At 39.7% G+C, this 72,089-nt stretch overlaps 1 protein-coding gene and 1 long non-coding RNA gene across 4 annotated transcripts; one reads left to right on the forward strand and one right to left on the reverse strand.

The window, feature by feature from the left end:
- Nucleotides 1-15,587: 15,587 nt before the first annotated feature.
- Nucleotides 15,588-32,565, reverse strand: UBE2I (ubiquitin conjugating enzyme E2 I). Of its 3 annotated transcripts, XM_072600463.1 has the most exons (8): nt 31,865-32,027; nt 28,751-28,805; nt 25,123-25,201; nt 24,850-24,933; nt 22,176-22,248; nt 20,768-20,877; nt 20,528-20,607; nt 15,588-16,244 (listed from the first exon to the last, which is right to left on the reverse strand). In XM_072600463.1, the coding sequence occupies exons 3-8, from the start codon at nt 25,186-25,188 to the stop codon at nt 16,181-16,183; spliced, it is 477 nt and encodes a 158-aa protein (XP_072456564.1). In that variant the 5' UTR covers nt 25,189-25,201; nt 28,751-28,805; nt 31,865-32,027; the 3' UTR covers nt 15,588-16,180. The 3 variants fall into 3 exon arrangements, with proteins under 3 accessions (XP_072456564.1, XP_072456571.1, XP_072456555.1); XM_072600470.1 differs by lacking the exons at nt 28,751-28,805; nt 31,865-32,027 and adding an exon at nt 32,336-32,565; XM_072600454.1 differs by lacking the exon at nt 28,751-28,805 and having other exon boundaries at nt 31,865-32,072.
- Nucleotides 32,566-32,859: 294 nt separating this feature from the next.
- LOC140499284 (uncharacterized) lies at nt 32,860-51,288 on the forward strand. The gene is made up of 3 exons (XR_011965341.1): nt 32,860-33,414; nt 49,296-49,372; nt 50,634-51,288. It is a non-coding gene; the product is annotated as an uncharacterized lncRNA (long non-coding RNA).
- Nucleotides 51,289-72,089: the final 20,801 nt, after the last annotated feature.

Raw genomic sequence — 72,089 nt, forward strand, 5'->3', positions numbered from 1 at the left:
CATGAGTCTTTTGGAATTGTTTTAGGTCCTTGCATTGCTGAGAAGGGCTAAGTCTATCAAAGTCAGTCATCATACGCTGTGGCTGTAACTGTGTACAATGTTCTCCTGGTTCTGCTCCCCTCACTCAGCATCAACTCATATTAAGTCTTTCCAGGTTTTTCTAAAGTCTGCCTGTTCATCGTTTCTTGTAACACAATAGCATTCCATTACATTCATATACCACAACTTGTTCAGTCATTCCCCAATTGATGGATATCCCCTCAATTTCCAGTTCTTGGCCACCACAAAACGAGCTGCTATGAATATCTTTGTAAATGTGGGTCCTTTCCCCATTTTTACCATCTCTTTGGGATACAGCCCTAGAAGTGATATTGCTGGGTCAAGGGTATGCATATTTTTATAGCCCTTTGGGCATATTTTCAAATTGCTCTCCAGAATGGCTGGATCAGTTCGCAACTCCAACAGTGAATGTGTTCCAACTTTCCCACATCTTCTCCAACATTTATCATTTTTCCTGTTTTGTCATGTTAGCCAATCTGACAGGTATGATGTGGTACCTCAGAGTTTTGACTTACATCTGTCTAATCAATAGTGATTCAGCTGCTCATTATTTCTTATAGCTCAACAGTACTCCATCATAATCATATACCATAACTCGTTCAGCCATTTCCCCAATTGATGGGCATCCGATTCTCTGCCATCACAATAGGAACTACTATGTTTTTTTTGTACAAAAAGTCTTTTTCCCTTTTCTTTGATCCCTTTGAGATACAGACTTAGTAGTGGTATTGCTGGGTTGAAGGGTTATATGAGTTTAATCAGCTTTAGGGCATAGTTGCAAATTGTTCTCCAGAACAGTTTGACTGGTTCACAATTCTACCAACAATGCATTAGTGTTCCAATTTTCCCATATCCCTGAAGAGAATTTTTAACTAGCTTCGAAAATGGAGTCCTGAAAATCTGGAGTTATGGAGACATGAGAGTTTAAACTGCTCTTTTTAAAAATAGCTATGTAGTCTTGAGTAAGTTACCTTTCTGGGTCTGCTTCCTCACATATAAATGAGGTAGTTAGTCTCAAAGGTCTTTACGATCCTTTCAAGCCCTAAATCTGAGCCTATAAACTATGATTTTAGCTGATAAATCTGATGTTCACCAGTGTAATGTCAAACTCAAAATAGAAAGAGAAAAACACAAATTAACTATCTATGTTGTATTGTATTTTTATTTTGTTAAACATTTCCTAATTACATTTTAATCTGCTTCAGGCTGCACTGGGGTGAGTTTTGCTGGTGCATTTTGGGCCAAGAGTTTGATACCTGAAGATCCCGGTTTGAATCCTACCTGGAGACTCTTAACAGCTGAGACCCCAAGCAAATATCTCAGTGTGTTTCCTCCTCTGTCGAACTGGACAATTACTGCAACACTTACCTCAAAGAGCTGCTGTGATGACTAAATAAGATAATGTACTTAAAAGAATTTTGCAAACCTTAAGACTATAGTTAGTGATTACTAGTGTTATTATTCCACATCAGCAATTTAATAATGCCCCTGAACTCTTTTACCAGCTGATACTGGACTTCTCTCTGCTCTCTCTAGAGTCTTCTCTGTAAGCTCTAGTATTATCTTCCTTTACTAATAAGATTCTACCTCCCTATCCCCACCCCTAAGATCCCTTGATCCTGGCAAGTTATTGCTTTTGCAAAAACATTACCAAATAGTTCCCTATCTTTTCTTTAAAATCAAAACTGTCCTAGATGGTTCCTAAATTCATAACAATGACCAGCTACAGCTGGCCACTTCTCTCACATACTGAGGACCATCATTTCTCATTCTCCTACTGACCTAGCTGGGGGAACAAATACTAAATCTGTTGTCTTCATAATTGCTAAGGATGTGGCCCGGTTTCTTCCCCAACTCTGGATCTTTTGGAGACTTCTCAAATAGCAGCAAGAATATCTTCTGTTCCTGAGATGGACGAACGTGCCTGCATATAGGGAAAGGCTGAGATTTGGAAGCTGCGACTCTAGATTTTCAGGGAGTTCATGAGCTGGGATCTTCTTGGAGTCTGAGTGGCCTATGTATCTAGGAAAGGACAGAAAGGTGCCAAAAGGACAGGGGACAGAAATGCTGGAAGCACCAGGAACAACAGTTTGCATAGGGTCTTGGATTCTGAGGGCATGAGAAGCAACCAAAGCCAGGAAGAACAGTATGTGTCCAGAGAAGAATTCAGGCAATGGCTTGACAGAAAAATCAGGCAGCAGCCCAAAGGCTGACTCAGCTTTTACTCTGATGGTGGTAGCAGGAGTAGGGAAAGCAGAGGTTAAAATGGGAAAGGTTGTGGAATTTCTAGTATAAGACAGCTGGTCAAGGCAAGAGTTATGTCCATTATGCAGATAAGAGGCAATGTGTCATACTGGATCAAAAGCATCAGATTCAAGTCCTAGCTCTGACACTTGTACCCAAAGTGTAGTCGTTAATGAATCAATGCCAATTTAGAGGAAAGTCTCTAGAACACGTTGGCTCTTCTGGGTTCAACATTTTAATCAATGAATTGAATGCTGGCCCAGATAGCATGCTTGTCATACTTGAAAATGGCAGAAAGCTGTGAGCATTTAACTGAGATGGGATGACAGTGATTCTAACAGGCTGGGTCAAATTTACTTTTTTCTTTTTTTTTAAAATTATTTTGCTTTCAGTTTTTTACAATCACTTCCATATATCTTAGATTTTTTTCTCATCCCTCCTCCTCCTCCTTCCCTCCTCTCTCCCTGAGATGGTATGCAATCTTATATAGGTTCTACACATACATTCTTATTACATACATTTTCACTTAAGTCACGTTGAATAGAATTAAAATGAATGGGAGAAACCATAAAACAAAACATAACACAAGAGAAAATGGTCTGCTTCATTCTGCTATCCAATTCCATAGCTCTTTCTCTGGATGTGGAAGGCATTTTGCCTCAAGAGTCCATTGGGAACTTTTTAGGTCCTTACAATGCTGTGAAGGGATAAGTCTACCAGAAAAAATTCTTCACACACTGTGATTGTTGCTGTGCACAAAGTTCTCCTGGTTCTGCCCCTTTCACTCAGCATCAGTTCATATAAGTCCTTCCAGGCCTCTCTGAAGTCTTCCTGTTCATCAATTTTTATAGCACAATAGTATTCCATTACATTCACATACCACAACTTGTTCAGCCATTCCCCAATTGATGGGCATCCCTTTGATTTCCAGTTTTTGGCCACCACAAAGAGCTGCTATAAATATTTTTGTACCTGTGGGACCCTTTCCCATTTTTATGATATCTTTGGAATAGTCCTAGAAGTGCTATTGCTAAGTCAAAGGGTATGCATGTTTCTGTACCCCTTGGGGTATAGTTCCAAATTGCTCTCCAGAATGGTTGGATCAGCTCACAGCTCCACCAACAACGAATTAAGTGTTCGAAACTCTCCCATATCTTCTCCAACATTTATGACTTTTCCTGTTTTGTTGTGTTAGTCAATCTGATAGTTGTGATGTAGTACCTCAGAGTTGTTCTGATTTGGATCTCTAATCAATAATGATTTAGAGCATTTTTTCATGACTATAGGTATCTTTAATTTCTTCCTTTGAAAACTGCCTGTTCATATCCTTTGACCATTTATCAATAAGGGAATGACTTGTATTCTTGTAAATTTGATTCAGTTCTCTATATATTTTAGAAATGAAGCCTTTATCACAGACACTAGTTGCAAAACTTCTTTCCCAGTTTTCTGCTTCCCTCCTAATCTTGGTTGCATTGGGTTTTGTTGTGCAAAAACTTTTCAATTTAATGTAATCAAAATTACCCATTTTGTACCCGAAAATGTTCTTTATCTCGTTTCGTCAAAAATTTCTCCATTCTTCGTAGATGTGATAAATACATTATTCCTTGCTCCCCTAATTTGTTTATAGTATCAGTCTTTATACCTACATCACGTATCCATTTGGACTTTTTCTTGTGTATGATATCAGGCATTGGTCTACGCCCAGTTTCTGCCACACTGTTACCCAGTTTTCCCAGCACTTTTTGTCAAACAGTGAGTTCTTATCCCAGAAGCTGGGGTCCTTGGGTTTATCAAACAAGAGATTGCTATATTCATTGACTACTGTCTTGAGTACCTAACTTATTCCACTGGTCTACCCCTCTATTTCTTTTTTTTTTTTAAATTTTATTTATTTTCAGTGTTGTACAATCACTACCATATAAGTTACATTTTTCCCCCACTCTTCCCCCCACTTACTCCCTCCCTCCTTGAGACAGCATGCAATTTTATATAGGTTCTATACATACATTCCTATTAAATACATTTTCACCATAGTCATGTTGCATAGAAGAATTAAAATGAATGGGAGAAATCATATAACAAACCAAAACGTAATACAAAAGAAAATGATTTGTTACATTCTGCAACTGAATTCCACAGTTCTTTCTCTGGCCGTGGAAGGCATTTTGCCTTTAAAGACCATTGGGAATTTTTAATTTCTTGCATTGCAATGAAGTTTTAGGTCTACCAGAAAAAATCTGGCACAGTGTGGCTGTTGCTGTGTACAAAGTTCTCCTGGTTCTGCTCCTTTCATTCAGCATCAGATCATGTAAGTCTTTACAGGTCTCTTGAAGTCTTTCTGTTCATCATTTCTTACAGCACAACAGTACTCCATCACATTCATATAACACAATTTATTCAGCCATTCCCCAAATTGATGGGTATCCCCTTGATTTCCAGTTTTTGGCCACCACAGAGAGCTGCTATAAATATTTTTGTACATGTGGGACCCTTTCCCATTTTTATGATCTCTTGGGGATACAGTCCTAGAAGCAGTATTGCTGGGTCAAAGGGTATGCACATTTTTTGTAGCCCTTTGGGCATAGTTCCAAATTACTCTCCAGAATGGTTGGATCCGCTCACAGCTCTACCAACAATGAATCAGTATTCCAACTGCCACATCTCCAACATTTATCATCTTCTTGTTTCGTCATGTTAGCCAATCTGATAGGTATGATGTAGTATCTCAGAGTTGTTTTGATTTGCACCTTTCTAATCAATAGTGATTTAGAGCACTTTTTCATATGACTATAGATATCTTTAATTTCTTCCTCTGAAAAATGCCTGTTCATGTCCTTTGACCATTTATCAATTGGGGAATGACTTGTATTCTTGTACATTTGACTCAGTTCTTTACGTATTTTAGAAATGAGGCCTTTATCACAGACACTTGTTGCAAAACTTCTTTTCCAGTTTTCTACTTCCCTCCTAATCTTGGTTGCATTGGGTTTTGTTGTGCAAAAACTTTTCAGTTTAATGTAATCAAAATTATCCATTTGCACTTCGTAATGCTTTCTATCTTGTTAAGTCAAAAATTCTTCCCTTCTCCATGAATCTGATAAATACACTATTCCTTGCTCCACTAATTTGTTTATAGTATTAATCTTTATACCTAGATCATGTACCCATTTGGACTTTATTCTTGTGTATGGTGTCAGGGTGTTGGTCTATGCCTTGTTTCTGCCACACCATTATCCAGTTTTCCCAGCAATTTTCGTCAAGCAGTGAGTTCTTATCCCAGAAGCTGGGGTCCTTGGGTTTATCAAATAGTAGATTGGTATATTCATTGACTACTGTGTCTTGAGTACCTAACCTATTCCACTGGTCTACCCCTCTGTTTCTTAGCCAGTACCAAGTAGTTTTGATGACTGCAGCTTTAAATACAATTTGAGATCTGGTGGGGCTAGGCCACTTTCCCTAGCATGTTTTTTCATTACTTCCCTTGATATTATGGACCTTTTGTTCTTCCAGATGAATTTTGATATTATTTTTTCTAGTTCTAGCTGGGTCAAATTTATTAAGAGGAAATTTTAAGACAAATACAAAATCCTACATTTGGATTAAAACAAATCAACTCTACAAGGTAGTTAACAATTAACTCAAAAAAGTCTGGGGATTTTGGTGGATAATAAGCTCAATATGAGCTGACTGTGTGACTCTTCAGCCAGAAAAAGGATGATGTTATTATAGACTATAGTGAAAGCCACAGTATCCAGAATGAAGTTGAAAGAGCTGCTACATGGCTCTGTGGATAGAGCACCGAGCCTGGAATCAGGAAAATTTGAGTTCAAATATGACCTCAGATACTTACAACTAACTGCGTGACCTTGGGCAAATTCTGCCTGTTTGCTTCAGTTTCTTCATCTGTAAAATAGGGATAATAGGATCACCTACTCCCCCCCCCAAGAGCTGTGAGGATTAAATGAAATTTGCAAAACACTTATTGCAATGGCACTTAATAAATGCTTGTTTCCTTCTTCTTTCCTGTATTTGGCCTTGATCAGGGCCTACCTAAAGAATGATCATCAGTTTAGAGGACAGTATTTAGCAAAGTACATTAACAAACTGGAATGCATGGAGAGGGTGGGCATGAGTCTGGTGAGGGGACCAAGTCCATGTGGGATCAGCTGAAGGAACTCAGGACTTTAGGAGGAACATGACAGCTGTATCTGACTATTTCAAGGGTTGCCATAGGGAAGAGGGAGTAGAATTATTGTAAATTTGTAAAGCACTTAGCACAGTTCAGGGCACATAGTAGGCGCTATATAAATACTAGCTATTATTTTTATTATTGTTGGTCTTCACTCTAGAGAGCAGAAGTAGGAGCAATGGAGAAAAGTGGCTGCTCAGGGAAGTAATGGAGTCTTCGTTAGTGGTGAGATATTGTACAAGTTATTCTAATTCAGACATGGCTACAACTAGATGACATACCTATGAGAATACTGTGATTTTCCCCAAGTCTCAGTTTCCTCATCTGTAAAATGGGGATAAAAATCCCTGCCCTGGTTTATCTCCATGTCATGGGGAAAGTGCTCTAGCTACCATAAGGTTTCTGAATGTGAGCTCTTATTCTTTCTGACAGTATCCTTGGAGGCAACTGATCAGAACCTCGGCCCATTGGGTCACAGACCCTCAGCAACTATGTAGTGATCCTTCAAAGGGCAGGAAGCTCTCACATGTTTGTGGGATTGCATTGGGACAGTGATCCAGCCTGTCAGTCCATGTAAAAAAGCGCAAAAGAAATCAGCCATTTATAGTTTGATGCTCCTACTTTTAAGGACATCTAAGTGGCACAGGGGATAGAGTCCCAGAACTATAGTCAGGAAGACTCCTTTTCCTGGATTCAAATCTGGTCTCAGACACTTAACTAGCTGTGTGACCCTGCGTAAGTCACTTAACCCTGTTTACCTCAGCTTCCTCACCTGATGAGCTGGAGAAGAAAATGGCAAATCACTCCAATATCTTTGTCAAGAAAACCCCAAATGGGGTCAAGAAGAGTCGGACATGACTGACAAACAACTAACAACAAAGCCCCCATCTTCAGACTTGTAACTAACCCTTTTTTCTTTTTGAGGAGGGGTATTTGGAGGCAGTAGTGTGTAGTCACAACCATTCCCCTTCCTCTTGTTGCTCCCTCCTTTCCTCCTGATCAGTCTGGGATCAGCAACCTGTTTAAGCATGACTTTTGGATCACGCTTGGTCAAAATGTGGTGTGGCTTTCTAGGGGAGCCAGAAAAATGGCCTACTCAGTGGAAGAAATTTCTTAGGCTGTATGAAGTTACCCTATTCTGGGGGGCCCCCTTTACTAACTGCCAATTGTGCCATTTATTATCAGATTACTAGTCTTTTCCACTCAGCCTTAACTGCCACCCGTTAGGGTCTTAGGGGACCAGAGCCAGGTTTGTTGTAGGGTTAAGGCAAGAAGCTGGGAGCAATGGCAAAAAACATCAGGCTTATTTGCAAACCAATGAACAAACAAATCAGTTTGGTTTTTCTTTGGGGGAGGGGGGGACTGCTCTGAGAAACAGTCTATCTTCCTTGAATGTTCTATTTCATCAATGACTGAATGTCACAGTTTGAAAGGACCTTAGTAATACAGCCCAATTCGTTTATATTTTTTTCAGATGAGGCACTGCATGAGGAGAGGGAAGGTCTCAATACTCTCCTCCACAAAGCTCTGTGTCAAACATTTGTTCGAAAATTTTATCTAGGATCAAATATAAACTCCACCCCTTGGCATTTAAAGGAGTTCACAAACTGGCTCTACCCTAGTTCCAGGCTTATTACTGCTTACTGCCCTTCATATACTCTTGATCCAGTCAAACTGGCCCTTTTGTCTTTTCCCACAGATGACACTCTATGGCTCCTCTCTAGATGTCTGCATAATCTTCTATTTCTGGGAGGGGCTCCTCCCTCACCTCTGACTTTTAAGATGCCCTAGCTTCTTTCAAAGTTCAATTCCTGGAACTCCTTCTACAGAAAATCTTTCCTGAGCCTCCAGCTGCTGGTAACTACCCCCTCCAAATTACCTTGTATTTACTTATCTGTCCACATGTTGTCTCCCCTAATACAATGTAAGCTTGAGGGTTAGAACTGTTTTGAATGTGTGTCCCTACTGCCTAACAAATCTCAAGAGATTAACATAATTGTTTACTAAATTGACTAGGAAGAGAATATGCTGATGTTGCCTATTAAGTCTCCAAACCCTGGTCTCTGCTCTTTAGGTGCTGACATTTTCAGAAAGGCAGCATCATAGACCAAAGAACTAGTCTAATCCTATCATTTGACATAGGAGGAGACTGAGGCCCAGAAAAGGAAAGTCACTTGCCCAAGGTCAGATGGAACCTGAGACCATCAGGAACAGAAACCAGACTGCTCATTCCCCGCCCAGAACTCTGTTCACAGTACTGTACTACTGGGAAGAGCCTGGCATATTGGAAACTAAAGCTTAGGACACAGCTTTGAGGAAGAGCATGAGGCCAAGTGTTGGGCTAGGTTTAGAATCAGACAATATGAATCTGAATCCTGGTTCTGCCATGCCTAGGCTACCCTGGGCAAGCTCTACATCTCTCCAGGCCTCAATTCTGACCGCTGTGCAAAGAGATCTTCCCCAGCTTTAAATCTAAGGTACCTTTCCCTTGCCCACCACTGCAAGATTTTAGACATCAATGCCTAAAACACTTCCCCTTTGCTTTTGTTTTTTTTCAGTTGAGGACTGGAGGCATTCTAAATGAAGTTGATGACATGGAGGGAAATTTCTGGGTCATCATCCAAATTATCCCTTAGAATCTTCATCTAAGACAATCCTGGGAGTATGTGTGTGTATGTATGTACATATGCAATGATACCTAAGATCACAGACTATTGGACTAGAAAGGACCTTATACAAGTAATCTACTCAAAATGAGGAAAAAGAAGAGCAAACAGCTATTTAGCAGTAAAGACAGCCTGTATTCCCACAACAGAAGGACTGAACCTAAGAATGGGGCGGTCTGCTTTGGCTAAGAATGGGGCGGTCTGCTTTGGCTAAGAATAATTGGAATAATTGGAGCAGACTGAACAAACACCTCTCACAGTGGGTGGCAGGTTGGACTAGGTGACCTCCAATGTCCCTTACAGCTCCAAGAGTTCAGAATTCTTCTTGACACACTCAAGGAAAAACACTACTCACCTCAGGTATGTGGGTAGGCAACTTGCAAGGCAATGTGAACAGCAACAAGCTGCTATTCTCACAATCTGCAGAATGAACTGGTCAAAATCAGCTTTGCTCTCTCCAAATCACTGGGCCCATCACCATGGCAACCCCAAGCTAGACGTACTGCTGGTGCCACACTCTGGATGCACATGACGGTCTTGTCTGGCATCAGCCACAAGCCGCCATGTTTCAGGTAAAGCACCAAACCTCGTCCCGGAGGAGGCCAGGCAGTTAAGCGTTTGTTCTAATCCTCCCCCACAACTTCAAAACTGGCATTCCTGACTTCTGAATTATAGCAAAAGAGCTGCATGGGGTGGGCTAGGGGTAGAAGAGGTGCACACATTCAGCTTCTCTTCCTCTGACAAATAATGGAATGTTACCGTGAACTCAGGTACCCCTTAGCAAAGGAGGGACACAATCTGAAACCAGAGGCATTGTACAAGTGGAAAGCCAGATTTAGGGGCAGTTGAGAATTGCCAGACACAAAGTGGTTCATGAGCAGCAAACCCCCAAAACTGCCCATTTTCCCTGAATATTTTCTCCCTCATCCTGCAGTGAGATATCTGCATAATTAGACTGGAACCCCAAGTGGACTTTAAGCAGAACTGAAGAGGAGAAAGTGCAGCGGAGAAAGTGATCCTGGCACTTCTGAAAGGGGTCAGAAAGACAGATCTGAACAGGGTGCTTGAAAATCATCCTTCTCCTCAATCAGCTTCTGATGGGCTTCAGATGAAGGTGTAATGTACACAGATTCTAGTTTTTACTAGGGCATTGAGAAACCAAGCTCTGAAATGCCCTGGCCAGCAATGCCCTTTCTTGTGGTCCATCACTGCAGTGTCTTCAAAGGTCAAAGGCCATCAGAGGAGGGAGACTGGGTTCAGATGCCATGTTGTTAACATTATACTTTCCATCCCCAGCAAGAGCTATGTGCCTATCATGTACCAGGCTGTAACAGATGTGTAAACACAGCATGCCAAAAGGGGAGTTCTTGTAGTCCTACTATTCTTAGTGCCTTTTTGTTCTACTTCAAGTCAGATCTCAGTTCAACAGGTAGCCTATGGGGCCCTAGGGTCTCTTCTGACCATCTGTTAGAAACAATTTCCCTATCCTTCTTCCAAAACATGTGCAAAAAAAACCCAACCCCCTAACCTCCCCACATCCAGTAAGTAGCTCTTGCTCAGGCACCCCTACCTTGAGCTGAATGGTAATCACTGATAACACATTCAATAACTTTTAAGAAGTAATAAAGGCTACAAACTAGCTTTGTGTGTCTCCCCCACTCCCCCTTAAATCATGACAAGCTCCTAGGTCCCCTGTAATCTTCCCCAAATGTGGTCATTTATGCCTCTCAGCCAGCTTATTTCTTAATACAGTATCCATTCGTGACCATGCTACAGAGAATGTGGGATGACAGTAGTACCATCCACCACTTCAGGATGCTTATCTTAGTTTCTACTTTTAAGCTACCAAGTTCTATCAGAAAAGGAGTTCAATGATCAATTAACATTTATTGAGAGCTTATGAGGAAGGTCTTGTGCTAGGGTGAAGAATGAGGATTCTCTTCCACCCAACCTGTACTCAAAACTCTTCTACACTGATGACTCAAGAAATCAAATTAGGCCACCTTTCTTACCACCCAATACTGAGTTGTAACACTTAACTCTGCAGCTGAGAGGAACCCTCAAAGGACCACAGGTACTTAGCTTACCTGGGAGCCCTCAAAGTAAAATACTGCTACCAAATTAGGAAAGGGAGGCAGAGTTATAGTCTGACAAGAAATGGATTTTAGGAGAATAGATTAAGACATAAGAAACCTCAGAAGCCATCTAATCCCACTCCCTCACTTTATAGATGAGCAAACTAATCCTCAAAGAGGTTAAATAACTTACTTGCCCAGGGTTATGCATGCAGTAAATAGCAGAGCTGGAATTTGAATCCAGTCCTTTAACGCCAAATCCAGTATTCTTTCTACTGAAATATGCTGCCTTGAGAAAAAAGTTGAACAAAAAACAGTACCTGAATTTTAGCCAGATCTGCTAAGAGACTGGCAAAAATGTTGGTTAACACCTGATAACGTATCATTTATCTGAGGGGGTGAAGATCCACAGTGAGACCTCATGAGAATATATAAAGGATGTTCCTTAGCTCTTACAGGGCAGGAATGATTTCTGACACAACTCTGAAGAGCAGAGTGGAGATGGGCATCATTAGTGTCTAGATCATATATCTTATAGATGAACTTTGTTTGTATAACAAGTCCAAAAGACAATTTAAACGCTAATGACTAGGCAGCACGTCTCTAAAGGCTCCTTCGGCCTTACCTACATGGAGTCTTCTTTGAAGGACATTAGGTAAAACAAAGCCCAGGAACAAGAAACAGTCTAACACCTCTAGCTCTTGATAGAATAATAGCTCTGGAGTCAACAAGAATGGAATTCAAATTCTGCCTCAAATGCTTATTACTGTGTGACCCTCTGCAACTCACTCCTCTGGGTTCCAATTTCCTATCTATAAAATATGGGAAATGAACTCAATGGCCTCTAAATCCATGATCCTATGATCCTAAAAGGAAGGGCCAATGCCCATTAGCTCTGCCTAATTCTTCCTTTCCCTTAAAGAGGTGATATATACCAATCCCCTAAATCCTGTGCTGATTCCTACCAAGGCAAATCAATGTGTTTACTTGACCCCAAGTTTTGTATCTGCCTAAGGACATTGAGGCATAGACCTAAAAGGGAAGTATTAATTTGGTTGACGTCCCTAAGACACTGAGGAGTTATAGCCTCACAAACAAATCTCTTCTCACCATGGACCTCCTCCCAGGATTCCTGGGTCAGGCAAGTGTTGAAGTAAGCAACCTAAGAGTCCAAGGTGAATGGATGGGAGAAGGCCTGTTGGGGCAAAGGACACCAATACCAGTCTCAACCTTCCAAAGGTTATTACCACCCAGGAGAACGACAAGGGCGGTGCATGAAAAGGAAACATCCTACATATCAATTTTATGGAAATTTTTTAATGAGAGGATTCTCAGATACAGTGGTTACCTATTTCCCACAATTCCTTACTATAGGATTCTCATGCTGGGAACACAATCTTTTTCCTTACATTTAAAAACAGGATGATCAAATTTCATAGTCCTCGCATTACAAGATTCACATCTTTGTTAAGTCAAGAATTGTGGTACAAAAGAAACATTTCATTAGCCTTAAATCACTACAATTTGCTAGAAACATCAATTACTTTAGAATACTTTAACTATAAAATATATTGTATTTCCATATATATTAACCATATACATGTTTAACTATTACTAGATTTAGTTCAGTCATTACAAAATAAGACATTCTGGGAGCAGGCTACAAATATACAATCCAGCTGAATTACCCATGTCATATTCTTTGCATTATAAATAAATCGCAAATATCAAACTGAGGAACTAGTGAACAATACAAAATATATTAAGCAAGCAAACAAGGCACTCGTACCTCAAATGGAGTCGGAAGTGAATGAAAATCCTAAGTCTTAAAAATTAACCTCGAACTGAACCAAGTTCTGGATGATGACATGCTAGAAGGCATCTAGCCTCGCAGTTTTAGATGGGAAATATCCTACCATTATGTTTTTGAAAATAAAACTATTATTCCATAGTCTGTTTATTTTAATTTGGGCCAGAAGCAGTCTTTCCCTATATGGAGTATGCATGAAGCCCATGCATCTTTCTTCCAATTAGTTTTCTTCCAATGAATAGGTTCTCCTTAGAGGAAGTCAGCAATATTATGTGAGCTAGACACTGGTCTGGTATTCCCTGGAGCCAGCCTGACAATGTTTCAGATGAATGACTCCCTTGCCTGTGGGCACCAGACAGCTCAACTCCATGTCTAATCATTATGGTGATCAGAGGGTTTAGAGAACTAGATTCAGTTTCTAGCTCGTTTAAATATGAGAGCCCTGATCTAAGAAAGGTCTATTTCCATAAGGAGCAATGGATTTAACATAATTCTTAAAATGGTTGCTCTAACTTGGAATCAGTTACTCTCCATCCTCATAGCTCTGATAAAAGCTCTGGTCAATTCCACCATCTGATGCTCTTAAAAAACCTAAAATACTAAGATCCCTACATTTCCAATATCAGGGAGGAATGTTTTTTGTTTTTTTTTTTTTTTTAATGAACACTGGGTGCTCCTCACCACCTCTTAATTCCTATCTACTTCCAACACAAATTTTGCCCAAATTGGCAGAATCTGATAGCCAAAGCTGAAGTGAGACTTGACTCCAAGCTGCTGAGATGCCTTCAAGTTATGCTTCTTTTAAGGCCCACCTCAAACACCAGTCCTTAATTCAATCACTATGCATCAGTGCATGAAACAGCTGTGAGAGTCATCCTTCAGGAGTGACAAAGGCTCAGCAAACTAGCTGTTGAAAATCTGGAGCAGACACTGCTTGGCAGTTCCCCTCCCATCCACCCCGCAAAGTCATACTCTCCCAGTTGGGGTTGAGGCAGGTGGAGAGGGCAAAAAAAAGGGCTTCTTTCCCCACAAGTCTCCTGTTCCAATAAATTAAAGGTAATTTTAAAAATTAGAATGACCTTATTTAATAGAAAACAATTTCAGGAAGCTTAAGAGCCAAATGAAAAGGCCCTTTTGATGCTTATTGACTATGATTCACTACATTCTCAGTGTCCAACTGGAGTTACAGGGCATGTGCCAGAAACAATATTCAGGTGCCCAATTGGAGTCTCATGCAACAGAAACCACTAAGCGTGTACCAGTGTTATTCCCTAGATACATAGAAAGCTTAACTGCCTGCTAGAAAAGCATTTGTCTGTGCCCCACAGCAGCATGTGTTGGACACACGTGCAGACCTTCACTTGTGGACTGAACCACTGGAGGCAAAGCGTGCAGCTGGAGTGAATGCCTGTGACCTACGTGGTTTAAAAGCCTACTCTAGGGGAATCTCTGGAAAGACTGCCTACAAGAGCACGCAATAAGGAACATGCAAGTGATTCTAAGACAGCCATTGATACCAGAAGCATGTGACTTAGGATCAAACCTCCAACCTGTTTGCAAAGCCATTCAATACATTTTCAAACAAAGAGAAACAGGAAGAGTATGGTTACTGTGAGAGGGCACTAATCATGAGTCGCTTTCTCCCCAGATCTTCCCTACAGAAAGATGAAGAACGAGGTCATTCCTTTCACAAAGCAATGATTTCTACCCTACAGTGCTCACTTTCAAGAATTGAGATTCTTTTGCGAATATATTAAAAAAGGAGTGTTATCCAAGTCATTAACTCCATCTCACTGTCGCAATAGATCTCTTTGGAGTAGAAAGATGTCATTTTCAATAAGAGGAAAGCTCATTTGTTACCAGTGAGTTAAAGTACACAGCACAAATGTATTATCATCTGGTTAATCTAGGTTTGGGTCCCCAGCCAGGTATACCCAGCTTTCAGACTGGCTTGCTCAGTTATTGCTTTATATCCAGTCTTCTAAATTTCTTAAATTTTAGTTTAGTCTTAGTTTTGGTCTGGCATTTAGTACTTACAACTTAATTATCAAAATGCCTCTTGGAACCACTGAAGCTCTGCATTTCAGCAGGGCAACGGGCCATGTACTCACCAATCTCTTAGTTGGATGTTAAAATGGAGAGTTCAAACCAATTCAGATTAACCAGGTTTCAAAAACGTCCAATAGTGAACAGCCCAAAAGCAGGGAGGAAAAGAACAAAAATCAACCCCAACAGTAACAACAAAAACCCTTATACATACAGGTATATATATATATCTTTTAACATAGCAGTATTTACAAAAGGATAAGGACAAGGTATAAGAGCCAATCAGGGCTTCCTAGGTCACCAAGAAGCCAAACAAACAACTGGAATGCTCCCAGGCTGGCCCTAGTTTGGAGGGCTAGTGAGATAAGTCTATACACAGAGGTCTTTACAGAGTAGGCAACAGAAGGGTGGCTATGTTAGTTTGAAGACAAAGTCTAAACTAGAAGCCTCCTCTTTGCACTCATTTTAATGAAGAAGATAATGAAACAAAAACCTTTATATAAACAGTTTATTTACTCTAAACAGCAACACAGACAAAACGCCATATAAACACAAGGAAGTGATGCAGAAACAAGATGCTGGCTGACTTTGGATCTCTGGGGCTTGTAAGCAATATAACCTAGTCTCTGAAAGATAGAAAACAAATTAAGGGTAGGGAAAGGGAGAGGTTATGAACTTCCTTTTTCATACAGCCAGCTAGAGGCTAAATAAAGAGTTCTAAACATTTGTAAGCATGCCTGCATCAGAGAGCAAATGAAACTAGATACTAGGGAATTTATAGAAGTATAAAAGTTTATAATTTTACAGCAGTTGAAATACTGACATCAATATTAAAATAAAAGCAAGTTTTACATAACAATCAAAAATACAAAAGACTGAAGGAAGAGACCCTGTATGAAAAAACTGGGGGCAATTCAGCGAATTCAGAACTGTATACAAGTGGCGAAAATGGAAAATGGCACACACACAACCCCCTCCCCTAAGTGAATAGTCATTGTACATAGCAACATTAGATTTTGCAAAAATTTTGTAAACAAGTTCTTGCCAAACCAATCCCTTCCTTTTTAAGATGCCACAAGATTGATGTTTATGAGGGTGCAAACTTCTTGGCTTGTGCTCGAACCCTTTTCTCATATTCCACTCTGTTTTGGCTGAGGTTTAAAAAAAAAAAAAAGAGAGAGAGAGAGAAAGAGAAAGAAAGGCACGTTAGATAAACCAGCTCCTACTACCATGAATGTTTGGCTTTGCATAGTAGATCTCAGACAGGTTGTACACAGAATCCATGAAGGAAGAACACTCAGCCCAGGGCAAGGAAAGAATGCAGAGGGAAACAGCCAAGCTAGATGAAGATTGTTTTAGAAATAAGAAGTAGGTGAATGCCTTTACAGGACCATGAAAGGCAGAAGAATTACAAAATAAGAGCTGAAAGGGACACAAAAAGTCATCTAATCTAACCTCCTCATTTTATAGATGAGGAGAATGAGGCCCAGAGAGGTTGTGACTTGCCCATGGGTAGTTTAATGATTGAAGGAGGATCTTAACTAGGTCCTCCAACTCCAAAGCCAGCTATTACATGAAGAAAAGTTAAGACAGAGACAGGGCAGTAGCTAATTACAAATAGAAATCTATAAAAGGACACCAATAAATCCTGATGACAAGAATAGGAAGGTGGGTGAAAGGAATGAATCATTTTTATGGAGAGTCAAGGTAGGATTTGGGAAGAGCCTACCATTTGAACTCTGCTCAATGAGTAGTTTAACAATGTAGGAAAAAAGTTAACATCAGCAGAGGCAGGAAGAAAAACAATCAATTCTACATTGCCTTCTCAGGAGCATGTGCAAAAGGGAGGAGGAGGATAGGAAGGAAAGAAGGCATTTTTTGCCAGCATGTGACAGCACTTCCTACACTAACAAAACCACACAGCCTCTCAATTATACACAAACAGGTTTTTATCCATTCAAATCTTGTGGTTTCTAATACAAAAGACAACCACCTAGGACAGGATGCATAGAATAGTTTAGAGACAGGAAAAAAATAAAGCCATTAATTATAGAGTTAGGAAAATGGTACACAATTGGAAAGCATGAGCAAAACCTGGTTGACACTGAAAGTTTCATTCTTGAAACATTCACACATTTTAGACAATTCCTTTAACTTTAATCTCTGATTCTTTAGACAAACCACAAATAGCTTTTGATTTCTTTTGTTTCTTATGTATTCCTTTGTAACTCTTTTTTCACAGTGTAGGCCTAACCCTGGGGTGGGGAAACCTTCTGCCACATGTGGCCCTTGGACTGAAACCAAACTCAACGGAACAAATCCCCTTAATAAAAGGATTTGTTCTGTAAAACTTGGACTCAGTCAAAAGGCCACACCCAAGGACTAATGTGGCCCCAAAGCCACCCATTCATCACTCAGGGTCTAACCCCTCAAGGTTATGTTTATGGGTCTTTCAGGATGTGCTAGAGGCAAATACTGCTAATTTTTAAAAGGAAAAGTGGTAGCACTTACACAACCACTAATAGGAAATTTTAGACCCTAGTTATAAATGGAAATAACTGATGTAGTGTAGTAAAATCGCAGGACCTGCATTTGAAACCCACCTCTGATACTCACTGCCTATGTAACTTTGGAGTCATTTCATTTCTCTAGGTTTCAATTTCCTTATATGTCAAATGAGGTACAGTTCTGCATCTATAATCCTGTGGTCCTAACTGCTTTAGAAATTTGTTAATATAGTAAGGGTGGACAATTTTATCTTTGACTGAGGAAGAGATTGCTGCAAGTAGAAAACATCTTGGGAACTGACTGAGGAAGGTAATATTTATAGAATTTCTTTCCTGAACTCCCCACTAACTGACATTAAGAAGCTTGTATCATTACTACCTGGCAGAAATACTCACTGCCAACAACTTTCCATTACATGTAGTTCAGTATGTATACATACACATAATGTGTCTCTCCTCTCTTCTCCCCCTCTCCCTAAGTAATTTCCTGACAGAAGGGACCTGAGCAAATAAAACAGGTGGCTTTCTTAGAATTTTGCCCTGATCACGTAAGAGATACTGGTCCGTATACCAGTCTAGCTTTTAACTTCTAGATTAGAGGGTGAAAACATGAGTTATTATCCCACTTTCCTACTGAGCTATACAATTCAAAAATCCCATGAAATCAAAACCAAAATATCTTCCTAAGGATGCTGCATCACCTAAAATTTTTTTTTAATGCTTAATACTATTTCTTTAACAACTGGTATTCAACCTTTAATTAGAGTTTTTATTCTTTTGCAGAAAACCTTATCCCAACACCCATATTTCCTGCTAACTTCAAGGACATAAAAATGCCTCTTGAAGTGCTGACCTGTCCACATGACTTTTGGACCCTCCTTTCCTAGAGACGAGGCAGGCTGCTGTACTAGCCCTTCAAGGAGCCCGTTTCAAAAGAGCCAAGAATATTTGGGTTAGGCCCATGATGTAGAACTAATTACACATTAGTTTAGCTTTTCATGAAACAAAATAACGAAGGCCAAGTTTTCCAAGTTAACAACTTTAAAATAAAATTTAACAACCCAAGCTTAAGTTTAGCTTCCAAATAAAAATAACATGTTTGTGTTCTCAAGAAGGTTGATTTTCCATAAGGTGCACCCTTGCCAAGCTGAATGAACATCATTCTGTGATGTGCCGGCACTAATTCTACCCCAGCTCACCTGTTCCATGCATATAAAAAAGGTCATATTTTCATCTGGCTCTACATCAGTATTTATAGCCTCCCCCTAGAATAGAGCCATAACTCTATTGAAATACTACCTTAAATAGATTAACTCTCTAATTTCTGTAAGTTGAGTAAATACAAAAAAAGGAGCTTATTTTTTAAAGAAATTTTACGTGAATATTCTTGCAAAATCACATAAGAAACCTCATTCTCCAATCATTTCTATACCTCCAAAATGTCATAATGTATTTTCCTAAGGAGTATTCTTGTACCTGGTTCCCAAATGTGGACCATGACCCATTTTAAAAGGGAGATTTACTTTTCTTCCTTCACGTATTTCCCTTTATTCAAGAATTTTCATGTTATAAGTTCCCAAATCCTATTAATTTTTGCATATGATTCCATGCTATCAACCTCAACTCTCCAATTTCCTCTTTTCCTCAAAAAGTAAATTCTAAACGAACTATCTGCTCTCCCTCACTGTCCTAAGAATTAGAGTACAAGGCACAGAAAAGTCATTTTGTTTCCCAACAGGAGGGGGCTAATTAATATGCCACAATACTGATCAGTGACAACCCCATTTCCCTTTGGATGAATAAAGCTTTACACTATAACGAGTACTTGCACATCTTTTATCTAATTTTAGCCAAAGAAAATGCACCCATTCTTGCCTCCTCCCAAGGAGGACATTTAAGGGATGAGGTAATTTATTATATAATTCATACCAAGATTGAAACAACTGGTGCTTGCTCCCTTCCTCCTGTCTTAGCTGCTTCCCAAATAACTTTTTATACATGGCCTTGTAGGAAAGAAAATAGAGATGTTCAAACTTAACAGGAATGGAAAGCTGAGAGCTAAGAAAAATCTTATTACCTGCCCTCCCCGCAGAGGGCCTGAAGATTCAACTCTTCTGCAAGTGAAACAGAAGACTGGAAAAATCTGAAGACCCTTGGCCGAGGCAGAGATTTGGCACAAGGGGTGCTCTCTGCACAAGGTGTGCTTTTCCTTTCACTTTGCTTGATAAAATAAGTTTAGTGTCTTATCTGCAATTCTGAATAAATCATACCAGTGCTCTACAATCAAGGATAGTAGAATATTATGTAGAAACGGACCTTGTTGTAATTAAACGCTGGCATAACATAGTCAAAGGAGAGGATGACTAAGGAGATTAACTGGCAAATTAAGAAGGTAAAAAGTGAGTAACTAAAGTTGCACAATCATCATCAAAATGATAATACCCAAGCCCCTCGGGTTTTTTCTGTGTCCACAAAAAGATGACACTTGTACAGGCACCTTTTATTACACAAATATAGCTATTCTGGCTCTTCTACATGACAAGGTAGACATGTAGGTAGGTTAATATGATAAGCAAGAGTCCCTTTCCCTGTAAATATAAGAAAGGCTACAGTGGCACAAGGGTTGGTATTACTACTGCTCACCACCCCCAAACAAACCGATATTCCCCACCTATTCCCAGGTTTCTATAATGGCTCAAAGCAAAATTCCAAAGGGAGTTGCTTTCTTCTGCAATAAATGTGCAATTTGTAGTCAATCATTCAAACAGCTTGTTCTCAAGTGAAGCACATCACACTCACATTTAGCTAGCTCTCTATAGTCAACCTTCTCATACAAAGCACATTTTTTTTAGAACAGGCTTTTTGTCAAAAGCACACAAGAAAGAAAATATATACGATAAAAACAAGTATTGAAATGAACTACTAACCAGTAAATTGTGTAAGCCTCTGCTTGAGCTGGGTCTTGAATATTTGGTTCGTTTAGAAGTTCCTGTATTCCTAACAAGATCTGTATAGGAGAAAAGAAAAGTTGAGTCAAGTCTTTTCAAAAATTTACAAAAGAAAGTAAAAACCTGTAGTTTTGCAAAGGCAGCTTCAATATCAAGGCTTGCTCAAGGTTACAAAAAGTCTTTTTTTTGCCCACTCTCTAGTTGGGAAGATTTCCCTACCTGTTTAATTGTGATTGCTGGCCTCCAATCCTTATCTTCCTCTAAGATGGACAGGCACACTGTGCCTGAAGGATATACATTTGGGTGAAATAACGGTGGTTCAAATTTGCCTAGATAATGGTTGGGAAAGAACGCAAGCTGAATTAAAATGTAGAGTTACAATGCATTTTATAAGAAATAGGTACTGCTTCTAGAGCTAAGGCCTACTGGTAGTTACCACATCTTGAGTCTATTTGAGATTTACTAGCCCCCAAAAATAAAAACAAAAATCCCAGAACTATTAGTTAATATCCAGAACCCCTGCTAAACTATGAGGAAAATGCTAACAGCTTTTTTTAGACAAAATTACAAATTATCATCATGTTCTAGAGAGAGGGAAAAAGAAAGGAAAAAAACTTTCCAATTTGAAGAACAAAGTTAGAAAGCAGTCAGATATTCTGGGAAAGGAGAAAAGACAGACTAGCAATCTCATTCATCTGTTCCCTTCTCTTAAAGGGATTAGTGGAACCAAGATGAACTCTTCCCCAGCCCTGCTTTTTATATGTAGCACACCTTCCCAAAGTAGTCAGAGACCATGGTGACCACAGTATGGTATAGTAAAAACAATGATTTTGGAATCTGGTTAACTCCTGGCTCGGCCACTTGCTACTCTGTATAACCTCGGGTAAATCACTTACTGTCTCTCACTTTCTTCATCTGTAAAATCCTTTTCAAGTTCAAACATCCTATGATTACATGGCTACGTATGGAACTGTCAATGGCACTACAGAACTTGGCCAACCTGATCTAAGGCCATCTAAGCCCATCTGTTCGGTGAAAAAGCCATATTCTAGGTTTTTAATTGGTGGGTAGCACCAATTTGGAATAAATATCATCCATGTCCCCAGGAAATTTCCAGAATTACAACTGACCATGAATCTTATATGAAAATTATTTAAGGATCCTGAATTTCAAATGTGGTTGTATCTTTTTCCCCAAACTTACCCTCTGTTTAGATGTCTGTACATTATCCACAATATGAACAACAGAAGATAACAAATGAGGTCTGTCCAATGAATTAAGAAGAATTTCTGAACCTGGTCAATGAAATCCCCAGACACAAAAAGGGCTATTTGGAGCAGGTAATGTTCTGCAATTTCCAGGTCAGGACCTGACAGCCTTGGTGCATACAGAACATAAACTTCTGTGGTTCAAACTGTGGCTATGAGGCATCTGTGCTAGCAATCAGAGTGAATTTCAAGTTAGTCACATTTATCTCAATTACATATTTAGCCTCTCTTAACAGCTAAATAATTCTCTTTTGGTAGGCCCAAGGGCTTCAGCAATCACATGATCTCAGGAGGCCTTTGGTTACTGCAGTAGAAGAACTGTTAAGAAGCCCAGCCTGCTTAGACTTTACTGTACTTACATTTTGGTGGTGAAGATGGATAATCATCCTTAAAAAGCATCCGTAGTTTAAATAAACCTCCTTCCCATGGTGTCTGCCAGGGAATTAAACCAAAGTTAGGCATGTCATTTGCCTCTTGTGCAGGATAAGTAGAAATAGGGAGGATGATTACTGATGTCTATTATACACCCTAGATCTGTCTAGTATCATGTAATTGCTTTAAACAAAATTGCCCAATAAATACACAGATAGAGCTCACAGAGCCAGGAGGCTGTACACAATTTCAAGTAATCAGTTGGCATTTACTGAGAGCACTTACTATGTGCCAGGTACTATGCTAAGGGTGAAGGATACAAAAAAACCCCACAAAAACAAAAATAGTCCCTACCCTTGAAGCTTACATTCCAGTGAGGGAAGACAACATATAAAGATCAGCACACACAAGATAAATACAGAGCAGATGGAAGGTAACCTTAAAGGAGATGGCATCAGTAGCTGGAGGGAATCAAGAAAGGCTTTCGAGAGTAAGTGGTGTTTAAGCTAACACTTAAAGGAATCCAGGGATTCTAAGAAAAGAAGTTGGGAGCAGTGCATTCTAGGCATGGAGATACAAGGTGGAGAGTGGTGTTCAAACAGCAGGACAGCTGGTTCATAGAACAGAATGAAAGGCGGAGGAGCAGACCAGGCGATGGGAAAGCATTAAATGCCAAAAGATTTTATGTTTGATCCTGGAAGTTAAGAGGAGGCTACTGGAGTTTATTGAGGAAAAGGGTAAGGAAGTCAGACCTATACTTTAGGGGAAAAAAAAATCACAATTAGGATTTGTAGATGATGGGATCTGGTAAAAATCTCTGCTTTGCATTTAACTATGAGAGAAGCATTGAAAGCAGTGGTATGAAAGAAGGAACCTAGACTAAAAATCTTTGATAGTTCCTCATAGTTCTAAATCCCAGGAACAGTGTTTTGGCAAAGAAGGGGAAGGGAGTATAAAAGATTACAATCTATGTGACTACATTTTGCTAGCCAAGTTTTCCCCGTGATTTCAATCAGATACAGTTTCTTCACCGCTCATCTTAGGTGAGTAGGAGATTTTCGGCTGTCAAGACAGAAGCTGTGTTCTCTGCTCCAATTCAGATGAATTTCAGGGTTCTAGTACAAAAAACCCCTATATTTTTACTCTATGAATACCACCCTGCCAACTTTCTCTCTAGGAAATGCACCTGCCTTATCTTGGAAACAGGGTATCAGAGAAGGGTTGAATAGCAGAAGGTCAAAATAGAGGCCACAGACACTTCATACATCTCCCTATGATTGCTCACAAAAGAAAGGAGTAAGAGGTTGCTTTTAGGAAAGACAAATCCAAGTAGGTCCCATTCAAAACAGTTTGGAGGGAGGAGGGAGAAGAGAAAGGTTGAATGGACTGATAGGGATACAGCACTGTCTTTCTTGAAATTATATGCCTAAGCAGAGAACTGCTCAAGGAGCTACTTTGACCAGTTAGGTCAAAAAGGTTTTGGTAATCCAGTACATATTCCTTAGTTCAAAAGAGTCAGAAATGTTGACAATGACAGAATTTCTTCAAGTTTTTACAAGTTCCCTGACAGCAGGAATTTTTTCATGCTCTGTATTTGTATCTCCAGCATCGTAGATGGGTGCCTGGCACAAAATAGGAATTTAATAAATGTTTGCTACTTGACTAAAACAAGTAATGTCTCCAAGTATTTGAAGTCAAAGAGGACACCTGTGATTCTTTTCATAGAATGCAGAGGATTAGATCACTTCATGCCTAACACTTGAACTAGACAAACCATCATTTGTCTCAGTTCCAAAAGTTTCTAGCAAAGAGATTCTTATTTTCTATTTCTGATCATGAAGTTTGCAAAAGTCTTCTGGAACCATATAAATCTATTTTGCCTCGTCTTATGTTAAGGGGATATTTAAGAAACAAAAACACCCCAGTTTCTAAAATACACGTATACTTAAAAATTCTGATGCTATTATTTCCCTAGAGTTGTATGCTAAATAGTTCTTGCAATCTTTCCTTCCAGGGCCTGATCAATCATTTTATTCATTTAGAAGACTCTTCTCCAAATTATCTCCAAATTACTCTGGAAATTCTGGCAAAGAAAACAAGTTAGCAGTTCAGTATCACAGTGTTTCCTTCTACTCACAGCCATAAAAGTATAAAGTGACATGGTTACCAATATGCAGACACATTATCTCTATATGTGACAATGGCAAGCTTAGCCCGTTGTCAGCACTTATTTTGTATTATTTTTCCAGCACAAGAATGGGTTATACCTCACCATCCAAACCAGCCTTGAAGATGGCTGTCCAGGATTAAAGTTGCAGTCTCTAGCACTGGGACAAAATTGCAAAAAAATTACAAAAAGCCTAGTAAAGGAATTAAAAATCACTCAACTACCCTACAGGGCCAATATTCTAATCAAAAGCTAAAATGACCTACTTACATGTAAAATACCTAGAAGTATAAATAGATGGATGGCCAAGCCACTTGCAGTACCTTGAAAGTGTAAGCAAATGGGAAAACAAACAAGCACCCAGTTTGTTTTGGAAAAGGTTACATCAGCAAGTTTTCACTTTACTTTGCATTCCATAGGCCAATTCGGACCTATTTGCAGTCTCTACTGAAGTGTGAGACGGGTGAAAAAGATAAGGTACTGAGAAATCTTACCCCTTTCTTCCCTGGAATGGCACATTCCCAGTTCATGAGATTCATTGTGCCATCTGGATTTTTCGTAGGTACTGCTACAAAGCCCTAAGTTTAAAAAACAAAAAAAAAGCATCAACTGAAGGATCTCACTTCACATGCTCTGGAAAATAAATCCTATTAACTAGATCAACCAGTTTGGCACAGTCATACACCTGAATAAACAATTCCTAGCCAGTAGTTCAATCAAGAAAATGCTAAACCACATTTTGCATGTTACACAGAAACTGTACTTACAAAAGGATGATCTTTTCTCCAAGCTTTTCGCTCCTGTGCAAGTCTGCTGAGGGCTATTCCAGACATATTTAAAGTCCCTCTAGTACAAATATGAAAGACATTGTGTTAGGTCAGGACATGTCATCTTCAAAGCTAACTTGATTTTATATTCTCTCTCTCTAACACCACTTTTTTGGGGGGAAGGCAGAGGAAGCCTGAAAATTCTTATCCATTATCTTTTGCCTCAAGTACAGATTGCTAAAGGAATCTAATTAATACTTAAGAGACTGTAAGGCTGGCAAGTGACTCCACCCAGTGTTTGATGTTTGTACTACAGTAGGAGGAAATTAGCGCTCACTATATTGACAAGACCAAACCAGTTGCCAAAATAAGATCTCACAGAAGAATCAAGACATTAGATCTGGTCTATAGTTTTAGGTATTATTTCCAGACTTTTCAGTCTACTCTGTTACTTACATGCACGCATGCGTGTGCAAGCAGACAGACAGACACAGACACACACTCACTATCTCTCTCTCTCTCTCCCTCCCTAACGGGTCAAAGCACAAAACTACTGTTATAACACTCATCCCTATTCCTCAAATCTCAACCCTCCCCTTACAAATGCAATATAAACTCCCTGAAGGCAGGGATTTTTAAAATCTTGTCCTTCTAACCACCAAAGTCTAGTACACTGCCTTATAACACAATAAGAATTTAACAAATGCTTAATAAATACAACCCTACCTAATCTATCAGAATTTAAGCTGGCCAATAGCACAATTTTACTACAATGACAATTCCAAAACAGCAAAGGAGTGAGGCTGGAAAGGCTACAGCATAAAAGGGACGGACCTTGGCCTGTGGCATTATATGAATTTGGAACCCCTGCCACTGGTTTCAGTGTTTGCTCCTAAGCTGCTGAAGCCAGGCATCAACTACTTTGGCAGTTATATAGCTCAGATACCAACCATATCATTACGGAGTTCTTGTCCAGAAGGAGAATTTCTTATTTTACAGTTCACAAAAAGAGTATGGGAATCCTGTCCTGGGGCCCAGAATTCAAATATAGGTCTTGAGTGGGGGAAAAACACAAAGAATAAAGAGCTTTAGGCTGTTAATTGTGGATGAAACCTAGAATTTCCTTATTCACAAAGAAAGGGAAAAAGAGACATCCAAGAAAGAAGAAAAAGAGAACTGTGATGGTAGATAGGTACTAAATACAATTAACTAGATTATCCAGACACCTTGTTTTCTCTCCCCATCTGACAGATCTTCCCTTCTCATTAGCCACTTTACAAAGTGGGGAGGACAAAGAAAAGATGAAACTCAAGCTCCTACCATGCTATGTGTTGTGTGTATTTGTCAAATCCATGCAGACATTCTGTGAAATGTAGTTGGGGAGAGAATTTGATTGGATTAGAGAAGTGACTTAACCCAAGCCCCACTTTCCACACCTATAAAACAGTGCTAACTACCAGCCCTACCAACCTCTGAGGATGGCAATGTCCCTGTGGATATAAAATAGCTACTCAGATGGACATTCAAATATGTAAAAAGTATGAAAGCAAAGGAATCTTTCACTTAAAAACAGGACTACAAAAGCTAGATTGTAGCATTATGTTTTAGATATACTATTAAGAGAACATCCTTAGCAGTACGGTCACAAGTTTTTGGATAATATGTTTTTCCTTTAGAGAAAAGGTAGCAATATCAATTCTGTAGTATAAATTAGTACAACTGTCTACTTTATTCACTTCTAAGTCTCATGATATGTTAAAGATCACCCACTAAAGTCTAGTGTAAAGGAATACCCCATGTAAAGCACAAGGCATTTTTAGGATAGGTACTAGAATCCAGGGGAAATTATTCACAACGAAGCTTTGGGCAATAACAATAACAACAGAAGTAAGGTCCAGAAGAGAAAAGTGAAAGCCTCATATATAGCAGTGGCTTATATTACTTCTCTCTATCCAATAAGGACACCAACCCTCTCCCCCAATCCTCTCTTGACGAGACTATTAAACAGTGCTGATTATTTGAATTTCACCACTCTCTTGCAGCTATCACACAGCAAGAGTCCAAGAAAATGCATCATGTGGCAGGAAAGGTACTCATATACACCTCATCGGTCCAGGTAAACCTAAGAAAAAGCACCCTCTAATTAAAGATCCTCAAACAAGGTAACAAAAGAACTAGGTTTCAAAGATCTGCTTGTGTGTTTACTACAGACTCAAAGCTTTATCTTAAAGCTTTTTAATCCCTCCCTCTTCATAAAAAAAGGCATCCAAATGTTAAAACATCAAGCTTAAACAAGAGTTAATGTTTTTAGCAACAGTACTCCTTCAGACCTATACGTACAAAAATAGGAGATGCCCATCAGCTGGGGAATGGCTGAACAAGCTGTGCTATGATTGTGATGGAATACTAACTATTGTGCTACAAGAAACGATGACCAGGACAGTCTCCAAAAAACCCAGACAGACTTACATGAACTGATGCAAAGTGAAGTGAGCCAAATCTGGGGAACACTGTACACAGAAACAGCAATACTGTATGATCAACTGTGAAAGACTTAGCTACTCTGATCAATGCAATGATCCAAGACAATTCCAAAAGACTCATGGTGAAAAATGCTATCCACCCCCAAAGAAAGAATTGATGGAGTCTGAATATAGATTAAGGCATTTTTTTTTTACTCTCTTTGTTGTCATCAGGTTTTTTTGTATTTTGTTTTTGGGATCTTTGTTTTCTTTTGCAACTTGGCTAATGTGGAAATGTTCTGCATGACTACACATGCATAGTCTGTATCATTTTAAAAATGTTAAAAGTTCTGTGTACAGGTAACTGAGGAAAAAATATTTTAAATGAAAAAAAAAAACCCAAAGAACTCCTTGAGGACAAGAATCATGTAATTTTTAGATCTTTCTTAATGATTAACATAGTGTTTTATATACAACACATGTTTAATGTTTATTAAGAAAAAAACCCCAAAGCAAAAAACAGTACTCCTCCAGAATTCTAGCTAGTCCGTTTCTTTCCAACGCATAAATCAATTCCTTTTCTGCCCTGCCTATTATATATTATTCAGTCTTGTATAACTGGATTTAAAGAAAGTTAAGGAAGGGAATATATAGCTGAATGCATCACTAAGGAAGTTACCACATTAGTTCTGAAAAGCCATGAATGAGGTTTTTCACTTAAAAATAAAACAAAACCTCAAACTCGATTACATCTGTTTTAATAATAATCCTCAACCACCTTAATCTATAAAGTGCTGCAGGAGCTCAGCGTGCTCAATAAACTTAGAAAAATTCATCTGATCCTTATAACATCCCTAGGGGATGAGGGAGGAAAAAAAAAACCCAACACAGTCAGTTCAAAGAAACAAAATATAGAAAGATTGAAGTGATGTGATGTTCAAGGTCATCCAGCAAGAGCTTTAAATCAAAACAGATCTTTTGATTCTTAGACCACTGTTCTATCTAGTTGTGTAGAGGTCAAACCTTTATAGCTTTGAGTACTATCAAAAGGAATAAGCAATGCTTACAAGCAAGCATAAAATATAATTATGAAGAAAAGGAAAATGGCAAAAATAATGATTTTTGGAATCAAAGGTTCTGAGCTGAGTCCAGACTTTGCAACTTACTATGTGAAGGACTTTGAGCCAGTCGCTCAACCAGTCAGGGTCTCAATTTTGCTATCTGTAAAATGAGAGCATTGGATCAGATGATTTCCAAAGGCCCATCCTGCTCCATAGTCTATTCTTTTATATGAGAGGTAGGAGAATGGAAGAGCTACAATTGCCTCTGATTCCACAGGTGTATAGGGCAAGAAATGCTTACTTTTTTATTCCATTACACAAGCCTAACTACCTATATTTTTAAAAATCTAATTATATAATGTCTTTTCTTCCTGAAATTATTTATAGCTTGAATGAAGGCAAAGGGTTGTTGGGACAAAGTAATCTCAAGGTCAATTTCAATCCTTAGTCTTAGCCTAAATTACCTGTTCTCCTTTAGTGTATCTAGTTAGGTTCTAGACAGAAATGCTTCCTACTTTTTTAGAAATGCTATTAAAGAGAGCTTAAATGTACACCTGTAAAAACTGCAAAGTCCCTTCCAATTCTAGGATTCTCTGTTTATCAGGGGGAAAGTTAGATGTTACCTTACAGTATACATAACCAGATCCCACTTTAAAATTGGTCTAACTTCAGAAACTAAGCACTTAATGGAATAATCAAGTGTTCCTACTAGTTTAAAAGCAGAAAAATTAATCAGGGGGAAAGTTAGATGTTACCTTACAGTATACATAACCAGATCCCACTTTAAAATTGGTCTAACTTCAGAAACTAAGCACTTAATGGAATAATCAAGTGTTCCTACTAGTTTAAAAGCAGAAAAATTAAGTCATGAAGAAATAGCAATAACTTTATCAAGTGTTCAGAGACAAGGTAAAAATGCTCTTAAGCACAGAGTTAAACTGAAATACTGCAATTTTATTTCTTCCTTACAATCCCTTTGATAATGGCTTGATCCTTACATGATAGACTGAATCACACTTAAAATGCTTCATATTCCCATTACACCTTCTATAACCCTCAGGTACATAACAGAAACTAAGAGATCCATCACTTAGTGAAACAAAGTTCTGGCACATCTGTTTAACAATTCAGAACTAGAAACTGAAACCACTCTAAAGTATCTATCTCCTAACCATTCAAGACTCTGGGATGTGATCTATTTTTGTAATGGAACCACAATAAATTTGTAATGAATCCAAAATTTATCTAAATCCTAGAAAAGTCCCTCTTGACATCAGATTCTAACAGCATTTTCCCTATTAATGAGACATTTAAGATGTTTTTAAACCACCATTCCTTTTAAGTCTAGAAAAAGTTTAAGTTTAAAAAAAAAGTTTAAATTATGGAGCTGAATTTCTAATTTCACTTTATTTTAAATGCAACTTTATTCTAATCATCCCCATAATAACAACACTATTAACTGTGACAGTGAAAAACAAAAACATTAAAAAAAATTTTAATGCGTCCCATCATCTGGAATTAGTACACTCCAGGAAAACCTTTGGTATTAGCAATGTTGCTTTGATTTTAAGCCACTAAAACCAAAAAATGACTGACAGTCATTTCTTTGTCTGTTCAAATTTTCTGTATGTTTAAGATTGCTAACTGGGCCTAACAACCAAAGAAATAATTGTAAAAAAGTCTTTTTTGTTGGACTTATGGTACATTTTGTGTTCTTGCCAACTTTGTCTTCCCCTCTCACAACTGAAAATTGGACTGTCCTTTCACTCTTCCTAAAGGGACAAGGCATCTCTGAAACACTGCCAAAAATGCAAGAGGGAATGGATATTTTTCTTTAAAAAGTGAAGAGAATTCAAGAATAAAGGTAGAGAAGATTTCAAAAAAGCATGAGTATGTAGGGGGTAAGAAGATGTATATAGATTCTACTATGAAAGGATAAAAGAAAGGGCAATCCAGTTTTCCCTCTTACTAACTTCTGTCAATTTCGGCTCTCTATCAGGCAAGTCTTATCTAGCAAACCCAAGAGCTGTTAACAATAAAATCAAGCCCAGAGATTACAAGAATACGGGGAAAAAAAATAAAAAAAAATGAGTATCCCACGTTCTCTTAATCCAACCAATCCCATTTTGGCTGTGTGTCCCTTTCAAAGACCTGATGGATTGTTACTTTTTTTTTTCGGAGGTGGGGCAAAAGTGGGAGCAGTCAAAATGACCCTACTATCACTGAGAAGCTAAATAACCCAATTGAGTTTTTCTCTACCTCTAGATCATTTTTAAAGTTACTTCAGTAAGATCACAGGGAATTTTGGACTATAATTCACTCATCCCATCAGCCTCTCACTGAAGTTTCACGTGGGTATTATTTTGGTTGCTGTGCTACTACCGTAACACCGGATAACTGGGTCCGTACTTAGAGAAAAACTCAATTCCAGGGGCCTTTAAGTTCCTCAGCAGTGCACACAACCTAGAAGTCTGATCATTCAAAATTGTTGGGAAAAGATGCCATGGGGGAGGGGGGTTTGGAGAGACAGGGTGGAACATGTGAGCAGCCTTGGAATACTGTTTTTAAGAAAGCCACCACATTCCCAGGACAGCTCTCTGCGCTATTTTTACGTACCCCTTTCTCAGCTCCCCCAAATCCCTCCATCTCTCTACTAACAGGACTTAATGCGAACAATCAGGCAGCCGAAGGAGGGAGGCGACTCCATCTCGACGTGTGACCTTGGGCCAGTCCCTTTCGCCTCCCTAAGCCTCAGTTTCTCTCTACAGAAGAGGAGCCTCGAACAAGACGAGCTCTTGGGTCTCTTCTGTCCGAGACCTCTCGGCTTGGATGACTCCTCCTCCACGTCTACCTACTTTGAGTGGCCCGTCGGGGGCCTCAGAGAGTCCCAGGAGGGAGGGATGGAGGACAGCAGCTGGCGGCCGAGGCCAGACTGCCCCCCCACCCCCACCCTAGCCTCCTCGGGGAGGACAGATTCGCCGGAGCGGCCCGGCCCAGTCCCCAGGGAGGGAAGCGTCCCAGCTCCCAGCCGGTCTCCGGGCCCGGAAGCCTCGCTCCATTTCCCAGACCGGGTACGGCCCGATGGCTGCAGCCTCGGGAGAAGAGGAGGGAGCGGGGCCGGGCCGGGCCTCGCCAGGAGGGAGGAGGAGAGCGGCGCTGCTACTGCCGCTGCCGCCGGGCCCAGCTCTGCCCGGCCCGGCCCAGAGGGGCTAGCCTCACCTCAGCACGGCCGCGGCCCCCGGCAAGTGTCCCGGATAGAGGCGGAAGGTGCCCGGATGGTCGGTGGCTACGGCGGCGTTTCCCTTTGTCTCGGGACTTTCCCTCCGGAGCCCGCTCCGCGCGCAGCCGGACCCAAGACGGCAGGACCCCGGCGCGGCGCGGCGCGGGGCGGGGCGGGGGGAGGGGGAGGAAGCCGCGGGCTGCCCCGCCGCCCGCCTGCGCCCGCGCGCTGCCGCCGCCTCCACCCCCGCCGCTGCTGCGGCTCCCCTTCCCCCACCCCTTCTCGCCCGTGCCTTCTAAGTCCCTCCGGCCCCACTGGCTAGGCGGGTTCGCCTCCCCAGGGAGCACGACGGGGTACGAACTTCGGGCGTAGGGACCCCCGAGGAGTAATTTCTTCCACAGGCAGGGACTTAGCTACCTGTACACTTAAAGGAGCCGCGACCCTAATACTAGGGATCATCTGCAAACTACCTTTCGGAATGAGTTCGTTCATCTGAAGATACGCGTTGAAGGAATACAGAAAAGGGGACGCAGGAAATCCCAATGGCTCTTCGGATGCTCGGAGGGAGACCCCAAGGCTTCCAATCCCCGAGGTCCCCTAGTCAGATAGAACCAAGAATCTTGGGGAAAAATCCACTGAGGCCTACAGATCAACCCGAGCATCTCAGTGTCCAGATGATCCCCACAAGCACAGAGACCTCTGAAACCCTTCCGGATTGGTCACTTCTGAGAAATGGGCGGGGCTTACCTCATATTCAACCAATGAGAGGGATCGGTACAAAACTCCGGATCCTGCCGGATAGACGGAAGTAGAATTGTAGACGGTCCCTAAGTGACAGCGGGGGCCAGAGAGGAATGGGGGAGGGGCAGGCTACAGTGTGGGGGAGGGGCGAGAGCGAAGGACCCGGAGCCAGGGCGGGGGAGGAATTTAGTGGGCGATCCTCGAAAGGCCTCCCTCCTTCGGCCTAACTCGAGGCCCTCCCTCCCGTATGTAGTGTAGACTTTCCTTCGCTTGGGTCCAGAGCAGGCGGGGGCGGGGGGAGACTTCGAGAGCCCCGGCTTGGCCCGGGCCCAACCAGGCCGAGCTTCCGGCGAGGCTCGGGCATGGCCTCCTCCCACTACCCGCCCCGGGGTCCTCCGAATGTAGACTCGTAGCCCTGGAAGCTGCCAGGGAGCTTGGAAGGCATCCCTTCTCCTGGACGGCGGGGCCCCCGGGCCCAGAGAGGCCGGGCGCTGGGCCAAGGTCATTGAGGCATTCGAATTCAGACCCCCCCATTCCCAAGGTCATCTCCGGCCTTACCCATGGGTCTCTGTGTTTGCTAGATTAGAAAGGCTGAGCTGGGGACGTTCCATGGAGGGGGCCGAAAAGGTGACGTCCATCAGCATCTAGGAGAAGCTGCTTAAGTCTGTCCCAAGAGATCGGAAGAGACCTTAGCAATACCTTTCTCGTGCCACCTCCCAGACCCAGCTCTCATGCATTCTCCAAGAAGTCTTCCTCTGATGCCCCAATTTGGAAGTGATATACCTTTAGAATGGAAAGAACCTTAGAGGTAATTTTACACATGGGTGGCTCCCTGTTGCCTATACAATAAAACACACCACTGTCCATGATGCAATTTCAGCTGTGGATGAGCGTGGGCTGTTCCTCTATAACTGGGATATATTTTATTTCTTCATTTGGCAAAATCCATTCCTTCAGCCCAGGGGCCACCTCTTCCTTGAAGCCTTTTCTGATCCACCCCAAATTTTCGTAGATTAGTTCAACTGGAGTTATTCCTTTGCTCTTGTGCTGTTTTATTTTGTATCTTATTTGTGGACACAAAGCCTCCTTCCCTAAGGCAGCTAGGTGGCATAGTGCATAGACTGCTGGTCCTTGAGCTAGGAAGACTCTTCTTGCTGAGTTCAGATCTGGCCTTGGACACTGAGTAGCCATGTGGCCGTAGACAAACCACTTAACCTTGTGTACTGCAGTTTCCTCACCTGTCAAATGAGTGGGAGAAGGAAATGGCAAACCACTGCAATTTTTTTGCCAAGAAAACTCCCAGTGGAGTCACAGAGAGGCTTGCACAACTGGATAACAACAGCTTCCTCTCAAGTAGATTGTACACTAATTGAGGTCAGGAATGGTTTCATTTTCTGCCTCTGTGTATCACCTGGCAATGCCTCTCAACTCTTAAGAAGGTCCTGCCAAACATGGTATCCCACCTCCAAGGTGCTCTGTATCGCTTCAGATGCAGAGATCAAAACTCACATGCCCTCGATGATGTGTTTACTTATCAGTCATACAACTAATTCAAAGCAAAGGCATTTAATGAAATTGCATGGAAAGAAAAGTAATAAAACATTTCCCCCATAAATCTAATGCAGACACATCCACAGATAGATATTGGGAAGGGTAGACATGTAGGCCAGTGGACACACAGGACAGACTTACAGTTTTGACCTAATAATGATGTTCTCTGGTACTGTTATAGCACTGCTCTTGCTGGGCCTCCTTTCAACTGACATCCTGAGGCATTTGGTCTCTGCCAAGTGTATAGGCTTTGGTGGGTTTTCTGGGCATGATGTGTAGTCTCTGCTGTTAGGCATTCCTACCACTTGACTTTTCTGATTATTTTGTAACTTCTACCACAACTGGGTTCATTGGAAATGAGTTTATGGTTTATATAGGCTCTAAATAGTTCTTAGTATATGCCTAGTTACTGATTGATTTCAGCTTTTGGCTGCAGCTGGTGCCTAGAGGTGCTAAGATGCACCTCTTAAAGAATTAGCACAGCTGGCTCTCCTTTTACCTTAAAGGCTTAAGATACAGCTCTTTTAGAAAGAGAGGGCTCTTTCTATTCCCAGTAATGAGGCTAGGGAAAATCCTTAGGACTTTGGCTTTTTCTTGGAGACTTTATGAGTTCTCAGAGCCTTGGTCCCTTCTAGATCCTAACTCTACCATCACAAGGCATTGGGATGTTAAATGTTTGCATCAGTCACCCCATCCCACTTTAAGGAATTACCTTACCTCTCTTAGAACACTTCTATTGAGTCAATCAACCAGAACTGTTAAAGTAGGTGCACAAAATGCTTAAACGGTTTGGAAGGAGTGGAAGTCATTGACTGAGATCAAATGATGAGGAACAGAAAGTATTTGGGATTGGTTAAAGAGCCAAGTGGGTCTGTATAAAATAACAAGTCAGTTGGAATTTCAGCTGGGATTTGAGTAACAGGCCAGCTCGGGGGTCCGAGGAGTTCCAGCTAAGTCCCTAGGAGGGAATTACTTGTCTAGGAAGAGAAAGGCCTCTTTCTCTTTCCATCTCTTTTTGAACTTCAGAGGGTTGGAGGATATAAAATTCTCTTGTATTCTACCAGTGTTCCTGGTATCACAGTTGCTGTTAGCATTTTCTTCGGGAATTGAGGACAAACTAGACTTTAGGAAAAGAGTTTCTTGACTTTATGAGGAGCCCAGCAGAAAACTGCTCCTCCTTCAGAGGACTCTACAAATGGGAGAAAAGGTCTTCTGATCTTCAAGAGCTGTGAGTTAACTCATTGCCACATGTATTCTCTAAGGTTAAGTCCACTTTCCTCTGGACTCTGGATTTACTGTGTGGGAGTATACCTCTGGTGTGAGGTGACATGGGGTGTTTTATAGTAACTGTTCTAATACCATCTTAGTAAACCATCTATTTCTACAAGCTAATGAAATCAACAATCAGTGATGTTTTGTTTGTCCTTCATTTTGGAAGAGGATTAATGACATCACAAGTGATATCTTGACTTATGAATGAACTGAATTTAAGTGAGGCAACATTCAACAAAGTCCCCAGCCTCACCATCTTCTTCCAGAGTCATTGAAGTCCTGTGGGAGGACAAAAGTCAGGACAGCTGGTAATGACCTGGGATGCAGTAGGGGACCTTGGTGTATTCATTGTCTTACCAAGCTCTAAGGGCTCTACAATGCCTGCTTCATCTACCTTCACGGTTGTTGGAACAAATTGTTCTCATCTGCCCATTCCACTTGAGTAAGTCTTCACATGCTTTGGGTGGAAATCCTCCTAACCCATCAATGGGTTTGGGGCCTGTTGGTTACTCTCAACCTAATTTAGCCCATCTGCTAAGAGAGTCTTACTGGGGTGTGGCCACTCCACATGTGGCACCATGTTGGAGCTACAGGTAGGTTGAGCAGCCCTGAAATGGATTTGGTAAGCCCTCCCACCAGAAGTGCTAGTCCTCCCTGAACAGCCCAGGTAGAAGCATGACAATAAGACTAGAAAGTGATTCCTGGCCCCTCAGCATTGCCTCCTAAAACTTGAGAGGAGATGTAGGGACCCAGCCTACTAGTCTGAGTGGGATTTGAGAGGGTGAGTCCTAAGTATGGGCCATGTCAGATTGACCTATGTCTTTGTGTTCCCAGCATGTTGTGTGGATGGCTTAATAAATATTTGATGAGTTCACTTTGAATCTGGGCTACTCCTCTGCCCTTATACATCTCTTACTTAGCAAGAATAAGTGACTTATAATAATGGCTGGCTTTTATATAGCTCCTGTGGTAAGCACTTTTAGTATCTCATTTGAGACTCACAACAACCCTGGGAGGTAGGTGCTATTATTATTTCCATTTTACAGATGAGGAAACTGAGGCAAATAGAGGTTATATGACTTGCCAGTGGCATACATCCAGCACTTCTCTGAGGCTGCATTTAAACTCCAATCTTCCTGACTCCAGGCCTAGTGCTCTATCCACTGCACCACCTTGTTGCTTCCACCTTCCTCGTGGTTTCACAAGTGATCCTTCCCTGTTCATACCTTAAAAATAAGTCTGTCTTCATTCCACAAGCACTTATTCAGCACTCACTTTGTGATAGACAGGATGCTGGGGAAACAAAAACAGGAAACAAAACTGTCCTGCCTTGGAGAAACTTGAGTTCTCTTGTGGGAAAGTGAATACTATGTACACAGATAAGTGAATTACAAAATACATGCAAAGTCAATATAGGACATGGTCTCTTGTGTACTATAGCTATTTCCCAGAATCCTGGAACAATATTTCAAGTTGAAAGGGACCACATAGGCCATCTACAGTAATGCAACCAGTATCTGGCCCATGAATCCAAATTATAACATCCCAAGGAAGTAGTCATTCACCCTCCAAACACCTACAGAAACAAGAAACTAATTAGTCCCACCTCCATCGCCTCAAGGCAACCCACTTTTAGATAGCTCAGACTGTTTGGGAAATTAATTCTTATGCTGAGTCAAGACCTGCCTCTATAACTTCTGCTCTTGGCTTCTAGGTCAACCATCCAGAGGCAAGTAGAACAAGTCCAACCTCTCTTCCCCATAGTTGTCCTTCAACTATTTGAATGAATGACTATGCCTGCTTCAGCAAAACACTCTAAAAAGTTCTGGGGGTATAATCTTTTCTCTAAAAGAAGTTTCAGATTGAAATCAAGTAGAAAGGCACAGGTGTCCTTGAAGTGCAGAAGTGAAGCGGGCGGTAATGTAATATCCTTTGATGTCCTTTCTGTTGATAAAATCATAACTGTTTCTGAAATTGAACCATTGGCCAGGGCTTTGGACTTGGTGACAAGAACTTTCTTTTTTGAGTCTTTAGAGGCTATTGTATTTCAGCAGTGGTTGAGATGTTCAGCTTAGCTGGAAGCAAGAAAAGTGGTCAAGGGCCACTGTTCCTAGGACTCATGGACTATGGGTTCTGGGCTGTTTCCACTGGGATCCAAGGGAATTTGATGGCTGAGGTGATGGCCATATTCTGACTTGCTGAATACCTGCTACCTCTCCTCCAGGACAGCTTTTTGCCTAAGCTCTATTGGTTCCAATCCTACATCACTAGTTGCCTTTTGGACATCTCTAATCAGATGACCCTTAGACTCAACCCATCCAAAACAGAACTCTTCACCTTCCCTTTGTATGCTGAGGACATTACCTTCCTTGCAGTCCCCAGGCTTACAAACTTGGGGTCATCATTCACTCCTTCCTGTCACTGACATTCATTTAGTTGCCAAATCTTGCCATTTCTATCTCTATACCTTTCCTGAGTATAACTTTGTGACTTTTCATCTGGCTGTTTCAATAACCACCTAATTGTTCTCCCTACCTTAAACCTCTCCCCACTCCAATCCATCTAACACACAGCTATCAAAGTGACTTTTTTTTTTTTTACAGTTTTCAAATTATTTTCGGTTTTCAACATTCACTTCTATAAGTTTTAAATTTTCTCCTCCTACCTCCCCAAGATGGCATACAATCTGATAGGGGGTCTATACATACATTCCTATTAAACACATTTTCACATTAGTCATGTTGCATAGAAGAATTATAATGAATGGGAGAAATTGTGAGAGAAAAAAATAAACTAAAATAAAAAAGAAAATAGTCTGCTTCCCTCTGCGTTCTAACATCATAGTTCTTTCTCTGGATGTGGTTGGCATTTTCCATCGTGAGTCCTTTGGAATTGTTTTAGGTCCTTGCATTTCTGAGAAGTCTATCATAATCAGTCATCACACACTGTAGCTGTTTCTGTGAACAATGTTTTCCTGGTTCTGCTCACTTCACTCAGCATCAGTTCATATAGGTCTTTCCAGAATCTTCTGAAGTCTGCCTGTTCATCATTTCTTATAGCATACTAGTATTCCATTACATTCATACATCATAGCTTGTTCAGCCATTCCCCAATTTATGGGCATCCCCTCAATTTCCAGTTCTTGGCCACCACAAAAAAAAGATAAAAAAAATTTTAAATAAGTATTTTAAAATATTTTTAAAAATAAAAATATTTTTGTTCACATAGGTCCTTTTCCAATTTTTATGATCTCTTTGAGATACAGCCCTGGAAGTGGTTTGTTGGTTGGTTGTTATCCTTCCTTCTTGAAGTGGACCAAAATGACATCACCATGATAAAGTGAAGTTCCAAAGTGTCCACCTGTGGCTGATCAGACCAATACGAGCTTGGAATGCTCTACCACTGATTGGGCACAGATAGTCTGTGTGAATATTTGAGGCAGATACTCCAAATTTGCACAGCTTACGTTTACTTTGTGCTGTCTCAATTCTGCTTTGCTCATAGAGTACAGTACCCTTTCAGATGTGAGCACGCCATGCCAAGGAGTCCTATGTCAGTGTCTCCCATGTTGCGCAATCAAATCCAAAATTCTTGAGAGTGTTCTTGTATTGCTTCTTCTGACCACCATGTGATTACCTACCCCATGCGAATTCTCCATAAGAGTCTTTTTGATAAGCCTACATTTTGCATTCAAACAACTTGGCCAGCCCATCGGAGTTGCTCTCTCTGAAGCATAGCTTGAATGCTTGGCAGTTTAGTTTGAACAAGGACCTCCGTGTCTGGTACCTTATCCTGCAAGGTGATCCTCAGAATCTTCCTAAGACAGTTCAGATGGAAGTGATTAAATTTCCTGGCATGGCCTTATAGACTGTCCATGTTTCACAGGCATACAACAATGAGGTCAGCACAACGGCTCTGTAGACCTTCAGCTTGGTAGTTAGTCTAATATCTCTTTCCTCTCAAACTTTTCTTCAGAGCCTCCCAAACACTGAGCTAAATCTGGCAATGCGTGTATCAACCTCATTGTCATTGTGTACATTGGGGTATAGGGTGTGTTCAGGGAGGACCAGTACTTTTGGTGTGATGACTGCTGAGCCCTTTTCAGGGCTGCTTTCCATCTTTGGTGCCCACTTGTTCTACCCAGCTGTCACCTGTGTCTCCAAGAAGCTTTATCATGTGCAGCAGCCACGCCCCAGTAAACTATTTCAGCAGATGGATCAGACTAGGTTGAGGGTAACCAAGGGGTCTCATACTCATTGGTGAGTTAGGGGGGTGTCTTGACTTCCCCTAATGGAATGGGCGGATGAGAACAGTTTGTTTCAACAGCCATGAAGGCAGGTGAAGCAGGCGAAGTGGAGCGCTTATAGCTTAGTTAGACACCGAAGACACCAAAGTCATCCACTGTATCCAGAGGCATCGCCAGTTGTCTTGATTCTATCCTACCACTGGGCTGTGATGACTCTGGAAGAGAGAGTGAGGCTGACAACTCTTTGCAACTCTGCTTCACTTAAATCCCATTTACACAGGAGTCAAAAGACTTAGAAGTGGTATTGCTGGGTCAAAGGGTATATATATTTTTATAACCCTTTAGGCATAGTAGTAAATTGCTCTCCAGAATGATTGGATCAGCTTGCAGCTCCACCAACAATAAATTAGTGTTCCAACTTTTTCACATTTCCAACATTTATCATTTTCCTGTTTTGTCATGATAGCCAATCTGATAGGTGTGATGTGGTACTTCAGAGTTGTTTTGATTTGCATCTCTCTAATCAATAGTGATTTAGAGCATTTTTTCATATGACTATAGATAACTTTAATTTCTTCCTCTGAAAACTGCCTGTTCGTATCCTTTGACCATTTGTCAATTGGGGAATGACTTGTATTCTTGTAAATTTGACTCAGTTCTCTATGTATTTTTAGAAATGAAGCCTTTATCACAAATACTAGTTGTAAAAATCTTTCCCAGTTTTCTGCTTCCCTCCCAATCTCGGTTGCATTGGCTTTGTTTCTGCAAAAATTTTCAATTTAATGTAATCAAAATTTTCCACTTTGTATTTCATAATGTTCTCTATCTCTTATTTTGTCATAAATTCCACTATTCTCCATAAATCTGACAGACTATTCCTTGCTCCCCTAATTTGTTTATACTATCAGTCTTTATGCCTAAATCATGTATCCATTTGGACTTTATTTTGGTATACTGTGTCAGACATTAGTCTATGCCCAGTTTGTGCTATATTATTTTCCAGTTTTTGTCATTCTCTTGAATGAAGTTATTGATTGTTTCTATGATTTGCTGTTTGACCCACTCATTCTTTAGGATTAGATTATTTAGTTTCCAACTAATTTTTAGTCTATCTTTCCATGGCCCTTTATTACATATAATTTTACTGCATCATGATCTGAAAAGGATGTGAGGTTTTTATGTCCTAGTACATGGTCAGTTTTTGTGTATGTGCCATGTACTGCTGAGAAAAAGGTATATTCCTTTGTGTCCCTGTTCATTTTTCTCCAGAGGTCTACCATATCCACCTTTTCAAAAATTCTATTCACCTCCTAAATTTCTTTCTTGTTTATTTTGAGGTTAGATTTATCAAGGTCAGAGAGGGGGAGGTTGAGTTCCCCTACTAGTATAGTTTTTCTGTCTATTTCTTCCTCTTATTCTCTTAACTTCTCCTCTAAAAATTTGGATGCTATACCACTTGGTGCATATATGTTTAGTAATGATATTACTTCATTGTCTATGGTTCCTTTCAGCAGGGTATAGTTTCCTTTCTTATCTCTTTTGAATAGATCTCTTTTTGCTTTTGCTTTTTCTAAGATTAGGATTGTTACCCCTGCTTTTTTTTTACTTCAGCTGAAGCATAATGTATTCTACTCCAGCCTTTTACCTTTATCCTGCGTGTGTCCCCCTTTTGCAGATGCGTTTCTGGTAAACAACCAAATTGTAGGATTATGGTTTTCAATTCATTCTGCTATTCGCTTCCATATTATGGGAGAGTTCATCCCTTTCACATTCACAGTTATGATTACTATCTGTGTCTTTCTCTCCGTCCTATTTCCCCTCCCTGTTTATTCTTTTATTTCTCCCTTCTCCTCCTCAAAAGTTTTGCTTTTGACCACCACTTTCCTCAATCTTCCCTTCCTTCTATCAGCTGCCCTCCCTTTTCTTTCTCTTTTCCTTTACTACTTCTTCCTTCCCTTCTAACCACTCCCTCCCTTTTCTTTCCCCTTTCCTCTCCTACTGCCTGTAGGGCAAGTTAGATTTCTATATTTAACTGAGCATGTTATTCCTTCTTTTAATCAAATCTGATGAGAGTAAAGTTCAAACATTGTTCATCTCCCTCCTTTTCCCTCTATTATAATGTTTTTGTGCCTCTTCATGTGATGTAATTTACCCTTTTCTGCCTCTTCTTTTCCTCTTCTCCCATTACAATCCCTTTGCACCCCTTAATTAGGTTTTTTTTATCACATCAGTTAATTTATACCCACACCCTCTGTCTATGTTTATCTCTTTCAAGTGTCATAATAAAGATACAGTTTTCAAAATTTACAATTATTGTCCTCTCATGTAGATATATAAACAGTTTGCCCTTATTAAATAACCTTTTGGGTTTTTTCAAATTTTTTTTCCTGTTTACCTTTTTATGCTGAATCAGTAGTGTAAGGTGACCTACTCAGCACGGATCACAGGACCTCCCCAAGCCTGGGGCTTATAGTCATTGAAAAGTTTGTTCTTGCTTCTCATGACCTGCCTTTCTTCTTGTCCTCTCTCTCAAAATGTGTCTCAACAACTGAAGGCCCCTCTGCAGCACTCATCAAGGTTCAATATTCTCTCAGCCAGTCTGGAGTGCTGGACTATCTCAGGGCTAAACAGGTCTCTAGGCTGTCCTCTGGACCTCCCTTTTTCCCTCCCCCACCGCTTAGCCCCCTAGGTCTATAATGCAGAATAACACTTAATATAGGTAAGTAGTCTCTTCCCCATTAGCTTGGAAACCCAATCAAAATGGGACTGTTTCATTTTGCCTCTGGATTCACAGTGTTTACCACAGTGCCTGACAGAAGAAATTCTGTTGACCTTCCACCACAATTAACACCAAATGAAATACATGACATAAAAGTAAAGTAAAAGATGATTTTAAAAACAAAAGGCAAGGTCAATACCAAAGGGTTAACGCTGCAGCAAGCACTCATTATATCCTTTACTCCCAAAACACCAATTCTCAAATCCCTAGGGATTAGAAACTGCACATCTACTCTCTCTTCTTCCTCCATCCTATCTTCAATACAACAGAAAAGAAACTGTCACTTCCTCCATGGAAGTTGTTGGAATCCATGTGTGCAGCAAGTGGTATATCCCTTTCCATTGAGTTCAGGGACTTGTTGGCAAAGGAACCAGAGGTTTTCTGTGGGGGGGTATTGTTGAATTTCGGTGCCTTAGGTATATGGGCTTCTCATTTGGGAACAGGTAGACAAATCTTCCTCTATCTCCATGTCCTGACATCACTGCCACTTCTGCTGTGTCATTGCTAGCATGAGTAAGATACAACTGAAGGGAAATACCTTTTTTAACATCAGTGAGTGAGTGGAAGCCTTGTGGCTTCATGTTCATTTTCTTCTCCTCTTTTTCCCTGCTCTACTGTCCTTCATCTTCTTGTTATCTTGTCTCTTTTGAAAAATCTTTGACCAGCCTCCAAAGGGCATTCTGTATTCAAGTAGGGCTCACCCAGCCTGGCTAACACAATCCCTACATCCAGATAACAGGTGGCACTACAGGACTTGAGGACACATTGAAATTGTGCTGATGATATTTGTTAATGGTAAGAATGGTCTCTGATGCTCTCTTAGATAATTGCATTAGTTTTTTAAACTGCCATATAACATTTCTCATGTTAAGTTTGTAGTCCAAGACCTCAAGGCTTCTTTTTCATCCTGACTGCAATTTAGCCACATCTACTGCATCTTGTACTTGTGAAATTTGTTTTTTCAAGCTAAGTATATACTTCCATATTCAGTTTATTGCACATAACCACCAGGTAGCACTGGTGGGCAAGAAGACAGCTACAATCACTTGTGAGGCAGAGGATCTACAGAGGCATTCACTTGCTTTCCCTTCAAGATGTTTAGTTTTGCCTGGTAACTCATTTCCCTTCTAGAGAAAACCAAGTATTCTGCTTTCTTGGGGAAGGAAAATGTCATTTCTTATGGTACCATAATATTTCATTGCATACTACAGTTTAGCCACTCATCAATTGATGAGCATCCATTTTATTTTCCATTTTTTTGTTATCATTAAGTTCGGCTATGAAAAAATATATGAGTGTGTGTTTGTGTGTGTGTATGTATGTATGAAAACTCTTTTTTGTCTTTGACCTTCTTTGAAAATATGCCCAGAAATGGGATTACCAGATCAAAGGGTATTTTAAGACAATTTTAATGATTTCATCATGTATGGAGGAATTCCTTTCATATGTGAATAGTTTTGCTGGTGGAAAGGGGCAGCAAAAACAGGGACAGCTTTGAGAGAAACACTTAAAAACAGGCTCGTAGAGAAAAGTGTAAATTTTTACTTTTTTACATTTTTACTTAGTGTAAAAGTGATATATTCTAGTATTTAATTTGCATATGATAGACATGAGGATTTTGGAGTTAACATAGCTAGGGAAACTGATTCTTAGAACTATCAGTAACTATGGAACAAATCTCTATTGCTTAGTTATGTTACAAATGGCAGGAATATGAATTTTAGATTATTATGAGAAGATAGAAATGAATTATCTTACTGAAAAGACCCTGCTTTAGAATAGCAGGAAAGCTGAGTTCAGGGCAGAGAGGAAAGCAAAGCAAAATTGACTTGGAAGAGATCTCTCATTGGGGCTGGGTAGAGAGCTCAGAACTTGCCCTGTCACCCGATACAGGAAACAAAGATGTTGACTTTGCTGCTTGGAATAGCTGAGTGGAGGAAGAAAAAACATTAATTTGACTTTTCTCTGCATTGCCATTTGTTGCATAAGAGGTGGAAACCCCTCAGAGTTCACCAGGAGAGTCACCTTAACAAAGCTCTGCAGATCCTACACTTAACATTTCTGCTTTTGCTGGAACACTAGTACAGAAGATGAACAACCTGAGTGGATCAGCCCCACCCATTAGTGAATTGTTGTTTGGGCCAAACCTGAGGGCAATAAAAGACATGGCCCAGAGTCTAGAATTGAGTTAAAATACTCCAGTAACATGTTCCTTACGCATGTGCTTCCCCGATGTGGTTCTGTGAGTTTGGACCGTCTTTCCCACAACACGCACCACGTGTCAGTGGGAGGGGGTCCCTGGCTTACAGAAAGAATATTATTATTGCTTTGTCTTTGTCCCCACAAGGAGTATGGAGGAACTTTCTTGGTCAGTCCTACTGAGGTCTCCAGCTTTGTGAATTCCTTTCATGAACTGTGTTCCTGGGTATTGTGGCATTGAGTGCTATGCTTAAACTATACTTTCATAATTACAATTATTTGACATGCTCTTGATGAATCTACGCTATACATTTGTGATGAACATTTCCTTTTCTAAATATTTACTCTCCCTTTAATACATGCTACAATTTTTTTTTAGGAATCAAAGTCAAACTTACCAATCTGTAGTTTGCAGGCTCCATTCTCATTTCTTTTGAAAATGGAGACATTTACCAGATCTTTCTTCTACATAACAACCTTTCATGTACAAGAAGCCAGTTATCATATACCTCTGTCTTCCCTTTTACATGCTAAACAAACCTAGTTCCTTCAGTGTATCCTCATGTGACTTGGTTTCAGGGATCCTTGCCATGCTCACCACCTTCCTTTGGACTTGCTCTAGCCTTAAAATGTGATGCCAGACCTGAACACAATACTCTAGATGTGGTCTGACAGAGGATAATGGGGATTGTAATACCTTTTCTGGATATTGTTTCTAACCTAGAGTATCACGAGGGTTTTTTGTTTACCATGTTTCCTCATTGACGTCTATTAAACTTATCTGCCACAAAAAAAAAATAACATCTTTTTTCACATGAATTTTTGTTTAGCAGTGCCACCCCCCCCATCCTGCTGTTCAATGGATTTTTAAATGTTCTTATTGGATTCATTCCACTCTTCTAGTTTAAGATATTTTGAGACCTTGACTCTGTCATGCAGTATTAGCTAGCCCTCTCAGCTGAATGCCTTCCACAAATCTGATAAACATTCCATCTAAGCCTTCATCCCAGTCATTGCTGACCTGACTGAGTGAAGCTTCTGGGAACAGATCCAGGTAATTTGTTGGTACCCTATGAGACAAAGCTCCCTAGGATAAAACCTGGCTCAATGTCAAATCACAGGTCATTGATGCTTTATGGTGTTGACTGGGGTTGGATAGAGGCATAATACATGAAGAGAATTCACAGAGCCAGAGACCACAGGAGGTCTGACCAAGAAAGCCCCTCAACACTTCTTGAAGACTTTAGCAGAGGGAAACTCCCATATCATGTAAAAAGCAGTTTCCTTTGGCCCTAAATTGTAACTGATCTACAGAAGGGCACTGTCATCTGGTGCAACCTGCCCTAGGAACACGAGGAGCAAAGAGATGAGATTTCTAATCCTTGGAAAGAAACAGAAAGAATGTGGGTAACATTCTAAAAAAGATGGGCCAACTTTGCATCTGTTGCTAACAGTTGTGAGTTCCATTAGGGTCTTACTTCAAGAGAAGCAATATGGTACAGTTTTAAAAGTCCTAGACTTTGTGAGATATCTGGCCTAGAGACTTTGACATTGGTCATGTGATCATGGGCAAGTTATTCTTTGAGTCTAAAGTGCCTCATCTGCAAAATGGTGGTAGCACTTGTAGTTCCTAATTCGCAGGGTTGACTTTTAAGTGCTACAGAAATTGTTTTAATATTATAATGAGAGGCAACATGGTATAGTGGATAGAGAATTGACCGCAGAGGCAGAAAGACTTGGGTTTTGATCCTGCCTCTTGACACACAGTGGCTTTGTGACCCTAAAGACATTACTTAGCCTTCAGAGAGTGCAGATCTAGAATGGTAAAATTGCTCTATATCACGTATTCCGTCCTATCGTAACAATATGTTTTGTATGTCCCTTTACTTCCAGTGTAATATTTTCCACATAATAGAGGAGAAATAGTGCTGGATTTGCAATTGGAGGTCCTGGCTTCAAATTCCTGATTTGACTACTTACCAGTGTAACATTAGGAAAATCCCTTCACCTCTTTGCTTCTTTATTTGTCAAATGAAAAGATTGTTCCAGAGATCTGTTGCGTTTAAAACAAATATGGGACCTTCCCTTGGAACAAAGAAATGAAGTTAAGCAAAATTGATAGGATATTTCTGATGGATGCCTTGTGCTACTTCTTTTTTCTATAGGAGATAATGATAATGATAATGTAGTGCCTAGTATGTGCCAGGAGCTATGCTAAATACCTTATGAATATTATCTCATTTGAGATTCTCAACAATCCTGGGAAATAGATACTAGTATTATCCCCATTTTACATATTAGGAAACAGGCAAACAGAGATTAAATGACTTTTCCAGGGTCACACAGTTAGTGTCTGAGGCCTCCTTTGAACTCAGGTTTAACTGACTCCAGGTGGAGCAGAGGGAGGTACTATTTGGGAGGCATTTGTCACTGTTGGACCTGTGACTGGTTACTCCATTGATCAGGATTCTGCTGTCTTTCAATGTTGTTTTTACTTTACGTTTCTGTGGGCATTGTAAAATGTGGTCCCTTTGTTTTTAGTTCTTTGTTACCATGAGTATTACTGTAAAATTTTGTGTGTGTGTGTGTGTGTGTGTGTGTGTGTGTGTGTGTTTATACAGGGGTCAGAACATTATATTGGGATCTGGGAGACTTATAGTACATTTCTGGGTCTTTGACCTCCCCGGGACTAAAGCCCTATTTTTTCCCACCTCGCCAAAGAAATGGAATGATAGGAATCTTGTGATATGTCAGACCCAAAAGAACACAAGCCCTTGTTTGGGAACCTGTAAAACAGGGGCCTTTTTGGGAAAACTATATGTCTTTTTTCCTTTTTTTTTTATTATAATCTTAGTCATTAACAAACACAAACATTCCAGTACATTTAGAACAAGAGTATCACATGAAACCATGAACTGTAACATATTTTATTTTTTAAGTGTATTCTAAAATTTCTTTTTAATTCCAAATTCTCACCCTTCCCTATCAGAATGAGAAGGCAGGAAAAACAAATTATTATTATTACAAAAATGTATAGTTGATGAGGGTTGGAAAAGGGGGAGTGAGACCCTCAAAGACCTGAGTGCAGGGTGGGGCTGTCTGGAATGAATTTATGGACTCAAGCATTCTTAAAGTCAAGGTGGTAAAGATTTATTGTAACACTTTTCAGCAGGCAAGAATTCTTAGGGAACCTGCTATTTGAATGGGGTACAGGTAAAGTTTATACAGGATATTGTATAGTAAAAACATGTGCCAAATATGTTAACTAGGTGATTCAGGGCAGGATTAGGGAGTGGTTAGTTCTTAAAGGAACATGCACTTTTAGTATCTACTACACAGATGTTTTACCCAGAGTTCACTGGGAAATAGCCCAAGTGGGTTACATGAAGGTGGGATTTTAAGCCTGAAATGTCACTTAGTCAACTAATGGTCAGGGCTGACTGAGAAATACCCAGGCTGCTCCCATCAATGTTGTCAGACAAGATAAAACATAAGGGAGGATACATATGTCTAAGTCTAGGATACATATGATTGGTCAATGAGTAGTAAGTATCTTTATGACCCAGTACACAGCCAGTTCAGCCAGTACACAGCTGGTTCAGACTAATAAGTTCTATAGGTGCAGCTGGCTACTGTATCAGGAAGAGAGATCCAGGGCAAGGTGTCCTTGGGCTGGAAAGAAACTGACAGGAATAGAGTAGGGAGAAATGTGATTTTTAGAGAGAAATGTGACTTTAGAATTGGGGTCCAAGCATAGGCACCCAAGCACCCAATCACAGTAATACAAAACAAATTTTCATATTAGCTATGTTTTAAAAATATATGTTAACATGGAAGTAATTAAGTGATCATTTGTATCCCTTTATGAACTTTTTTATGGGTATTTTTTGATGCTACCTTTTTTTTGTATATCTGTTACTTCTTACTAACTCACTAACTTCCCTTCATACATGGTCAGTGGCTATGTATGAAAAGGTACACGTACGTCATTCTGCACTTTAAGTTCCCTTGCCAAGAGGAGAGGGACAAGTTCCCTTGTGAGACTTTCTCTGGCAGCCTGTTCTGCTGCTTCTGCCTCCTTTGCCTCTGTCTGGAGTAGCGCTTCTTCTTTTTTTCACTTAATTAATTTTTAGTTTTCAACGTTCACTTCCATAAGATTTTATATTTCAGAGCAGCGCTTCTTAAACTGCAGGTCACAACCCAGCAACTGAATGTAGGGGTGGTGAAAAATTTGGCAACAATAAGAGGTTTCTAAACGTGCAATGACAAAAAATTAATTGAAAATTAAAGGCATAATGAATCTGAGGTGTTTCTGGCAACACTTGCCTGTGTTGCATCGTGGGCCTTCACTGCAGCCTTGGCTCTAAACACACACCATAAACACTTTGCACTGAGCATGCTGTCATGTCACACAATGCCAACAAACACTGCCAGTAACACTTCAGACTATCATATGTTATGAATTGCAGTGTCTTTACTGTACATAGAAAGGTTTTTGCTCATATAAGAAACATAATAGTTAATTTTAATATTTTCCTACCCATAATTCCTCAGCATGTAAATATCAATTTAATGTATCTTTGGATTGAACTGTGTTGGAATGTTTGCTTTTAAAAATTGCTGTTATCTCCTTCTTTTACAGAAACATAAATATTTAACTGCACCAAGTAAAGACAAAAGCCATTTAATATTTCTCCACCATCACCATTGTATGTGTATGTAAGTATAAACATCAATTTTTTAAATTAAGCACAAATATACTTTCATAAATTAAAGGTACTATTTATTTGAGAAATTATTAGCAATATTTATATTTTAGGACACAAATATTTTTCAATTATGGATAAGTGGCCAAAGTTAGACAGAAGAGGTAAAAATACTGGTGACAATGTGGCAGAGTCTCCATTACCAGGATGTAGTACACCTAATCTGATAAAAAGAAAATATGTTGAATTATGGCTCTCAAGAGGGCAAAGTTCAGATTATTGATACTGAAAGATGAAGTTGTTATAATTTGGCTGAGTCAAAATCCAATTTTGTTAGTTTTTTTCATAATGACTTATGGATATGTTATTTGTCAGATATTTTCAAAAAACTCAGTAATTTAAACAGTTCAAGGAAAAATTGTAACATTTATGATAAATGATAAAATTGAAAGTTCTACTAAAAAGTTAACATATGGAGCAATGGGGTGGAAATTGATTCTTCAGAAATGTTTAGAGCTACAGATGATTTTATAATTGAAAAATAACCTTCCCAAAGATTTAATTGTAAGAGTTATAATTGATCATTTGAAGTGCCTGGAAACACAGTTTCAGAAATACTTCCCTTCAAATTTTGATTCTAAAAAACTAAGTTGGTAAAAAAGTCAGTCATGTGTCATTAAAAGTTCAAGAAGAATTTCCTGAGTTATCAAACGACACAGGTTTAAAACTTGAGTTTTCTAAAAAATCATAAATGAATTTTGGGATTAGGACAATATTTCCAACAATTTCTGAAATAACCCTAGACATACTTATGCTACTTTATGCTATGTATTTATTTGAAGCAGCATTTTTAGCATTGACAGTTATAAAATGAAAATATCAACCAACTCTGAAAAACACTGAAGATCTTCTCCATCCTGTAGTATCAAATATTCCACCAAGAGTTAATTCTTTATGTACAAAAAACCATATCCATCTCACTAGTATGCAAATTTGCTCTCATAATTAATAAATTGTAAAATTATATGTATACCAAAGAATTGTTTTAAAATAAATTTCTTTATGATTTATTATCAGTAAATGTTTGATTTATATGCCTGTTTTATATATCTATATATCTGGAATCATGTAAAATTTCTCAGGTGAAAAGGGGTAGCAAGTGAAAAAAGTTTAAGACACCCTGGTCTTCAATCTGGGCTGAACTGAGAACCCATTTTGGAGTTAGGGTGCACAGTTTTAAATCTTTCCAACAAGGGCTATCATTTCATCTCCAGACAGAGGACCCCCCAACCAGACCAGACCACTCCCAATCGTGGTCCATCTAGACAGAAGAATGTCTCCATGCAAGCCTGAACAGAACACACTAGGACTTCGGTACTTTAGATTAAATTATTTGTAAGCTTCAGTTGAGGTTTAACCAGGATAAGGAGACTCAATGCAATCTCGTTGTCAGAAATGTCCCTCTGAAGAAAAACTGACCTTAAAGTCAGGACTTTGGAAGAAGGGGGCTGGGAGAAACTCTGAATCTCTAGGATGATGACTATTTTAAAAAATCATTTACACACACACAGAGTCTCAGTTTATCCCACATGTATGGAACATTTGGTGCAAGTTGTATATACCCCTGGTGGCTATCTCAGATAATATGAAGTGCTGCAATAGCAATAGCCAGTTATACTGGCTCACATCCTACTTTCTGTAAGCCTACAAAAAAGACTGGCAGGTGTATGTAGTTTATAATTTGGTTGACCAGATGACAAGTTATGCCAGCCACCAATATCCATGCAAAAGATTCCTTTTGTGAGCCTGTGCGAGTAACCTAAGGCTTCCTGCTCTGTCAAGCCTTATTGATATTGATAGCTCATAGCCAATCAACTTTTTTGTGGACTTACACTTTATTAGACAAAGTAAAATTGCAAAGAAGCTGTGTGTGTGGCTCTTGTGGTGTGCTTTACCCAATAGTCACCAAACCTCCCACTTCTTTGGGATACCTAGGGAATAGATCTGAACCACCTGCTTCCAAAGGTTATAGAAGGGATTGTGAATATGGAACCTCTTTCAGGATCAGGGACTATAAACACAGGAGACCTAGGGAAAGGCAAAATAATTCTGAGGGTTTGAACTATTTTTTCTGGCCTTTCTCTCATGGAAGAAGTTTTTGGGAAACTGCTCTGGCTGTTTCTCCACCTACCCCTCCCCTCAGCCCCACTCCCACTTCTGGCTCCTCACATGGCAGTTCCAGATTGGTTGGCTTACAGTGTCTAATCCAACTTTGCTGATATCGCCTCTGGTCCCCAAAGATAGGAATATAGGTGCAGCAACCCAAGTGCTGTGGCTTTCCCTGTCCCCAGCGCCTGAATGGTTGGATAGAAAGGATGTCTCAAGCTGTGGCCTCTGTCAAACTCAGCTGAATCTGGCCTTGTTCCCAGACCCATGAATTACCTGAGGTTGACCAGGCCTTGGCCAATTTTGTAAATGTCCCAAACTCTCCCCTCCAGAGATTCCCAAGCATTTCCTAAGGTCTTTTGCCTGTTATGGAAAACAACTTACCTAGTGAAACTGTGAGATGCCCCAAAGCCCTCCCAACTGCAACCAGATCATTCCTTCTGCCTGACCCCTCCCACCTTAGTTTGGCCATTTTCTCTGCCTGAGCCCTCCTAGCCCCATCGTTGCCATTTCCCCTCTCTTAGGACCCTATGTAAACCATGTTCCCAGCCCACTCCTGGGGTACCCCAGCACTTGCCATGTGGCATCCTGAGCTGCAGCTCACTGGCCCTGATTAAAGACCTCCATTTTGCTATTGACGGTTTTCTTATGAATTCAGATTGCCACCACATTGCAAAGTCCTAATTCCCCAAATCAGTTGCTAATTGTTTGCATAGCAATCGGCTTTCTCTCCCCTCATCTGGTACCAGTCAAGCGTTCCTGTACCTCTCTGTGGCAAGGAAGGAAGGTAATGTCCAAATCTCAGGGGCAAGAAGGAAGCAGGGATGAGCATGTGATCCAATTTGTCCAAGTCCTGTTTCATCACTGCTTTATCCTCTTGTGTTTTCTCTTGTTCTCCTTTTCTTCCCTCTGTCATCAAAAGTAGTTTGCACGCTCTCAGAATCTTTAGCTGGAAAAAAATAGTGATAAAAATTGGTCCAACAAATGAGAGAGAAAAGACAATCCCTAACGGTGCTCTGTCAGTCTTTTCTTCTCTTTCCTAAACTATCATCACCTCCAGTTTCTGGAATAAATGATCATTGGAGAGCGGCAACGTATCTTGGCAGGGAGTATCTTAGCATAGGTACCCCACATGTAAAATGAGATAATTGGTCCATAGTAGGCACTTGATCATAGATCTGGAGCTGGAAGGAATCCTAAAGACTGTCTAATCCAATCCCCTCATTCTATAGATGAGAAAACCGAAGCTCAAAGTTTGAGTAACTCACTTGGGATCAAATAGCTAAAAGTATAAAGGCCTTCCTGACTCAGTCCAGCATATGATCTATTATGCCATGCTTCCTATTAATATTTTGACTTACTGATTGATCCCTGTGGCTTTTCCCAACTCTATAATTCTCTCCTGATTTTTGTTTTGTTTTGTTCTACAAGCAGTACATATGCTATGGATTATTGCCCATATGTTATTCAGAATAAATGGGTTTGACATAAAAATGACTGTTGTTTTTGACAACTGAAACAATTCTGTGAACACATTCTGACTTTTAAGGTAATGGGGACAAGATTTTTTTGAGAGAGAGAGAAAGAGAGAGAGAGAGACAGACAGACAGACAGAGAAAGTGTGTCCCTGCCTTTAAGAGACTTTCACTTTATTAAATTACTTGCTGACATGAAGGAACCAGGTACACTTCAGGGATTTCTGACTTATTTGTCTTCACTCAGATAATCTGATTACTTTAGTGTTGAATGCTATCCCTTCCCTTTCTCTACAACATAGTTACCAACCTCCCCACCCCACCCCCCAAAGGTTCACAGTGCTTAAAAAATGAGTAGATTCATTTTATAGTCCAAGAAAAGCAAAGAGACCCCTTAAAAATAACTGTTCTTTCCAGTGAGTGACCATTTCCCCCAACAGCTTGGCATCATAGGTGCTCTGTCATGACTCCAATGATAGATATTATTTGTATGGTAGCTCCTCAAAAATGTCTTGTAGTATGGCCTTTTTATTTTCAACTAAATGTTTATTAAGCACCTACCAGCCTGCCAGGCACTATGCTAAGCACTGCAGATACAGCTAGCCCTAAAGCAATTTTCATCTAATGTGGGAAGGTGGGAATGATTTACAAAAGGAAACTAAAAAGCTGGGGAGGGACCCAGTGAAGGCATAATGTAGAGCAGCTGATGGAAGATGGAGTTACCTGAAAAGTTTGGAGCCCTCTATATAGTAAGGCCTCTCATAGCCTTGGTGTATCTTCCAACATTCTCCTTGACACTCTGCCCACAGTCTGCCAGCTGCTGGCCTTTTGGGTCAGTTTTAGAGCTTTGCCTAAATTCTTATATCTTCTTCTTCGGATCTCATCCACAGATTATGCTATCCTGTTATGCTTAGGAGTCTGTAGATTCCATGAGCAACTACTCTACAAGTCTCTTGGTTGATTCCCCATATTCCTTGGGAACCATGATACCTTTCCAGTGAACTTTGAAACTTCTTTTCCTGTTATCCTTGTGTACTATTTCCTAATCACATGGACTAGTAGAAAATATGTACCTGAGGCCAGGGGAGAGGAGGAGAAAGCTAAACATTTCTTCTCATATCCCTCAGGGACAGAATATTTTACAGCTCTTACAACACATATTTCCTTGTTTTCCCTTGGGTGTAGACAATAATAAATTAGAGAATGGTCATGTAGGAATATGGACAGAACATTCCAAAACTGCCTAGCAGATAGGTCTGTTTGGCCAAGCAGTAGGGAGTCTTATACTTTCCAGGAATCTGTATGGATAGATTTCTTAAAAAAAAAATATTGTTTTTAAGAGACAAGATGGAGGAGAGAAGGCAGGGACTCACCTAAGTTGTTCCAAATTCTCCTCCAAACAACTTTAAAATAATGCCTCACAACAAATTCTGGAGTGGCAGAACCCACAAATGGATGGGGTGAAACAACTTTCCAGCCCAAGACAACCTAAAAGGTAGGCAGGAAAGGTCAGTTTTACAAGGGTGAGAGTGGAATGCAGTTCAGTGCAGGCAACTGAACAGTATGCCTTGGGGGCAACCGAATCAATAGCATTGACTTCTGGACCTCTCACCCTACAGATGATAAGGGAAAGGGACAACTGATCAGAAGGAGTTTCATGGGGTCCCTTTACTGGCTCTGGGTGCAAGACACTGTTGCATTTCTCATACTTAGATCAAGGTCTCATTTCTGGGTCATGGTCCCAGGTTTAGGAGAAATACTAGCATACTAGAGTTTTTGGCCACAGGGGAGCAGGGGATCCTAGTCACAGTTCTAGGGTAGAACAGAATGCTTGTGGTCAATCACAAACCAGAGCACAAGCCAAGAGAATAGTAAACATACTTTTCCTTAGATCATACCACTTTGGAAGAACTGAAAATTTGTAGATCTAACTCTGAAAACAATTACACAAAAAAATCTGAAGCTTGGGACAGTATCCCTGTTATCCCAGGAGCAGAGCCCACTCTTACATAGAGTTGAAGGTCAAGAAATAGACTAGAAAAATGAGCAGACAACAACAAAAAAAGAACCTGACCATAGAAAGTTACTACGGCGACAGCGAAGATAAAAAACACAAATTCAGAAGGAGACAACAAAGTGAAAACAGCCACATCCAAATCCTTAATGAAAAATGTGAATTGATCTTAGACCCAAAAAGAATTCCTTGGAAGACCTCAAAAAAGATTTTAAAACTCAAATAAGAGAGGTAGAGAAAAAATTGGGAAAAGAAATAATAGTGATGCAAGAAAATGATAAAAAAAAGAGTCAAAAGCTTGGTAAAGGAGGAACACAAAAAATACTAAAGAAAATAACACTAACAGCAGAAGCAGGAGAACATTGCATGCAGTAACAACAACATTATATGACAATCAACTATGATAGACTTAGCTCTTCTCATATATAAGACAATTCAAAAAGACTCATGATGGAAAATGCTATTCACATCCAGAGAAAGAACTATGAAATCTGCATGCAGACCAAAACATACTATTTTCATTTTTTTTGTTTTTTTCTTTCTCATGTTTTTTCCCTTTTGTTGTGATTCTTCTTTTACAGAATGACTAATATGGAAATATGCTTAACATGACTGTACATATGTAACATATCAGACTACTTGCTGTTTTGGGGCATGTGGAGGGAAGAAAGGAGGGAAGGAGAAAAATTTGGAACTCAAAATCTTGCAAAATGAACGTTGAATACTATCTTCATGTGTAATAAGAAAAAATAAAATACTTTTAAGTAGGAAAAAAATTTTAAATTAAATTTAATTTATTTTAAATTAAAAAAAGAAAAGAACACACACAGTAGGCCAAATGGTAAAAGAGGCACAAAAACACAATAAAGAGAAGAACTTCTTAAAAGGCAGAATTGGTCACATGGAAAAAGATATACAAAAATTTACTAAAGAGAATAATTTCTTAAAAATTAGAATTGGGCAAGTGGAAACTAATGACTCCATAAGAGATAAAGAAACAGCAAAACAAAATCGAAAGCATAAAAAAATAGAAGAAAACATGAAATATTTTATTGGAAAGACAACTGACCTGGAAAACAGATTAATGAGAAATAATTTAAGAATTACTTGTCTACCCACCTGAAAGCCATGATAAAAAAAAGAGCCTAGAATGATGGAGTTGGAATGCAGAATGGAACAGATTCTTTTCTATTTTGCTATATTTTGGGTTGGGTTTGGTTTATCTCATCATTTCTCCCATTCGTTTCAATTCTTCTGTGAAATATGACTAATGTGAAAATGTGTTTAATAAGAATATATGTGAAGAACCCATATAAGATTGCATGCTGTTGTGGGGTAGGAGAGAGGAGGGATGGGGAGAAAAACTTAAAACTTATGGGAGTGATTGTTGAAAACTGAAAACAAATAAATTAGGTATAAATAAATAAATAAGAGCCTAGACATTATCTTTCAAAAAATTTTCAAGGAGAACTATCCTATATTCTAGAACCAGAGAGTAAAATAGAAATTGAGAGAATCTACTGATCATCTACTGAAAGAGATCCCAAAATGAAAAGTCCTGGGAATATTATAGCCAAATTCCAGAACTCCCAACCCAAGAAGAAAATATTACAAACAGCCAAAAAGAAACAATTCATATATTATGTAATCACAGTCAGGAAAATACAAGCTTTAGTAGCTTCTACATTAAAGAATCATAGGGCTTGGAATATGATATTCCACAGAGCAAAGAAACTAGGATGACAACCAAGAATCACTTACCCAATGAAACAGTAATATCCTTTAGGGAAAAAAAATAGATATTCAGTGAAATAAAGGGTTTTCAAGCATTCCTGAAGAAAATACTAATCAGGAGGTAACAAGATATTAGAGAGATAGGGTGGGAAATAGTCAGAGACAATCTGAACGTAACAGACAATGGAGGGCTAGGCTAGGTTGAGTAACATATTTGGGCATGAAAAGCCAGATTAAGTGGGAATATTCAAGGGGGGTTCCCAGAGTCTGTACCCCATCAGAATTATATCATTAGAATCTTGTTCTTTTAAGCTAAAGAATGTCTCCCATCCTAATCTATACCTGAGCCAGGTCGGTGCTCTCACAGTTGGGGTTCAATATTGCAAATGAGATATTCATCATTCTACAGTTAACTAGATTTACTTAACCATAGCAAAGAAAAGATATTCAATAAGCATTATACATTAATGCAGGGAAAAAAAAACTCCTTTGCTTCTGACTTGCCCACCATGGTGTGCTAGGCAAGCCTTAAGGATTCTTGACTTGACTGAGGTCTGTGAATTAAAAAAAAAAAAGTATTTTAATAATTGTATTTCAGCATGATTGGTTTCATTTTATTATTATATGTATTTTATGCATTTAAAAACATTATTCTAAGAGGAGATTCACAGGCTTGATCAGACTGCAAAAAGGTCTACCACACAACGAGGCTTAAAAACCTCTGCTTTAGATTGAGGCTAGAGCTTGTTGTTTTGTATTCTGGTGATCAGGAAATCATGTCACCAGCTTGAACCTTTAATCCTCTGAGCCAATCAGATCTCAAGGAGAGTTTCAACACCTTTAAAAGAAAAAAAATCCTACATGTTACATAAAAAGTCCCAAGTGGTTCCTTTAGTATAGTTTTCTGGCTATTCCCAAAATATATTCCAGGGGGATCAGATCCAAACCTGGCAGCTGGTGGGCCTTCAGTCAACTATTGCCTCCAAATATAAGAAATAATTCAACTGTTTGCTGCACTTTTTTCTTTTAGGTACAATTTTTAATGATATGTTGGTTTCACATTGCTAAGTGCCCATGGATAGTTTTCTCTCTAATATCTAGGGTAGGGAGGGGCTACCATAAGTAGTCATCATCTCTAGAAGCATTACCAAAAGTTCCACCAGAAGCACAGAAGCCAATCCAAATTTACTTTCCCCTGAACTACCCATTTCCTATTTTGAGATCATACTACATGATCATGCCATTTCTTCTAGCCTAGGTCTGACTTAGTCCAGTCCTCTGATAGTTTGTATTCAACAGTGGAACAAAAAGAGACACTCATAGGTAATTCTACAGTTAGCAAAAGGAGATTTACTTAGCTATAGAAGAGGAAGTATATTCAACAGGGATTATACATTGAGGACAACCAAGTGTTAATCCTCTCTCCCTGCATTACCAGCTGTGACTAGCATACTAGGTAATGAGGTCAGATCCTCCTCATAATTGTTTTGTACATTTAATCAAAAAGTCACGCCAGCTTCCTATGCTTTTAATCATTTGAACCAATAAAAATGTCAAGGAGAGTTTCTTAATGCCTTTTAAGGAAAAGCTAGCTTAACTTGCATGGGGGTGGTAGGGTTAGGATGTTGCTTCCACCACAGCCTCCCAGTAAAATGTCCAGTTTAGAGTGTTAAAATCAACCACATTAGGAGGTTATAATATCATGTATGCTGATATTTTGGGAATGACTCTGAGAGAGCCATTACACAGCGGGATCATGCAGCATAGATTTAGAGCTGGGAGAGGTCATTTAGTCCAAATCCCCCATTTTACAAATAAGAAAATTGAAGCCCAGAGTTTAAGTAACTTTAACATGGTTACACAAGTAGTGACAGAGCAGAGATTTGAATCTAGAGATCTTCTGACTCTAAATCCAATAATCATTTCATCACCATCAGACAATTTTAATGACAAATCTTCATTCCCAGCTATAAATACAATGATTTCTGAAAGTCTTTTGGCTTGTATGAAATTGCTAAGAACAATGAGGGTGAGAAAGTTTTCACCAAACAGATCTAAACGATGCCCTTGGCATCCTGAATACTGTTCCAAATCTGTTTTTTCAGGATATAGAAAGGAAATGGCAGTCAGTTCCCATCTCCCATTCCCAATGTACTGTTCTCTTTGGAAACACACAAAAATCTCCCAGGGGACAAATTATAGAAACTTTGGGCTGATATTGGTCATATTTCTTCCCAGAAGACATCTCTATCACCACCAAAAAGGTTTTTATTTACTGTACTTGGTGGTTTCATATATTTCTATAATACAGAAATGCAGGTTCAGAACTAGCCTGTTTGCTCCAAATTTGGCTGGTATTTGTGTTGCAAAAACACACTAAGAAAAACTAAACAGATTGTATAGACATCATTAATAAATGAATTAAGAAATTCTAATAAGAATTGAAAGAAAATAGAAACATGTTTCTTCTTCCCTTTCTATATTTAGGTATAGGAAGCTAATGCTTCAAAAATATGCACACTATTAATTGACCACCTTAGTAAACTAATCTTCTGCAGGTCTGGCCATGTCTTCCCTCTTTGCCAATTCAGTAAATTTTCATGGCTCCCTCTTATGCCCAAGATCAAATAGTAAATCCTGTTTGACTTTTAAAGCCCTTCATATACTGGCCTATTCCTCTCTTTCCAGTCCTCTTATATGTTTTTCTTTTCCATGTATTTTCCCATCCAGTCACTCTGGCCCCTTTGCTGTTCTTCAAACATGACCCTCTATCTCTGTGCAATTTTTTTCTTGAGACTGGGTCTCCCTAACTTGACCAGAGTAGAAGTACAGCAGCCACTCTATGTCCCACCTGGAAGAGTTTGCCTTTCCTTCAGCAGCCTGGTGGCTCACCATTTTGGGATCTGTGCTATACTTAGTGTAAATATCTTATTGGCTTTATCCCTACTGATGGGGTGCTTGGGTGCATGTACTTCGCCCCAATTCTAAAAATCACATTTTTTAAAAAAAATCACATTTCTCCCTAGCCTCAAAATACTATCTCAGGCAATTTCTCCCCAGCCCAAGGACACAGGCTGCCCTAGCAACAACTGTTATCTCCCGTCCTGCTACAATAGAACTCACCTATAGAACTCATTAGTTTGAACCAGCTGTGTACTGGCTTAATGGGCTATGCACCAGGTCATAATGACATTTACTATTCACTGACCAATCAGATGTATCCTAGACTTGGACATACCTATACTCCTTTACGTTAATCTTGTTTAATAGGACATTGATGAGAGAAGCCTGATTTTTCCTGGTCAGCCCTGACTGTTGGTTGACATAATGATGTTTCAGTCCTGAAACCACACCACCAGGGAGCCCCCTCCTTGGGCTATTTCCTGATGAATTTTGAGTAAAATACCTGTGCAATAGATACCAAAAGTGCATGGTCCTTTAAGAACTGACACTCCTTAACCACTCCCTAATCCCACCCCAAAACACCTAGTTAGCATATTTGGCACAAATGATCATAGAGAATATCCTGTATAAACTTTCCCTGTACCCCTTTAAGTTTGCAGCTTCCCTAAGAACTCTTGCCCACTAAAAAGTGTAATAAATTTTTACCTTGATTTCAACAGTGCTTGAGTCCATGAATTCTTCTCCAGACCAGCTGACCCTGATACCCTGGTCTTTGTGGGGGTCTCATACCCCTCTTCCAGCTCTCATCACTACCACACCTCAGAATAGAGTTTAAGTGATTCTCTAACCTTAGTCACCCTTATGGCAGGAATTACAGGTGTGCATCACCATACCTGGCCAACTTCATGTATTTTTCACTGGCTCTATCCATCCCTGGAATTCTCCCCCTCTTCATCTCCAACTCCTGATTTCAAGTCCCAGCTAAAATCCCACCTTCTACAAGAAATTTTTCCCAATCTCCCTTAATAATAGTGTCCCTCCTTTGTAAATTGCAAAAAATGTCATTAGATTTGGCAATTAAGAGATCATTCCTAACTCTGCAAAAAGGCTTCCCTGACATCTTTCATGATTCAGCTCAAATCCCACCTTCTGCAAGAAATCTTTCCAAGTCCCAGCCCCCAACCCCCACTCCTAGTGCCTTGCCTCTGAGGTTACTTTCATTTATACTGTATCTTATATATACATTATTATTTGCACTTGTCTTTTCCGTTAAAATGTGTGAACTTTCTGAGGGAAGGGACATGTTTCTGCCTTTTTATTCCCAGTGCTTAGTAGAGTGCCTGGTATACAGTATTTGATAAATGCTTGTTAGCTGAATTGCTGGAACTGAGCTGTTTCTTTAAAGTGGTAAGGAAGACATCTAGGGGTTGATTGAGAAGTGAGTGAGTCGTTAGAAGGGGAGGAAGGTGGCAAGATAGCCAACTTTTTCTAACCTTTCATAGTAAAGGGAAGGAAACTTAACCAGTGGTAAACTCAAGGCAAAGATTGGGTGGTTTTTTGTTACTGCTGTTGACTTTTTAAAGGACAGAAGAGATCTGTAGGCTGAGGGGACAGACCCAGTAGAGAGACTGAAGATGTATGATCATGCCCACTAGAGGTATTTGCCCCTCAAAGGCTCTGTCCTGCTTCCTCTTCTCTCTATATACTATTTCACTTAAGTGATCTCATCAACTCCCATGGATAGAGATTATCATCTCTATGCAGATGATTCTCAGATTTAATTATCCAGCCCTAACCTCCAGACTTATATCTCCAACTGCCTTTTAGAGATCTTAAACTATGTTTCATAGACATCTTAAACTCAACACATCCAAAGCTGAACTTACTATCTTTTCCTCCAAAGTTTCCTACTTTTGCTAGTGTCTCCCATGTCTCACAACTGATTCAAAAGTTCTTCAGGGAGACCTTGAGAGTGTCCTTGGATCTCTTCTTCTGACCACCATGTGATCACCTGCCCCACAGCTTCTCCATAAAATGGTCTTTTTGGCAAGCATACATTTTGCATTCGAACAACATGACCAGCCCATCAGAGTTGTGCTCCCTGAGGCATAGTTTGAATGCTTGGCAGTTCAGCTAGAGCAAGGACTTCAGTGTCTGGTACCTTATCCTGCCAGGTGATCTTCAGAATCTTCCTAAGACAATTCAGATAGAAGCGATTCAGTTTCCTGGCATGGCACTGGCATACTGTCCAAGTTTCACAGGCATACAATAATGAGATCAGCACCATAGCTTTGTAGACCTTCAGTTTGGTAGTCAGCCTAATACCCCTTTTCTCCTTCACTTTCCTTTGGAGCCTTCCAAACATACCTAGCTCTGACAATGTGTGTGTCAACTTCATTATCAATGGGTATATCCCTGGAAAGATATTGCCAAGTGAAGTGAACTTAATCACGGCTTTCAAAACTTCTCCGTTTGTTATAACTGATGGTTCTGTGTATGGATGGTACGGTGTTGGCTGGTGGAGCATCTACGTTTTCTTTGTGTTAATTGTTAAGCCAAAATTAGTCAAGCAGCTGAGAATTGATCCATACTTTGTTGCATCTCAACTTCAGAGGCGTCATTGAGTGCACAAGCATCTTTGAACAGAAAATCATGCACCAACTCTCCCTTCACTAAATCTCCATAAACCCACTTTTCCTAGAATGTCTTTTGCTTCTCTCCCAATATCACTGATCAGTCAGGACCCCAGCTGGTGGTCACTTTTTTTTCAGAGCTGTAGGGCTACTCTGAGGGATTAGGGTACCTTTCCAATGCTGTTGGCTTGTACCCTTATTCTGATATATTCCTCTCATGCTAATTGCCAGTTCCAATTAGTATCTCTCCTTTATCATTGATTAATCCAGTGATTAGTGCTCCCACTATCACTTAATCAGTTGATATCCTTGATATCATTGGGAAGTAATTAAAACCAAATAACTTTTACAAAGGGCTGTTTGCTAAAAAGTTAGAGCATGAGCTTGGGCATGCTTTCCCCTCTATACCTCTGGGAGGAGTTGGTTCATGTATGTACAGTGGTAAGGGCAGATAGTCCTCTCATTACCAAGTTATTTCTAGGTGTGGCATAGCTGATGGATGAGTTGGTTGTTTGCAAAGGGCAAAGCATCCTGGAGGTCAAGATGACATGAACTGTTGGGTTGGTACAAGAAGATTACTTTTCAGGGCTTCTGGCAAGCTCTGCTGTGTTTTCCAAACACCAAAGGTTGTTCTGTCTCTAACTGCCCCCAGCATCATACATAGGAGTTTGGACCAGGAGTCAGGAAGACCTGAATTCAAATGCAGCCTCAGACACTATAAGATCCCTTAGAAAATGTGAAACCCTAGACAAGTCACTTAACCTCTCTGGGCCTGAATTTCCTTATCTGTAAAACAGGTATTATAATAATAGCCACTAGGGTTATTATAATAATAACAATAAGGTTGTTGTGAGGATAAAATCAGATATTTGTAAAGCTCTGTGAATTTTGAAGCACTATATAAAGGATAGTTATTATTATTGTTACATGGCCTTGTTGTTGTTATTATAAAAGAACAGAAAGAATATACACAGAGGCAGGGAGAGAAGCAACATGAGGCCCAGGCATTCACAGGTCACATGGTAGTGGCCTGGGTGAGGATGGCCCCAAAACCCTTCCCCATCAGAAGGCTCATAGCAGGTTTTGCTTTGATTGAAATCAGGAAATAGAGAAATTTGGTCTTGCTCATGCTCCCTTATATGCATACTTAATGCTGGCTCAGTAACCAATTTAAAGATTTTGTCATCACATAACCAACAGGCCACAGATAGAATGTTCATTCTATTCAGTGGGATTTGGGCCTCTCCATTTCATGTCATCGCAGGCTTGACAAGTACCATTCTAGGCTTTCAGTGAAGGAGAACCCATTACCTCCCGAGGCAGCCTGTTTTACTTTTCATTCATTCGATTGTTAGGAAGCTTTTCTTACATCAAGCTTAAATCTGCCTCTTTGAATCTCTGCCCATTACTTTTTGTCCTCCACTCAGGCCACACAGAACAAATTTAATCCTTCCTCCATGTAATAGACTTGTTACTTGAAACAAGCTACCATGTCTCCCCAAATGTTTTCTGTTCTTCAACACGAGTATATCCAGTTGCTTCAACCAATCCTTATTTGGCATGATATCAAGGTCCTTCACCATTTTGGCTGATATTCTTTAGACTCTGTCCAGCTTATCAATGGCCTTATTGAAACACAGTGCCCACAACTAAACCCCATCCTCTACATGTGGTCTGACGTGGCTAAGCAGAGTCGGATTTTCATCTCTGAAGTTTCTAGACACTATGGCTCTCTAAATTCAACCCAAGATTGTATTACCTTTTTCAGTTGCTGTTATCATTACAATGACTTATATTGAATTTGTAGTCCAAGAAAATCCTCAGATCTCTCTCTCCCTTTCTCTCTTTTGACAACATTCTAATTCTTATCTACTGGCAACAGGAAGACTGTTTAAAACCAGGACATAGCATAAACAATAGCTATCCTCAGTTTCACAATTATATTCTAATTGTACTATTGTGTGGGTCTGTCTACCTATTCCAATTCCTAAGACAGTGTGTAAGGGGCATTTGCCAATGGAGGTGCAATCCTCCAAGCCCCCATAACATGATCTGAGGACTAGATACCCACTGGCTAATTTACTAGTTAGTTCCCCTGTTACAAATGTTCTCACACTCTTAATTCAAACTCCATTACTTAGGCATTTCTGGACAGTTCCTTGTGGAATTCCCACCTCTCCCAGTCTGTACATCAAACAGGGTAAGTCTCTGTCCTCTTGCCTACTTGAACTTCTAGACATTGACCCTAGTCTATTTGCTATGAATCTTGCCCAAATTATCCAGTTTGGTCCAACATCCAAATCAAGTCAAATCAAGAAGCATTTATTAAACAGTTAGGCTATGCCAAGCACTATGATGAATGCTGGAGATACAAAGAAAAGCAAAAATAAAATATAAATTTCTATAAATATATAACTATAAATAAAAAATAAAAATAAAAAGTAAAAAAAAATAGTCCCCACCTTTGTAATTGCTAATTGATTGGACCCTTATGGACCCCTATTTTATACCAATAAATATCAGTTTGATATGATTCCATAGGGGAAGGGATTATAAGTTCTGATACTAGGCCCTGGAGCTATGAACTGCAGATTGTAAATTCATTTGCTTAATCACAGGAAGCTAACTAGAGGACCTCCACCTTTGTTTTTCCTTGTTATTGTGACCAAGCCTACTGTGGGGAGATGACTTCATCACATGGAAAGTCCTACAGCTATTTTTGTTACCCCTTCATACCTTTTCATTCCTCTACTGGCTAGTATGAGAAGATGATCATGAGCACTTGACCAACAAATGGTCCTGGTTTCCAACCTGGGGCCTTTTTTTCTACCAGTCCATGGGTATGCTCATCAGGACTTCCTGAAATGTCAAGATGGGTCTGTCAAAGTCTTCTCATTAGCCTGTTTGTCAACCAATGGGATTCTGTATTTTGTGTAGACCCTCCTGAAGGGTCAAGAGCAAGGTCTATCAAACAATGAGATTCTGTATTTTTGGTCTGCTTCATCTGTATTGTCTGGGTATCAAGCACTAAGGCCTCAGAGAAGGGGGCATCTCAGATCATGAGGAAAATCCAAAGGCCACTTCATTAGAGTAAGTCATGGCCCCTTTAGTAAAGAGCTATTGGCTTGGAGCTCTGCCTCAGTGGTTTTTCTTGCCAGATTGGATAATTTTGGATTCCTCATACCTTCAAGGTATTTACAATCTAAAAGGTGAGACAACATGCAAACAACCATGTATAAACAAGATATAGACATATTAAAGTGGGGGCAACCTCAGAGGGAAGGTAAAAGCATTATGGGAGAATAAGAAACTCTTCATTCTTGTAGAGGGAGACTCAAAGGAAGACTGGGAATTCAGGAAGTGAAGGTGAGGAGGGAGATGATCCCAGGCATGGAGGACAACCAGTGAAAATGCTTTGGGGTAGAATTTAGCTTGTTGATTTAATTTATTGACATTTCCTACCCATCCCAGGCAGTGATCTTTAGGTTGTTCTCTTATATATGTACTCTTATAACAGTTTTGGCCCCCATAACCTGCCCTGTCCTAGTTGCCCATGACTCAGTACTAACACTATCTCACTCATTCTGGCTTCTTTTTCTCTGCTCACTCTGTAACTGTGGACATCTTCTGATATAGCGCCTGGCACTTAGTACTTAATAAATATTTGTTGGTTAAATTTTTGGCTTAGTTTCATGCCCTTTTAGTTATTTCTTGTTACCTCCATAGTCATAGACTGGCCTATTATTTATTTTTTTTTGAAGTATATATTTTTTATTTTTCTTATGTATGTATTTTAATATAGCCAACATGGAAATGTTTTTCATGGTTTCACATATAAAATTGATATCACACTTCTTGCTTTTTCAAAGGGTGGTGGAGATGAGGGAAGGAGGGAAAGAATTCAGAACTCAAAATTTTTTTTAAATGTTAAAAATAAATGAAATTAAAAAACAAGAAAGATGTGCTTCTGGGCAACTTGATACAATAGGGGAAAGTGGCCTGTTATTTATTTACTTGTCAATGTCTTCTCTTTGAAACTTTATTTCTTTAGTTAAATTTTATAAGTTTCGAGGGAAAAAAAGTGCATTTCTTGTCCATGTGGAGCTCACACACTGATGTAGACCCACAAAAAAGATTAATAACTGAAAAGAGAAAAAAAAAAGATACACTATGGTTATTTTACAGTTATGACCCAATGTTTGTTTATGTATGTTTAATTGCTTTATAATTTTTTCCATGTTCATTATATGTATTGATTTTCCTTGAGCTGTATTTTCTTGTGTTTATTAAGGTGCGACCTCTGACAAAGGCCTTTTTTCACATTGTGTTCAAAAGGTTTGTACCCAGTGGAAATTTTCTGATATCAATAAGATGTGGGCTTACCCTGAAGCATTTCCCACATTTATTCATAAACCATAGGAATTCTGGAATTAATTTTCAGTGTGAATTTAAGCCAAAGGGCTTCCTACATTTGCTGAATTCAGTCTTCCCCCATTAATCAATCAGCAAGCATTTACTAAGTGCCTTGTCTGTGCCAGACACAGGGATAGATGCTGACGATACAAAGGCAAAAATTAAATGTCTTCAGTTCTCTGATGTCTAATAAGATTTGGCCTCCCTCCTGTCCACATTTGCAGGGTCTCTCTCCAGTGTTCTGAATTCTCTGCTGCCTCATAAATTTTGAGTCCCATCGGATACTTTTCCAACATGTTACATTTTTTTTTTTTTGCTATGGATGTTTAATAAAGTTTGGATTACTCTTGATGTGGTACAGAAAAATCTGTGTTTTGGGAAACCTAGTTGTTATTAGTCTCCTCCCCCCTCTCCCCCCTCCCCACCCCTTCCCGCAGCCTCCAACAGGTTCCCTGCCTTAGCTATGCTTTCTTCCTTTGTTTGATTCCCCTTCCCTTTTCTGGAATCTGCCCAGAAATTCCCATCTCTTGCAGTTGGATGACTGGCTCCTTCCTGCCCGTGACATCAAAGGGGAGAAACCAATCACATTCATGTGGGGAAGATAATGCACCTCTTAATAAAACATTTGTTTCTCCTCAGCATCCATAAGCTGCCTTTCATGGAATGCTGTTGTGAGGAGTGGTAGGAGCTTGGTCAATCAATGCTCCGGGTCCAAGGATCAGCTCTCGCAGCACGATCATGAACTCTCTTGCCCATCTGGCAACCAAGACTCCCCCTGGATTCCAGTTGCATCTTTGTCCCTTTCTCCTTATCTTGAGGGTGACTGAAGTTCCACCATCTATACCCTATTCTCTTTGAATTCTGGTCCCATCCCTGGCCCCACTTCCTCATGCCCCTGAGTATCTCCTTTTGAATTAAATGTTCCAAATTAAAGGTCTAATTATTTTCATGCTTATTGACTCATCTGGACATAGATGGAGCTTGTACTTGGTGAGGAAGGGAATGAACAAGTAAGGTTATATTCCCCAAATACAACATTTAAGTATTTGGAAGGAAAGGAGGTTATTTACAATAGTCCAGGATATATCTCCTTTCTTAAGCAAGCAAGTGGTGCAGTGGGTGCTGGGCTTGCAGGCAGGAAGACGTGTTCAAATACAGCCTGAGACACTCACAATATAACCCTGGATATGTCATTTAACCTCTGTCTACTCTCGTTTCCTCAAGTATAAAATGGAGATAATAACAGAACAGAATTTACCTTGCAGAGTTGTTGTGGGAGTCAAATGAGATATTTGTAAAAATTTTTAGTACAGTGTGCCATGCAGTATGCCCTATGTAAATGCTACTCCCTCTCTCTTTTTTCCATTTTATAAAGAAACTAAAGCTCATTCATAGATGTCAAATGACTTTTGACTGCTTACAAAAATGGCCTCCTAATTTGGAAATTATCCTATAAGGGACCAAGGAATGGGAAAAGCATACTTTGGATTAAAACTTCAAGACTCCCAGTCTAACAACACTCAGTTTTGGTAGGGGATATAGCAGTGTTCCAGGGATTCATTACTGCATACAATATATGCTGATTGGGCGCTGCCTGTTTACAGAAATTTAATCCTAAAGATCGTATAGCCAGGTAGAGTTCCTTGATTGGCTGGAAGCCTCACTTTGGAAAAGAGCTGTACCTCACGTTTATAATATAGGGGAAAGGGTATTAAGTTTAAAAAAAAAAAGGTCTGTAAGAGAGAAGACTACTGCAGAAGGGTAGTAAAGGCTGGAGAAGGAAAAAGAAATACTATAGAATTTTCTGGAAAATAGGGTTTATAATTCCAAATGCAGATGTTTAGCAATCACATTTGCCAGTTCTGTCAGTAACCTAGTATGTTTCAACTGGATCTGGTTACTTAAACATTATCATGGGCAGCTAGGTGTACTTTTCTATTTAGTATGTAATAGAAATTAGGATATGATATAAAAAAATTAAGAAGCCTGGGCCATCTAGCTGTACCAGACCTTAAACTATATTATAAAGCACCAATCACCAAAACTACTTGGTAGTGGCTGAGAAATAAGAGTGGTGGCTCAGTGGAATAAGTTAGGTATACAAGAAATAGTGGCCAGTGACTATAGACAAAAATCTACTGTTTGATAAACCCAAAGACTCTAGCTTCTGGGATAAGAACTCATTATTTGACAAAAATATCTGGGAAAACTAGAAAATAGTATGGCAGAAACTGGGTACAGACTAATCCTATGCCAAAATAAAGTTGAAATGGTTACATGATTTAGACAGAAAGGGTGATACCATAAACAAATTAGGATAGCAAGGAATAGTTTAGTATTATAATGTTTTAAGGGCCAAGTCCTTCCCCCATGATTGGTTCTTTTCTCAAATTTCTCCCAAAGCTCAATTTCTAGTGGGGCTGTCTTCTCTTCTTTTTAACTCTCAGTCTTTCCTGTTTAAAGACATTAGTTAGTGGCTAGAGAAAAAAGCACCGGGGGCATGTCTCCTCTGGCAATCTTTAGCCCCATTCATAATTCTTTCATATTCAAAAGAGACTCAAGAGCTCAATAAAAGGAAAATGTTGGAGAAGATAGGGGGAAATTGGGACACTAATGAACTGTTGGTAGAGCTGTGAACTGATCCAACTATTATGGAGAGTAATTTGGAATTATGGCCGAAGAGCAATCAAGTTGTGTGTATACCTTGATCCAGCAATACCACTAACTAGATCTGTACTCCAAAGATCATTAAAAAAGGACCTACATGTACAAAAATATCTATAGCAGTTCTTTTTGTGGTGGCAAAGAATAGGAAACTGAGGGGATGCCCATCAATTGGGGAATAGCTGCACAAGTTGTGTTATGTGAATGTAATTATGTATTATTCTGTAAGAAATGATGAGCAGGTGAACTTCAGAAAAACCTGGACAGACTTAGATGAACTGATGCAAAGTGAAATGAACAGAACCAGGAGGGCATTGTATGCAGTAACAGCAATATTATACTACGAAGTACTGAATCTTAGCTCTTCTCAGAAATACAATGATTCAAGACGATCCCAAAGACCTAATGATGGAAAATGCTGTCCACATGCTGAAAAAGAACTGATGGAGTCTGAATGAAGATCAAAGCACACAACTTTCACTTTATTTTTTGGTAGTTTTTCCTTTTGTTCTGATTCTTCTTTCACAACACGACTAATATGGAAATATGTTTTACATGACTGCACAAATCAAATTGTTTATTGTCTTAGGAAGGAAGGTTGGGAAGGCAAACATTTGTAACTCAAAATTTTATTTAAAAAAAGAATGTTTAAAATTGACTTTACATATAGATGGAAAAATGAAACACTATTTGAAAGAAAAAAAGATCTTATCTTAATAAAGATAAGGTACAAATGGACCACATCTTTAAATCTCATAGTCTTTTACCTTTTCCCCTTTACAGCTGGTAATTTCATCCACAGGGCAGGAAGGTGGCATTTTGAATAGAGTGCCTGACCAGGAGTGAAGAATATCTGAGTTCAAATCTGTCCTCACACACTTATCAACTTTATGACCCTAGGCAAGTCACTTAACCCTGTTTGCCTCAGTTTCCTCATCTGTTAAATGAGCTGGAGAAAGAAATGGCAAACTACTCCAGTATCTTTGCCAAGAAACCCCAAAAAGGGGTCCCAAAGGATTGGATGGGACTGAACAAGAAAAATTTAACTGATGGGGCTTATGGTCCTCTACTTATGAGAAGTAGAGGAGACTCATTTGATCAGATCAGTTCCCTACCTTAAAGACAAAATGATAGATGAGTTTTAAAATTGCAATGTCAATACAAGTGGGCTGATTTCTCAAAAAATTACTGAATCGATTTGAAAGGAACATCCAATAGTATCTGGTTTTCATATACACATCCATATATAAACTTTGGATACATATCCAAAGAGTTAGCTACAGTTTGGGAAAAATGGCACTAGAGGTCAGGAAAGGTTTCATACAGAAAATGGTATTTGAGCTGTACCTTAAAGATAGAGAGGAGCTCTATGAGGATGATGGGAGGAGGGGGTACATTCTAGCCATGTGGGATGTTCAGTACATAAACTTGTTAGGAATCACGAAAAAGCCAGTTTTGCTGGACTGTAGTGAGAAATGGGGGTCAATGTCCAATGAGGTTGGAAATATAGATTAGGGGCAGATTGTGTAGGTTTATAAAAACTAAACAGAAGGGTTTATGGATCACTCTAGAGGCAACAGGAAGCCACTATCGGAGTTATAAGTGGAGATCTCTAAGAAAAAATTATTTTGGCAGCAATGTATAGGATTGCCTGGAGTAGTAGGAGACTGGAGGCAACTATAAGAGGTGATAAGGCTCTGAATTGAGGTGCTTATCACATTAATTGGCATCCAGTCAATTGAACTGCTGTGTAAGTGGAGAGATTGGAGTCAGAAATGAAAGATGTTACAAAGTTGGAAACTATAAGATTTGGCAACTAATTGGATATGTGGGTTAGGAGGAAAAGAGCCAGGATAATGTCAAAGTTATGAATCTGGGAGATTGGAGGAGTGGTGATACATTCCATAGAAACAGGGAAGTCTGGAAGAGGGGAAGGTTTGGGGGAAAATGAGTTGTTTGGTGCATAAATTTTCTTTAGATTCATTAATTTTTTATAATTTGTTTAACAAGGTTCATGTACTTCAGGGTCTGCCCAAATAAACTAATAATTCATTGCTCTGAGAACTGAATATTTATTTTACCCTTTAACATTTGTAAAGTTTTATGATCTAAGTAAGGCATTGTGCAGTTGCCCTGGTTGTTCAGTAGAATAGATATAGGATGACCATGTAGGTTGACAGAGTTTAACAAGTATGAACTTGGAGCAATCTTCCTCAATTTTCTTTTTCCAATTAGTTAAAACAGAAAATGGACCTGAGGAGGGTTCTGTTCTGGAAGCTTGACCAGCCATAAAATTTGACCTTCCCATAATGAAGACAAATTACTCAGAATGGAATTAAGCCTTATGTCAGCTGTTTCATCACTAGTAATAGGGATCCCACTGAATACTAGATCAGATATTTAATCCAGAATTTTAGACAGGAAGGGTGGCTAGGACAATATACATATGTGTATGTGTGTGCGTGTGTGTGTGTGCATGTGTGTGTGTGTGTGTGTGTGTGTATTACAAATGACAAGCAGACAGGCAAGTCTCTTGTTTCAGAAGAAGGTGAAGAGGCACTAGGAATAATCCTAGTCCTAACCAGGGTATTTGCCCACTAATAGATGTGGCATGTTGAAATGAGTTTCCTGAGCCAAGTCCTTGATTTCAAGTCCTGAATCACAGTGCCATGATTATCAGGAGACTGGTGTGGCTAGCTGGCTGATCTCTGCCTCAGCTGAACAGTT

This window comes from Notamacropus eugenii, chromosome 1 (genome assembly GCF_028372415.1).
Source record: "Notamacropus eugenii isolate mMacEug1 chromosome 1, mMacEug1.pri_v2, whole genome shotgun sequence".
Lineage (NCBI taxonomy): Eukaryota > Metazoa > Chordata > Mammalia > Diprotodontia > Macropodidae > Notamacropus > Notamacropus eugenii.

Coding starts and splice junctions, on each gene's coding strand:
- UBE2I (XM_072600470.1), bottom strand. CDS start 25,188: ATGTCTGGAATAGCCCTCAGCAGACTTGCACAGGAGCGAAAAGCTTGG. Junction 24,934..25,122: donor GGAGAAAAGATCATCCTTTT/GTAAGTACAGTT, acceptor TTTTAAACTTAG/GGCTTTGTAGCAGTACCTAC. Junction 22,249..24,849: donor CCATTCCAGGGAAGAAAGGG/GTAAGATTTCTC, acceptor ATTCCCTGGCAG/ACACCATGGGAAGGAGGTTT.